Below are 72,089 nucleotides of genomic sequence, written 5' to 3'. Positions count from 1 at the left end.
GTTCAGGCGGAGGAGTCTGCTTTACCTTGATCAGCTTATTTTTGTAAGTCCTCTTGTACAATATAATACATATATCCATCTCACTTTATATGGCACAAGCCCACAATGTCAACTACTTATAATTACCTAGGATATTAGCAAGTTTCCTTTAAATGGGTATCATCTCTTGCACGACCCAACCAATCTTATCTATTACTTATAAAAAATACTAGGACATCAGTAACTTATTTCTTTAAAGGAAAACCCTAATCTAGGTAGCAGTCTTGTATCCAGATCATCTGGATCCCTTGTGATGAATTAATGTTCACAGCCCACCTTCTCTCCTACTTATAAATACCTAGGATATTCTCAACTGAAGATATTGTCAGTGGCTTTGTTATGCTTCTCGAAGCTGCAGAAGATACAGCTAGAGCTGTTCACGAACCGAGCCGAGCCGAGTTTTGACCGAACCGAGCCGAGCTTTAATTTTTTTTCTGCCGAGCCGAGCCGAGCCGAGCTTTTTAATCGAACAAAAATTGTGTTCAAGCTCGGCTCGTTAACTAACGAGCCGAACACGAGCTTGTTCGCGAACAAATACGAGCCGAGCCGAGTCGAGTCGAGTCGAGCCGAGCTAGAAAAAAAATAAGGACAAACCGCTAGTTGACTCTTAAAATAGCTAACCTAATAATTTCAATTTTTTTGAAACTTTGTTTATATCACTAAAATGTATATATGTTAACATCCATACAGTTGTATCGGTAAAAAATAATTTTTAAAATATTGAAACACTAAATTAGGATTAAACACTAGTTAGCGGTACTAGTCAAACTTCTACTTGCCTGTTAAAAACCAAATAAAATTATTATTTCCTAAAATTTTGTTTACATCACTAAAATATATATATATATATATATTATGTTGAATTCTGAGTCCAATAACATATATAAATTATAAAAAAACCCCGAAAATATTACATTTTTTCGAGCTTTAACGAGCCGAACTCGAGCCGAACGAGCTCGAGCCGAGCTCGAGCCGAGCTCGAGCCGAACATACTAAAAGCTCGGCTCGAGCTCGTTTACTTAACGAACAATTTTTTGTGTTCGAGCTCGAGCTCGTTAACTTAACGAGCCGAGCCGAACGAGCTCTTAACGAGCCGAGCTCGAGCTTGTTCGCGAACAGCTCGGTTCGTTAAACAGCCCTAGATACAGCACTGGATGTTGTAGATGCCTCAACTGAACTGTCCCTCTTTCTGGCCAGGGCTGTCAAGGATGAGGTTTTGGCCCCAATGAATTTAGAAGAAATAGGCTGGAGGCTACCACCAAATTGCAGTGGGAGCGAGACACTAGATATGGCTAAATCACTTGTAGCTGCTCGCCATTCTGGTGAGAGAATCTTGAGGTGTTGGGGAGGTGGGACAGGTTGGATTATAGAGGATGCCAAAGATAAGATTGGAAAGCTACTCGAAGAGTACGAAATTGGTGGTGTTTTGAGTGAAGCTTGTCGATGTATCCGTGAGCTTGATATGCCTTTCTTCAGTCATGAGGTTGTAAAGAGGGCTTTGGTTATGGCCATAGAGAACAATAATGACAAAATGCTGGATCTGTTGGATGAGTGTTACTGCGAGGCGTTGATAACAACTAATCAGCTTACCAAAGGTTTTACCCGGGTTTCTGACACAATTGCGGATTTGGCTCTTGACATTCCTGGCGCAGAGGAGAGGTTTAATAACTATGTTGGGTACGCTCAGAAGAAAGGATGGCTCCTTCCCTCATATGGTTCGTCAGACACAGACAGTCCCCTACTCTCCGCTGCTGCTTGTTGATGATGACGTGATCTCTTTCCCTTCTAGTATGACTTGCTTGCTTGTTATACTCTCAGTGCTACTTTGTTTCTGTGCATCAAGTGGTTATAGAATAGATAGAAAGAAGTACCTGTTCTTGTGAATTTATCTTTCTCCTGTGGATCTTTTTTCTGTTGTTTTCTGGTACTTGGATCGAAATTCTCAAAATGTATAAGCGTCGGATATCTTGTTTTTTTAGAGCGTCGGTGTTGGTTTACTGATGCTTTTAAAGTAGGAGAACTTTGATGTTGCTATATTTTCTTTTGGTTTCTGCCTATTTGCTCTATGGTAGAGCTTTTTACAATTGTGAGCTTTGCTTCCAGCCTTCCATGGTAATCCCATAGGCCCATCCGTAATCCCCGTCATAGTGGTCTGGTCTGCGTACATACTATGCATAACTTGGTAGAATGTGATAAATTTTGCATTGCGTTTTGACTTGTGCATGCTTTTTTACTCCAAAGGTTTTTTCGAACCATGGGAGTGAATTGTTATGGAATGTGGTTCAAATGGAAGAATCATCCCTTTATTCTTGTTTACATTGTCCTCAGCGTTATCTGCAGCATGGATTCCTGTTATAGATCAATATCAAGACAGCATTTGGATTAATATGGAATTATCTTCCATATTAAGCTGCAGAAAGTTCTTTCTAAAGTCGAGATCCAGCTCGTGCAGTAGAGGTAACAGGTACCTCGTCGAGATGACACAATTCAACAATTCAAATGTTCTGCAAAGTTTATACTCTGTCATTCTCACTGATATGGCTTATTTCTCATTACCATTTGCTCAAAAGTGTCACTGGTAAGGATTTTTGTCTTTTGCAGCATTGGAAGAATCCATCGAGTTTTTCACATTGAACCTACGTACATTATTACTAATATAAACTGTTCAAATAATCAAATATTCCGCGAAAGTATATATGTCATTCTCCTAGCACGGATGGTGTAAAATGATAATGTTATATCTGATTGAGCTAAAAACTGCGGTTAAAAAAAACTGTTTTTAGATTTACCAAACAGTTTTTCACCTGCTTTTCGACAAAATACTAGATTTATCAAACAATTTTTCACATATTTTTCGACAAAAAACTGCCGCAACAACAATACCTAACAGGACCTTACTAGGTAATTTATACTTCCTATATTTTTGACAACCAAACAAGTATATCAATTGCTAATAATCTCCTTATTCATTTTTAACCACTACTAATAAACATTTGCTCCCGAAGACATCATAGATTAGAATCACCATCTTCTGAGGAAGTTCAAATCTAGCCATTTCATCCTTCACAAGCACAAGCACAAAAATCATAAACATTGATTTTGTAAGCCGTAGTAAAATGGATTATATTGACTACGATTCCACAACCAAAAGCAGGATTTCAAATAACTAGCAGGATTTAACATGGTAGTAGGATTCCGAAATTATAAACACGAACCTGTATCCATAACAAAAAAAAAATAATTACACCATAATTCTTACTTGCATTACAGTGACAGACTTGGTAAAAATAAGTAAGTGATGCATTCCAGTGCAGTTCTAGCATTACAAGTTATACATCATACCATGAGTTCTGTGTATTTGAATTCTGCATCATTCACAAAATTATTTTGACCCTGTTTGGAAGTTAGAGGTTTTGGGCAACATTAGAAGTTTGAGGTGTTTTAGAGATTTGACCACTAGAATCGGCTAATATTAGTGTTCGGTAGTTAGCGGATTAAAATAAAGGTTTGAATCCAAAAAACTAACTTTGAAAAAGTTACTTTGTGGAACGTTTCGGGTTAGAGGTTTTGGTTTGTGTCAGAAAAAACTAATCAATCAGCTATTTACCAAACAATTTTATGAGAAACTGCTAATTCAATCCGCTAGTCAAAACATATACTTCAATCAGCTAACCAAAACATCTAAATTCAATCCGTTAACAGCTAACCGCTAACAACTAACAATAAATTTGTACGTCATAAGAACAACACTTAGCTAAAGATAAAGATACCTGCTTCACTAACGTTCCGACTCCGAAGCACCCGAATGCTCAGCAATCTCTCGAAACCGAAAACATACCAACTTCATCATACATTCAATATAATGTTTAAATCAAGTAAATTCAATATAATGTTCAAATCATACCAGGTTCTTCATGCTCTCCCTCAGAGGCGGATCTTAGAAGGGGCAAGAGGGGGCAACTGACCCCCCATAAATTTTTTTTATTTAATATTATACATATTTTTAGGTTGTAAAATTGAAATTGACCCCCCTTAAATATTTTGTGACCCTTCTTAATATTTTTTTTAAAAAATTGACACCCTCTAACTTCATAGTCAGATCCGCCACTGCTCTCCCTGACTGAGACGAGCTCCTCAATGAACTTACGGTGCTCTTCTTTTCTTTCGAGATGTAGTTGATCCATTGCCTCGGAGAACTTCTTCATTGATTCTTTTCGGACCTTCAAGTCCTCTTGCAGTTCCCGTGATTCATTTCTCATTTCATTCTGAAATGATACTAACTCTGATTGGAGTGATTGCTGTTTTCAAAGCACTTTGTTAGTTGCAGGAGTGCAGGAGTATGAACTAAAGAACATATAAAATTTATAAGTTGAAGAAGATGAAGAATGACGAGAAGTACCTGGGAAGAAGAAAAAGAAAATTCTTCAAGTTCATAAACCCTTATTTCTGTTGGGATTAATCTTAAACTTATTTTTAGTATTTGAATAAATTGCATTTATATGCATATAGCTGTTTGATTTGGTGTATCACTCTGCAGCAGATTTTATGGGATCGTGTAGTTGATATGTGTGTTAACTTAGGAAAGACAGCAGCAGTCTGTTCCTAGTTTGTTGCTATTTCCTTAGTTGTTTTTCCTTCTTATATGTATTAGTTTGCATGAAATAAAAGTGTGTCTTTGACGTGCTAAAACAAGCTCTTATTCTCCAGTTTACATTAGACAGTTTATACATATATAGTTTAAATTGTTTACAAGAATTGGCATCAGAGCGACAGGCTTTCTGTGTGGGCCTTGAGGTGCATGTCAAAAACGACAACAATGGAGACAAGCAAAGGAAAGGGTGGATCGATGGGGTTGAGTTATCCTGTACTGACCAAAAGCAATTACACCGCTTGGGCGCTAAAGATGAGAGTGATTATGCAAGCCCACGGAGTCTGGGAAGCAATTGAACCAACGGACCCAAAATCCACAATTGAGGATCGCACTGATAAGATTGCTTTGGCCATGATCTATCAGGGCATCCCTGAAGAGATGTTGCTTGCGCTCGCAGAGAAGAAAAAGGCAAAGGATGCCTGGGAGGCAATCAAAACATTGTGTCAAGGTGCTGACAGGGTGAAGGCAGCAAAGGCTCAAACACTTAAATTAGAGTTTGAAACTTTGAACATGAAAGATGATGAAAATCTCGATGATTTTTGTATGAAACTCAATGGATTGGTGACAAACATTAGAGCTCTTGGAGAAGATATAAAAGAAACCTATGTGGTAAAGAAACTTTTGCGTGCTGTGCCTTCGAGATTCTTGCAGATTGCTTCAACCCTGGAGCAATTTGGGAACATTGAAAAAATGACAGTGGAGGAGATTGTAGGATCTCTTAAGGCACATGAAGAAAGAATGAAGGGTCAAACCGAGAATACAGGTGGCGGACAATTGTTACTCACAGAGGAGGAGTGGTCGAAGAGAGAGACTGAAAAGGGAAAACTTCTTCTGACTAGGGAGGAATGGCTGAGGAAAACCAATAGAGGAGGGGTCGAAGCAGGGACAAATCAGAGAGGACGAGGAGTACGGGACAAAAGCAAAATAAAATGCTATAATTGTGGCATCTACGGTCACTATGCAGTTGAGTGTCGTAAGCCACGACGTGCAAGAGAAACGCAACAGGAGGCTCACATGGTGCAAGCTGATGACGATGAACCGGCTCTCTTACTGGCAAAATTTGTTAAGGAAGATGATGAAATGGTGCTACTGAATGAAGAGGGGGTCAAACCTAAACTCATTGCAAATGATGAAGGAAAAAAGCTGGGATCAAATGTGTGGTACCTGGACAACGGTGCCAGTAACCATATGACGGGCGAAAAAGCGAAATTCAAAGTGTTGAATGAAGGGATAACTGGTCGAGTAAAGTTTGGGGATGGCTCCACGGTAAACATAGAAGGAAAGGGCTCTATAATCTTTAAGTGCAAGAATGGTGAAGAGCGCACACTTCGTGAAGTTTACTACATACCCACTCTTCATAGCAACATAATCAGCCTGGGCCAATTGTCAGAGGAAGGAAACAAGATTGTGATGAATGGGACTCACTTGTGGGTATATGAAAAACAAGGAGGCTTGCTGATGAAAGTTAAACGATCGTCTAACAGGTTGTACAAATTGATTATTGAGAATGTTGAACCTACTTGTCTATTGGCAAAATCAGAGGAAATATCACGATTGTGGCACACGCGCTTGGGACATGTAAACTACAGGTCCATGATGTTAATGAGTAAGGATAAAATGGTGTATGGTATGCCTGATATTGTTCAGCAAAGTGGAATTTGCTCAGGCTGTTTGACGTCGAAACAAACTAGAAAGGCATTTCCATCTAAAGCAACTTACAGTACCAGCAAGGTGTTGCAGTTAGTTCACGGTGATCTGTGTGGACCTATCTCACCAGCAACTGCAGGCGGTAACAAATTCTTTTTCTTGCTAGTTGATGATTTTAGCCGAACTATGTGGGTTTACTTAATTAAAAGTAAGAATGATGCACTTGGAATTTTCAAGAAGTTTCGAGCCCAAGTGGAAGATGGAGCAGAGAAAAAAGTGAAGGTGTTCAGGTCAGATAGGGGAGGAGAATTCACCTCGAAAGAGTTTGTATCTTACTGCGAGGAGGCTGGAATAGAAAGGAATTATACGGCTCCCTACACTCCACAACAGAATGGCGTAGTGGAGCGTAGGAACAGAACAGTAGTAGAAATGGCACGCAGTTATTTGAAGGAGATGAAGTTACCATCTGAACTATGGGGGGAGGCGGTACGTCATTCGGTTTACATACTTAACCGATTGCCTACTCGAGCTTTATCAAGTCAAACACCTTATGAGGCTTGGACTGGTCTTAAACCCAATATTGGTCACATTAGAGTTTTTGGATGTGTAGCGTATATGAAAGTTCCGAGTGTGCACACAAAGAAGTTGGATGATCGGAGCATGAAGGTTGTAAACCTTGGTAAAGAGCCTGGCACAAAAGCATATCGATTACTTGATCCAGTGAGTAATCGTGTGTATGTGAGCAGAGACGTGGTTTTTGATGAGACAAAGTGCTGGCTGTGGGATAAACAAGAGGAAAGTGAAAAAGAACACAACAACTACTTTATTATTCCAGATGTGTATGAAAAGGAGTTTGGACGGATGAATGAAGATGCTGAAGACGTGGGGGAAGAAAATGAGATGACTCCACCAAATTCACCGTTAGATCCAGAAAAATATGATGATAGTACTGAGCCAAAACGTTATAGAAGATTGAGTGACATATATAGCAACTCTGAGCAGGTCGAGGTAGAAGATGAGCTACTTCTTATGGGCGTAGATGAACCTGAAAATTATATCCAAGCAGTGAAAGAACGTGAATGGAGAATAGCAATGCAGAACGAGATTGATTCAATTGAAGGAAACGGAACTTGGTTTTTAACAGAATTGCCTAAGGGACATAAAGTCATTGATTTGAAGTGGATATACAAGCTGAAAAAGGATGCAGATGGAAAGATTGTGAAGCACAAAGCACGCCTCGTTGCGAAAGGATATACACAGGAGCGGGGTGTGGATTTCGACGAAATCTTTGCTCCTGTGACGCGGCTAGAAACTATTCGACTTTTGCTTGCATTGTCTGCTAAGAACAGGTGGGAAGTTCACCACCTAGACGTTAAAACAGCTTTTCTCAATGGGGAAATTAGCGAGGAGGTCTACGTGGTTCAACCTGAAGGTTACGTAAAAAAGGGCCATGAACAGCTGGTGTATAAGCTCGTGAAAGCTTTGTATGGTCTCCGTCAAGCCCCGAGGGCTTGGTACGCAAAGTTAAGCAGCTGTTTGGAGAATCTGGGTTTCAAACGTTGCCCATATGAGCACGGTGTGTATACGAAGCGAGAAAATGGTGAAACACTGATTATTGGAATATATGTTGATGACTTGTTGGTAACAGGAACAAATGTTAAGGTTATTGAAGAATTTAAGAAGCAAATGAGCGGCATATTTGAAATGACTGATATGGGGAAGCTGACATACTATCTAGGAATTGAGGTGGAACAAGGAGATGGGTATATTGAATTAAAACAGACGGGTTATGCGAAAAAAATCCTTGAAAAAGCTGGAATGGCTGAATGCAATCCAACCAAGTTCCCCATGGATCCCAAGGAACATCTAACCAAGAATGAAGAAGGCAAGACAGTGGACACGACACAATATAGGAGTATGGTTGAGGGTCTTCGTTATCTAGTGCACACGAGGCCGGACATAGCATATGCAGTTGGGATAGTAAGTCGGTATATGGAACGTCCAACTGTACTTCATCAGAATGCTGTAAAAAGAATTCTGCGTTACATACGAGGGACCCTGGAGTTTGGGATAGTGTACTCAAGCAAGGGAGGCAACAATATTCTGACAGGATACTCGGACAGTGATTTAGCAGGCCACATCGATGACCGAAAGAGTACTGGGGGAATGGTTTTCTATCTAAATGAAAGTCTTATAACATGGGTATCTCAGAAGCAGAAATGCGTAGCTTTGTCCTCGTGCGAAGCTGAATTTATGGCTGCAACTGCAGCAGCCTGTCAAAGCATATGGTTACGTAATGTTTTGAGTCAGGTAATGGATGAATGCATGGGTCCAGTAATATTGTATATCGACAATAAATCAGCGATAGATCTTGCCAAGAACCCGGTGTTTCATGGGCGGAGTAAACACATTGATATTCGTTATCATTTTATTAGAGAATGTGTTGAGCGTGGAGAAATTGTTATTAAGCATATTTCCAGTGAGAATCAGCGTGCTGATATAATGACTAAAGCTCTGTCCGTGATCAAGTTTGAGAAAATGAGGAACCTACTGGGTGTCAAGGAGCTGGTTAAAAGAGTTTAAGATTAAGGGGGAGACTGTTGGGATTAATCTTAAACTTATTTTTAGTATTTGAATAAATTGCATTTATATGCATATAGCTGTTTGATTTGGTGTATCACTCTGCAGCAGATTTTATGGGATCGTGTAGTTGATATGTGTGTTAACTTAGGAAAGACAGCAGCAGTCTGTTCCTAGTTTGTTGCTATTTCCTTAGTTGTTTTTCCTTCTTATATGTATTAGTTTGCATGAAATAAAAGTGTGTCTTTGACGTGCTAAAACAAGCTCTTATTCTCCAGTTTACATTAGACAGTTTATACATATATAGTTTAAATTGTTTACAAGAATTTCACCCACCAGAAGCGTAAATGCCATAGTTCTTCGAACAACTCACAGAGCTATGTAGGTTTGAAATAATTGACTAAGTAGCTTTGAATTTATTTTCTTTCCATTTAACCAGTGACTTCTTTAACAAGACTTCATATAAAATTTTCTCAAAATAAAAAAAAAGACTACATATATTATTTTATTAAAATATATAAAAACTTCATATATTAGCTACTTCATATATGCAAAGTAGCTATGCATACAAAATATACATTCATAATTATATTTTAAAAATTTTCTTGCTTTGTGTAAAAATTAAACGTTAAAATTTTATTAAAAAAATATTAAATTTATCAAACTAAATTATATGAAAAACCTTGTGTGTCGAAACTCGTCCACTAGTATAAATTATTGAGAGGGACATAGGGAGAATAATCACTACAAGAAAACAGGTCAAAACCGACCGCACAAAACCGACCGACACAAATAAAACCGACCGACGGTCGCGTGGTCGGTTTTAACCCGTCGAAATCACAAAACGACGTCGACCTGGGTGACGTGGCAACAAATAAAACCGACCGTCGTCAACGGTCGGTTATATGTATGACATGGCACTGCTATAACCGACCGTTCCCTGTGGTCGGTTTTGTGTTCCGCGGAAAAATAATTAAAAATCAATTTAAATAAAAATATCTGTGCGTCAGCCCCTTAAAACGACGTCGTTTTCTTTGTTTGGTACTAAAACCGACCGATTGGTCGGTCGGTTTTATCCTGCAGCTTTTATATCACTTTTTAGCTAGTAGTGAGCTCCCATTCACTTGAAATAAAAATCAAAGGAGAAGAAAGGAGCTAAAGTGGGGAAGAATTATTGCTTGCAAACATTTCAAGTAAGTGATTTTCATTTTCTTTGCATTAAATGTGTGTGTGGTTGTGTGTTAAATGTGTTTGTTATATTAAATGTGTGTGTGTGTGTGTATTGAATGCTTGTATTGAATGTATGAAATTCATGTGAAATTATTTGTTAAATGTATGTGTTATTACATTTGTGTATTGAATGTATGTGTGTATTGAATGTATGTGTGTATTGAATGTATGTGTTATTAAATGTATGTGTGGGTTAAATGTATGTGTATGTTAAATGTGTGTTAAATGTGTGTGTAGATGACAAACTTGGATCGAAGTTGGATTAGTAATCAAGTGCAAAGTGATAAAATTTCGTTAACTCCGGAATATAGGAATGGTGTAGAAACTTTTTTAAAATTTGCAAGTGAAAATGGAATGGGAGAAGATGGTACAATGAAGTGTCCTTGTAAACGTTGTAGGAATTTGAATTGGTTAAGTATCGATGATGTTAGATTCCATTTACTTGCTAAGGGGATGCTTGAGGGTTATACCGTTTGGACATCACATGGTGAAGAAAGAGGAAGAAAACATAGTCGAACATCGTATAATCGTTATTGTGTTCGGGAACCTACGAGGGTAGAACAACCGGTAGATTTGAATGCGATGCTACATGATTTTGCCGGTGAAAATTCCGAATTTTATAACAACGTGGATACGGGAACTAGGAATGTAGAAGAAGTTCCAAATGATAGTGCAAGAAAATTGTATGAGGTGATTGTTGAAAATGGAGCACCTATTTATCCCGGTAATTGTTCGCAAAAATCTACACGCAAGCGCACGTGATCACAAGTAATATATTAAGTTCGATCCCACAGAGACTGGTGAATTAAGAATACGCACCTATGCAACAATGTATGATCAATTATCACTGCTAAGACAATTAACAAGGATTGGTTTCTTTTTATACTAATAATTAAATTTACTAATCAAATTCAGAATAGGAAAACACATGGGATTCTAACTTCATTATCGAATTCATCTAGAATTGAAATTACTGATTAACATGCGACTGTTGATCCTAATCAGACAACACGAAAGTAATACATGCCAACTCTCGTTGCACACATATCATACCAATCAAAATCCACAATTAAGATAGAAATCTCATGGACACCAACAAAGCTCAGACCCTATATCTCTATAGCGGTAGTGTAAGCAGAGCGGTTTAATAACAAGTCGTCTATCGTGATTACACAGGGTGATAAAAATAGTTCAAGTCTACCACAAATTATGTTTCATTCACATAATCCTATGTTTACATGGCATAGTTCTAAATTCGATCATCCACTCTCGCTTCAGAAAGAATTAACAAACAACTTAGAAGTTAGCTACGCTCCTAAGAAGAATAAGCACGGCTCATGCAAAGAAATCAACATATGTCACACAATCAAGTAATTAATATTCGTTACTAGATTACATCGATAAATCCATTAGAATCCCATGAAGGCGGTTAGTTCATAACCGAACTAATCGACATCATGGGTTCTAGTGAAAACATTATAAATAAAAGACAAGAATTAAATGGAATAAAAATGCTTGAATTAATAATAAAGATCACACGTTACAGATTGAAGTTCACGATCTCGCTCGAAACTGTCACTTCCTCGCGAAGAACGATCTAATACAACTGATAATGTGCTTGAATGATTAAACTGAAACTACGATATTATTCTCTACTAAACTTCTTACTACGACTATGAGGCTAGGGTTTTTTTACACACGAGAAATAAAAATTACATTGACTAAGTCAACCGGGCCTCGACCGCTGCGAAAATCCATCAGAAAAGCTGTAAAAATCGGCCCGGGGAATTTCTGCGGAGCGCGGCCGCGCTAAGGAAAGCGCAGGCGCGCTAGTCACCAGATGTAGCGCGGGCGCGCTTGGCACTAGCGCGGGCGCGCTAGTGTCTGTGATGACAGCCTCGTTTCTTCGTTTCTCGCTCGTTCTCGCGTGCATGTCCTTCCTCGCTTCTAGTACCACTTCCGTAGGTGATCACGGTTGCATTTAGCATATGCAACAAGCCCTTTAAACCCCTAGATAGCTCTAGTGGACGAGTGTGCTCTCGTGAGGGTTTGTAGAAGATATACCCACAAAATCCCAAGTCGCGGTGAATCCATAATTCTCTATTCTTGCAAATAATGCACCAAAACCAACCTAAAATGATAGAAATTCACTTCATCACCTCAACTCGTGACCTGCACAGAAAAACAATAAAAACACATCAAAAGACACTAAACACTTAAGTACAACCAACCAATTTAAGTGGAAATGAAGGCCTATAAGTGTGTATAAATACCACTTATCACACCCCCAAACTTAAACTGATGCTTGTCCTCAAGCGTCACGACACTATACAATAATACAATGCAATGCATGAATGCAACTACGTGATGAATGAGTGAACTATGAAGTAATTGCCTTGCAAATTTTTAATACCTCAGATTGTGCTAATGTTCTCAACTTTCATCTCTCTTGCTACCAAGTCAATTACTCTTCTATTTACAAGTGTGGAGTGCCCGTGTGTGCAAGCATGCTCTTTTATTGAGACAAGACAAAAACTACTACTCCCACAGAATCCCCATCAAGAATTGTAAAAGTTATAAACTAACACCCCGTCACTCAAGTCCAACTAAAAGCCAAGGTCCCAAAGAATGTCCACACCCTTCTATTTTATCCACTATATATATATATAAATTTTTTTTTTTTCTTTTTATTGGTGATTAGTTGCTTGGTCTAAGGTTAGGGCGCTTCGCAGTGTAAATGCGTTACGAACACCATAAGACTTCACTCACCAATTATTCACTCTATTTTAGTGGTTTATTTAACCGTGCAATGGTTGAGATCCCTAAAGATTTATGCACTAGTACCCATGTAGCGAGCGTTGGGTCAACAATCCCAAACCACGAAGGGCTTTAGGTTGTTAGGCACAAAGTCCCCTCAGACTTAATTACTCGAGTACTAATGAGCTCAACCTAGTTAATTCTACCCCTTATTTTTTTTTTTAGTGAATTTATTTACTACTATTTTTTTTTTTTTTTCTTTTTCTATATTTTTCTTTTTAAGAAAGGTATATCTACTCCTCAGTTCCCCCAAACTTAAGATTTACAGACCTAAGCTGAAGGATGTTCAATTCAATCCTAGAATTCATGGAATTTCGTCTAAATCCTATCTCAAGAACATATGTGAATTACAATTTCCAACACAAGTAATTTCCAAGTACTAACCTAGCATTGCAATTGAAACTACTAATCGAAAACTACGCACATAACTCATCATAGGCAATTAGCTTGGCTTAACTTCATAATTCATGCAAATGCTCGTGATACTACAATTATCACTAAACATGTAATAATAAAGAAAATATGAGAAAAATAGAAAGCAAACGTGAGAATAAATCAAAGCAAAATAATAACGTGAACTATATGAACTAACTAACACATGCAATAATAAAAAAAAAAAAAAAAATATGCTCTTCCTTAGATTACCACCCCCAAACATAAAATTTTCAATGTCCCCATTGAAAGTGATAAAAAGGCTAGAGCACCCACATACCTACTCGGAGTCCGAGTCCTCCCCCTCCTCTGCTGGAGGTGAATCTGGTGGAGGATACTGCATCCCTGCTCCGAATACTGGCCACTGAACTGTGACCCCCTGTGCCTGAAAAGCACTACCTAGAGCCTGTGTCATATCAAAAGCAAACCTCTGGTGGATGTCATGCATGGCGTCCATCCGTCTCGCTAATCGGCGAAAGTGGACATCTCCCATCGGTTCGGAGCTCCTCTCCGTCTGAGAAGTACCAGCTCCAGAAGCTCTAGGCTGCTCCCTCCTAACAAACTCGGGACGTCCCCCTGGCATCTCATCATATAAGTACCCGAGGCCTCGAGGGTGGGGAACTCCTCCATCCCACTCTGTCATCCGACTGATAGCCGAATGATCAATAGGTGTCGCTGGCAACTGTAATTGCTCGTTGGATGGCCAACGAACACCGCTCGATCGACAAAGCTTCGTCACAATTGTGCCATATGGAATGGCACCAGTGGTTCCTCCCTGTAAGAACCTCAGAATCCCCTGATGGATAACATGTGCTAGATCGATATACTTGCCCGAGACAATCCCAAAGAGCAGAATAGCTCTTTCCACTGTCACCTCATGCCCATGAGAAGATGGCATGATGTTAGCACATATGAAGGCGTTCCACGCCTTCGCATACCGGTTCAACCCGGCTGCTGGAAAAGAGACATGTGCCGGCAAAGGAGGTTGTGTCATCTTCCAAGCTGTATCCGGCACACACAAATCATACACCAATCGATCAAGATCAACTGGATCATCATCAAACCGGCGTTTAGCACGCCCAATCCTCTCAACCACCCAATCTTCTTCATTACGGCGCCTGGCACGCCCCCCAATAACTCTACGGATCGCATCCGCACTATAATCTACCCGGATTCCCCGTACCACCGTGAATCCATCTCGGTTCTCCTTGGCATTAGCATAAAACTCTCGAACAATAGCCAAAGGAACCGCCTCCGGAGCCTCGCAAAAAGACTCCCAACCCCGCTCTTGAATCATGTTCAAGAGCTCGCCATCCTCCGCCGTGGGTAAGAATCCCCTCTCCTTAACTAACGACTTATTCATAAGCCGTTGAAACTCGGTTCGCGCACCATCCGAGGTGAACTCAACCTCACCCATCGAGGAAGAATCGCTAGATGCGGGGGCTTGGGTGCTCGTTCCTTGTGATCTTCTTGCTCTTTTGGGTGCCATTGGTAGAGATTAGAGTTGCAAGAGGTTTATGTGTATTGGAATTGAAAGATTGGATGAAGGTTGTGTGTATGGATGTGTATATATAATTTAGGGTTTAGAGAATTATAATGGGATTTGGGTATGTGTTTTGTGTTTATATAAGGATTGGAGAGTTGAGCTAGGGTTTTATGGGATGTATTTCGGGCTAGGCATGCAAAATTAGGATTGTGGGCTTTTAAAAACGAAAAAAAAACTATTTTAGGGGGAAAAATCCGCTGGTCCGGCAGTCAGTAGCGCGGCCGCGCTAAGTATAGCGCGGGCGCGCTGTGCAACTTAGCGCGGTCGCGCCTGACACTAGCGCGGGCGCGCTAGTGTCTGACACCGGAGGCTGAAATTTTTCGATTTTTGTGTTTTTGGGGTTTACAATGGTACAATGTGGTTCCAATGCGTGGGTTGCCTCCCACGAAGCGCTTGTTTAACGTCGTTAGCTCGACGTGAAGTCCAGAATTACTCTGATTCTGATTGAAGAATCGTGGTTTGTACCTCACGATTCACGTTTCCGCCAAAGTAAGGCTTCAACCTTTGACCATTAACCTTAAATGATTCATCCGGTGATTTTGCATAGATTTCTACTGCACCGTGGGAGTATACCGTCTTGACTGTAAATGGTCCTGACCAGCGTGACTTGAGTTTCCCTGGAAACAACTTCAACCGAGAGTTATACAATAACACCAATTGACCAACCACAAACGATTTTTGTATCAGTCGCTGATCATGCAATCTTTTCACCTTTTCTTTGTAGAGTTTGTTATTTTCATAAGCACGGAGGCGAAACTCCTCTAACTCATTGAGTTGCATCATACGTTTCTCTCCAGCTAATTGTAAGTCGAAGTTCAACTTCTTTAGGGCCCAATAAGCTTTATGTTCCAACTCAACTGGTAAGTGACAAGCCTTGCCAAACACTAACTGAAATGGAGAAGTACCCAACGGTGTTTTATAAGCTGTTCGATAAGCCCAAGCAGCCTCATCTAATCGTAAGGACCAGTCTTTCCTAGAAGGGTTAACCACCTTCTCCAATATGCGTTTGATCTCTCTGTTAGACACTTCAGCTTGACCATTCGTTTGAGGATGATAAGCAGTAGCAACCCGGTGATTGATATTATACCTAGTCATCAAGGTTGTGAACTTCCGATTGCAGAAATGAGAGCCTTCATCACTGATAATGACTCTAGGGACCCCGAAACGGGTAAAGATTTGTTTTTGAAGAAATTGCAAGACCACCTTAGCATCATTTGTAGGTAAAGCTTTTACCTCCACCCATTTAGACACATAATCCACTGCTAATAAAATATACTGGTTGTTGCAAGATGAAACGAACGGTCCCATGAAGTCAATACCCCAAACGTCAAATATTTCGACTTCCAAGAGCATTTTAAGAGGCATTTCATTCCTCCTAGATATATTACCTGTACGTTGACATCGATCGCATCCCAACACATACTGATGAGCATCTTTAAACATAGTTGGCCAGTAAAATCCTGCTTGAAGTACCCTCTTTGCTGTCTTTTCTCCGCTGTAATGTCCTCCATAACCAGTGGAATGGCACTCGCGCAAAACTCCCTCAACTTCATTATTAGGGATGCACCTTCTGAGAATTTGATCAACTCCTTGTTTAAACAAAAAGGGTTCATCCCAAATATACCATTTCACATCGTGAAGAAATTTCTTGCGTTGAGCATAAGAGAATTCTGGAGGAATGATCTTACTCACCAGATAATTTACAATGTCAGCAAACCATGGCTCTTCTGCATCAACTCCAAACAACTGTTCGTCAGGAAAGAATTCATTGATTAGAGTGTTGTCTGTAGTTTGTTTGCTGTGATCTTCTAGTCGGGACAAATGATCTGCTACCTGATTTTCTGTGCCCTTACGATCTTTAATTTCCACATCAAATTCTTGGAGTAATAAAACCCAGCGAATTAGTCTTGGTTTAGAATCTTTCTTTGATATGAGATACCGAATAGCTGCATGATCAGTATATACCACTACCTTTGTTCCAAGAAGATAAGACCTGAACTTCTCAAAGCTAAAGACAATAGCTAGAAGTTCTTTCTCAGTAGTAGTGTAGTTCAATTGAGCATCATTCAAAGTTTTGCTGGCATAATAGATAACATGAAACACATTATTTGCTCGCTGGCCCAGTACAGCCCCTACAGCATAATCACTGGCATCACACATTAATTCGAATGGTTTACTCCAATCAGGTGCAGTGATGATAGGCGCTGATGTCAACTTTTTTTTAAGATTTCAAATGCTTCCAAGCACTTCTCATCAAATTTGAATGGAATGTCTTTCTCTAACAGATTACAAAGGGGTTTAGAAATTTTTGAGAAATCCTTGATGAATCTCCGATAGAAACCTGCATGACCAAGAAAGCTTCGGATGCCTTTGACTGAAAGTGGTGGAGGAAGATTTTTAATTGTTTCCACCTTCGCTTTATCAACTTCTAGTCCCTTGGCAGATACCTTATGCCCCAATATGATTCCTTCTTGCACCATGAAATGACATTTTTCCCAATTGAGAATCAGATTAGTTTCCACACATCGCTTAAGAACCATTCTCAGATTCGTGAGGCATTCGTCATAAGATGTTCCAAACACAGAAAAGTCGTCCATGAATACCTCCACATTGATGCCGATCATCTCCGAAAATATTGCCATCATGCACCTTTGAAAAGTGGCTGGTGCACCACATAAGCCAAAAGGTACTCTTCTGAATGCAAATGTACCATAAGGGCATGTAAAGGTTGTCTTTTCTTGATCCTCCGGAGAGATAGCAATCTGATTATAGCCAGAATACCCATCCAATAGGCAATAGAATTCATGACCAGCCAACCTGTCAAGCATCTGATCAATAAAAGGCAGAGGGAAGTGATCCTTTCTTGTAGCTTTATTCAGCTTTCGGTAGTCCATGCAAATCCTCCAACCAGTGACAGTTCTAGTTGAGATAAGTTCCCCTTTTTCGTTGGCTACTACTGTCATTCCCCCTTTTTTAGGCACACACTGCACTGGACTCACCCATGAGCTATCTGAAATTGGATAAATGATACCTGCATCAAGCCATTTAAGAATCTCTTTCTTTACAACCTCCTTCATGATAGGATTTAGCCTTCTTTGTTGTTCCACTGAAGGTTTGCTTCCTTCTTCAATGAGAATTTTGTGTTGACAAAAGGAGGGACTGATGCCCTTGATATCAGCTATGGTCCAACCAATCGCTGTTTTGAATTCCCTTAGCACCCTCAAAAGTTTTTCCTCTTCCTCACCTGACAAGTTAGATGCAATAATAACAGGAAGAGTAGAACCTTTGCCAAGAAAAGCATACCTTAAGTGATCCGGTAGTGGTTTAAGTTCAAGTTTAGGTGCTTCGATTACTGATGGCTGTAGTGGTTTGTGATCTTCCTTTTGTTCTTCCAAGCCAAGAGATTCGACAGGTGGTTCAAAATTCCTTCTCCAAGGTGATGAGTTAAGATGATGGATCTCTTCCAATTCTTCTTCACTGTCCCATTCCTCATCATTGGTAAGGATTACTTCCAATGCATCATTCTGTAGAACCCGCTGGCTATTAGCTTCTGTCGTAGTGTCTAGCACATCCACACTGAAACAAGATTCCTCATCAGTTGGTAATTTCATTGCATTGAATACGTTGAACGTGACAGTTTGATCTTGTATTCTCATTGTGAGTTCCCCTTTTTGGACATCGATTAATGTTTGGCCAGTGGCTAAAAATGGTCTACCCAAGATGATAGGAATCCTTTTGTCTTCTTCAAAATCAAGAATCACGAAGTCGGCTGGAAATATTAATTGATCAACTTTGACTAGCACATCTTCAATTATACCCCTCGGATATGTGATCGAACGATCAGCCAACTGTAAAGACATATTTGTTGGCTTGAGCTCTGGTAGGCCAAGTTGTGTGAAGATAGATAGAGGCATCAGATTGATGCTAGCTCCCAAGTCACACAAACACTTATCAAAAGAGAACTTCCCAATAGTGCAAGGAATAGTAAAACTTCCCGGATCTTTAAGCTTAGGTGGTAATTTCTGTTGAAGTACAGCACTGCATTCCTCCGTTAAAGCCACGGTCTCTAACTCTTCAAGCTTTAGCTTTTTTGAAAGAATACCCTTCATGAACTTGGCATAACTAGGCATTTGCTCGAGTGCTTCAGCAAACGGAATGTTGATGTGAAGCTTTTTGAATACTTCTAGGAATTTACCAAATTGCTTATCCAGCTGCTGTTTTTTTAACCTCCTAGGAAATGGAGGTGGTGGATATACTGGTTTTGACATCGGAGCAGCTGCAGGAATAGCCTTATCCTTTTCAACAGTTGAGTTGGTGCCAATTGTATTTGAAGGAACTTCTGCTGGAATTTCTTGCGGTTCATCACCCTGATCTTGTACCAATGTTGAGGTAGGCCCTGTTGTAGTTCTTCCAGATCTCAGCGTAATGGATTGGACTTGCTCTTTAGGGTCCCTCTTACCTGGTACTTCTGTATCACTAGGGAGATTCCCCTGTGGTCTGCTTAGTAAAGCATTAGCTAACTGACCAACTTGTGTCTCCAAGGCTTTTAAAGTTACTGCCTGACTCTTGTACATGAGCCTTAGCTCTTCCATGTCAGACCTTTCGTTAGCTGATTGCCCATGATTCTGAAATCCCGGAGGGTGATATGGCTGTTTAGGCGCATACTGTTGTGAATTTCCAGCTTGATTATACTGTTTAGGTCCCTGTTGAAATCCTTGTTGAGGCTGATTATAACCCTGATTATTACTCCAGCTGAAATTCGGATGATTTCGGTTGCTAGGATGATAAGTAGCTGGAGCAGGCTGTTGACTTCTCTGAAAGTTGCTCACAAATTGCGCTGATTCACTAGAAATGGCACACTGATCAGTAGCATGAGCACCAGCACATAATTCGCAAATAGAGATTGGCTGTTGAATTCCTTGGTGAGCCAGAGAATCAACTTTCATCGTGAGAGCCTTCAGTTGAGCTGCTATAGCTGTAGACGTGTCAAGATCAAGAATTCCGGCTACCTTCCCTTGAGTAAGTCTTTGAGTGGGGTTCTGATATTCATTAGCAGCCATCATTTCAATGAGATCATAAGCTTCTTCATAACTCTTTGCCCATAGTGCACCTCCAGAAGCAGCATCAAGCATGGGTCTGGATTGAGGTCCAAGACCATTATAGAAACTGTTTATTTGCATCCAATCCGGCATGCCATGATGGGGACACTTCCTTAGCATCTCCTTATATCGCTCCCAGGCTTCACAGAATGTTTCTCCTGATTGTTGAGAGAATTGAGATAGAGCATTTCGTAATGCAGCCGTCTTTGCCATGGGGAAGAATTTAGTGAGAAATTTCTGAGCTAGATCTTCCCATGTAGTAATCGAACCAGATGGTAAAGAATGTAACCATCCCTTAGCCTTATCTCTCAGTGAAAATGGGAAAAGTCTTAGCTTTACAGCTTCATCAGAGACGTCATTAAATTTGAAGGTGTCACAGATCTCTATAAAATTCCGTATGTGCATATTGGGGTCTTCAGTAGGAGAACCCCCATACTGTACCGAGTTCTGGACCATTTGAATGGTTCCTGGTTTGATTTCAAAGGCTTTGGCTGCGATTGCAGGCCTGACAATGCTTGATTGGATATCATCGATCTTTGGCATAGAGAAATCCTTCAATGCCTTGCTGTCTGGTTGTGCTTCAGGTTCCGGCATTGTTTCAGAATCAGAAGAAGAAGATGACGTTGAATCAATTGCTTTTCTTTTACGGGTTTGAGAACGTGTTTGCATAAACGCGACCCAAGTACCTGAAATAAATAAAAGAAGAAAAGTGAGAAGAGAATAGAATCCTAGTCAGTGAATTTTAACGCACACTGAAGACAAGTACATAAACTAATTAATTAACACCGAGTCCCCGGCAGCGGCGCCAAAAACTTGTTCGCAAAAATCTACACGCAAGCGCACGTGATCACAAGTAATATATTAAGTTCGATCCCACAGAGACTGGTGAATTAAGAATACGCACCTATGCAACAATGTATGATCAATTATCACTGCTAAGACAATTAACAAGGATTGGTTTCTTTTTATACTAATAATTAAATTTACTAATCAAATTCAGAATAGGAAAACACATGGGATTCTAACTTCATTATCGAATTCATCTAGAATTGAAATTACTGATTAACATGCGACTGTTGATCCTAATCAGACAACACGAAAGTAATACATGCCAACTCTCGTTGCACACATATCATACCAATCAAAATCCACAATTAAGATAGAAATCTCATGGACACCAACAAAGCTCAGACCCTATATCTCTATAGCGGTAGTGTAAGCAGAGCGGTTTAATAACAAGTCGTCTATCGTGATTACACAGGGTGATAAAAATAGTTCAAGTCTACCACAAATTATGTTTCATTCACATAATCCTATGTTTACATGGCATAGTTCTAAATTCGATCATCCACTCTCGCTTCAGAAAGAATTAACAAACAACTTAGAAGTTAGCTACGCTCCTAAGAAGAATAAGCACGGCTCATGCAAAGAAATCAACATATGTCACACAATCAAGTAATTAATATTCGTTACTAGATTACATCGATAAATCCATTAGAATCCCATGAAGGCGGTTAGTTCATAACCGAACTAATCGACATCATGGGTTCTAGTGAAAACATTATAAATAAAAGACAAGAATTAAATGGAATAAAAATGCTTGAATTAATAATAAAGATCACACGTTACAGATTGAAGTTCACGATCTCGCTCGAAACTGTCACTTCCTCGCGAAGAACGATCTAATACAACTGATAATGTGCTTGAATGATTAAACTGAAACTACGATATTATTCTCTACTAAACTTCTTACTACGACTATGAGGCTAGGGTTTTTTTACACACGAGAAATAAAAATTACATTGACTAAGTCAACCGGGCCTCGACCGCTGCGAAAATCCATCAGAAAAGCTGTAAAAATCGGCCCGGGGAATTTCTGCGGAGCGCGGCCGCGCTAAGGAAAGCGCAGGCGCGCTAGTCACCAGATGTAGCGCGGGCGCGCTTGGCACTAGCGCGGGCGCGCTAGTGTCTGTGATGACAGCCTCGTTTCTTCGTTTCTCGCTCGTTCTCGCGTGCATGTCCTTCCTCGCTTCTAGTACCACTTCCGTAGGTGATCACGGTTGCATTTAGCATATGCAACAAGCCCTTTAAACCCCTAGATAGCTCTAGTGGACGAGTGTGCTCTCGTGAGGGTTTGTAGAAGATATACCCACAAAATCCCAAGTCGCGGTGAATCCATAATTCTCTATTCTTGCAAATAATGCACCAAAACCAACCTAAAATGATAGAAATTCACTTCATCACCTCAACTCGTGACCTGCACAGAAAAACAATAAAAACACATCAAAAGACACTAAACACTTAAGTACAACCAACCAATTTAAGTGGAAATGAAGGCCTATAAGTGTGTATAAATACCACTTATCAGTAATACGAAGTATACAAGATTAAGCTTTACCACAAAATTGTTAGAATTCAAGAATATCTCACATTGTAGTAATAAGGCTTTTGATAGTTTGCTTACACTTTTTGCGGATGTATTACCAAAAAAACACACGTTGCCCCAAACTTATTATGAAATGAAGAAGATAATGAAGGGTTTGAGGGTTGAATATCAAAAGATTGATTTATGTGAGAATGATTGTATGTTATTTTATGGAGATGACAAGGATAAAGTTGTGTGTGATATATGTGGTCAAGATCGTTATCGGGATGTTTTGAGGAAAGATGGTAAAAAAATACCAAAAAAAATATTGAGACATTTTCCTTTGATTCCTCGACTACAACGCTTGTATATGTCAAAACATACATCCGACCATATGAGATGGTACAAGAATCGAGATGTCAAAGATGGAGAAATTAGTCATCCCGCGGACGGAGAAGAGTGGAAAAATTTTGATCGTCGATATCCATCATTTGCTCAAGAAATTCGTAATATAAGGCTTGGCCTTGCAACCGACGGTTTCAACCCATTTGGCCCTACCGGGAAAAAAACATATAGTGTGTGGCCCATAGTAGTAGTTGTCTACAATCTTCCGCCATCAATGTGTATGAAAAAACCCTATATGTTTATGACCGATATAGTGCCGGGTCCGAATAGCATTGGCAAAGATATTAACGTTTGTCTAAGGCCTCTCATTGATGAATTGAAGATATTGTGGAATACAGGAATTGAAACATATGATCAATCTTTGAAACAAAATTTTACAATGAGAGCGGCTCTTATGTGGACAATTAGTGATTATCCCGCTATGAGTATGATAAGTGGATGGTCGGGTAAAGGAAAATTAGGATGTCAAGTGTGTCTTGGAAGTGTGCAAGGGTTTCAATTAAAACATTGTGGTAAATGTAGTTTCTATGGCACGAACCGAATATTCCTTGAACCGAATGATCCACTACGTCGGAAAAGTAATTTGTTTGATAATGCGGAAAGAAGAGTGTTTCGTGGTCGTTTGTCCGGGGAGGGTGTAAAGGAGTTGCTTGACGGTTTAGTTTTTCCACCACCCGGAAAGACTAATACAAAGGCGAGGAGTATCGGATATGGGGAAGAGCATCATTGGACTCATGTTCCAATTTTTTATGAACTCCCTTATTGGTCTTCACATAGTTTACGATATTCAATTGATATCATGCATACGGAAAAAAATGTTTTTGAGAACCTATTTTTTACTATTGTGAATGCGAAGAAGTCAAAGGATCACAAAAAAGCAAGAGCGGATTGCAAGCACTTTGGTGTGTTACCTCATTTGTGGATCGATGAAAATGGCAAGTCACCCAAAGCACCTTTTTCCATTACAAGAAAACAACGTAAACTTTTGTGTGAATGGATTAGTTCACTGAAACTTCCAGACGGTTATTCCTCAAATATATCTCGTTGTTGTAATGTTGAGGAGTGTACATTTTATGGATTCAAATCGCATGATTGTCATATATTTCTTCAAAAATTATTGCCTCTTGCAATTCGTGAGCTTTTACCGGCGCCTATTGCGGCTGCCATCACGGCAATTGCAAATTTTTTTCAAGATTTGTGCTCATCCACGGTTACAAAAACCGATTTGGAAATAATGGAAAAATCAGTTGTGAAGGCATTGTGTTTATTGGAAACAATTTTTCCTCAAAGTTGGTTTGATTCGATGGAACACTTGGTTGTGCATTTGGCGGAAGAAATTAGACCGTGGCAGAAGGTTGACTGCGGTCGGTTTTGTGTCAAAGTCAACTCAGATAAAAAGCACATAACCGACCACTTTGGTCGGTCGGTTTTAGTAGTCGCTTCTGACGTGGTCTGACACCTGTTGCCACGTGGTGACAGGTGGCATCAAGTGGGGCCAATTTTCTGGGAACAAAAAGGCACATAACCGACCACTTACGTGGTCGGTTTTAAGGGTTAAACCCGACCAATTCACGTAACCGACCAGGGTTTAACCGACCAGCCATATCGGTCGGTTTTAGACCTATAACCGACCGATATTCATCATAACCGACCGATTCTTTCGGTCGGTTATGTCCTGTTTTCCCGTAGTGAATGTTGTATTAGAAATTTAAGAATATATTTTTTGAGCAAAAAATTAATAAGAATATCGGTTGGATAGTCGAAAAAATTATATTTTTTATCTTACTTTTTATAGTATAATTTATAATCATAATTGAATACTACAAGATTCCGATAGATTTTTATAAAAATACTCCTCGCGCTACTAGAGAACGCATCGAGGGTTTGAAAGAGATCGAATTTTATAAATGAAAAAAATCTTTTCAAATGCAAATTGAATACACCCACTAAAGACTTAATTTTTAGGTGACTTTGTAACTTATTACACAATCAAATATTTTTAAATTTAAAATCAGGAACATTTTAAAACCTGATTCAAATTTTAGACAAAAAAATTGCGGAAGAGAATAAACCTAGACTTAAAAGCCAGAAAAACAGGGGGTTGATCCCATTATCACGTTCAAAAAAAAAATTCTGATAACCATTCATTAACGCTACATCATGTAATGCTTTGGATATTCATAAAAAACGCTAAGGGTTAAAAGAACATAGTGTTATTTTATGTAGCTTTTATTAGCAAAGAACGGTAATGTTTTGCTGGGGTTAGCTACATGATGTAATGTTTTTCTTTTTAAATGAAAACGCTAGATTACGCTAGATTAACTAGTGTTAATAATTGTTATTTGGGATATTTTTTTCATAATTCTGTTATTCTGGACATTATTTATATATTTTGTGAGATCTTGGATCATTTTCTAGAAACATGTGTGAAGGTGAAAAAACCCTATAAATTTAACATAAATCCTTTTAAACAAAACATCAACCTTTTTCCTTTCAGATACTAAGGGGGTGTTTGGGGAGGGCTTAAAAGCCCAGTTTCTGGATTATAAGTTATAAGCACTTATTCGTACCATTTGTGTAATAAGTCAAGAAGCACTTATAAAAAGTTAGGAATGCTAGCTTTTGTTTCAGGACTTCTGCTTATTTGCCAAACACTTTAACCACTTATAAGTCTTAATTTACTTCTAACTTCTGCTCCACTTATTTATTTTAAGCAAAAAACACTTATTTTAAGCTTACCCAAACGCCCACTAAATATAAAAAGCTCTCAGAAAATATAAACTTTTTTTTTGAAAAAAACAGCAATTATACTATTTTTAATTATATAATCAGCTTTCTGTTAAACACAGTACAGTCTCCACTGTAAACAAAGATACAGCAGCAATAGTTCAAGACTTTAAGCCCTCGTTTTGTGTGAAGAGATGAAGAGATTTTTCAAACCAGTTGAGAAAGAAGGGTCTTCTAAAAAACCCACAATTCATTCTGTCAATAATGCTGCAGAAACAACTCAAAAAGCCACTGATAATAACATTAATAATAATGATGAGGGTTTGACCAAGAACAAGAAAGAGCCCACCAAGTTCTTGACATGGAATGCCAATAGCTTCCTTCTCCGGGTCAAGAATAACTGGCCCGAATTCACCAAGTTGCTCCAAGAATCCGACCCGGATGTCATTGCTATTCAGGTCTCTTCTCTACTCTTCTCTAATCTTCTTTACTTTGAAAGTGCCTCACTATAGGGTTTGGTTCTTGGGTGTTTTGTAATTTTGTATATATGTGTGCATTGTGAATTTGTGAAGCTGATTATTATATAAATTCAAGTTGATTTTTTTTATTTAAAATTTGTTGTTTTTTTGATGTGTTTCTTGGATTGTATATACCATTTTTAGTGCTTGTCTTCTAGAAAGAAGCCAATTTTTGTATTTTGTTTGTTTGTTGAGAATAGTTACTTGGTCTGGATAAAAATTGCCCCTTTATAGGATTGAGTATAGTTTTTGCTGGTTTGAGATGGTGTGTTACTGTTAATGTGGAACTAGTATGATTTCTTTGATAATGGTTATTGGGATTTTTGCTTTTGCATTGGTGTGAAGTTCATCAAGGGTGTTTGATAGTTTAGTCGTGTTCTTTCCATCTTGAACTGAATGTAATTCGACTGTGGTGAGATGTATGTAGGTACGAGATAGATGTTTTAAACTCATAATTTGTTAATTGCGCTACAATCATTGTTATGTTTCATTTAATTAATCCGTTAAATCTTCTGAGCGTAATCAGAATGTTTAATTCTAGGGTTAAAGTGAATATAGATTCGTGTAGAGTTCTGGATATTGGTGAAATTGAATCTATATAATTATTTGAACTGGCCTTTAGACTATGCAGAGTTTTCACATTAACTTATGCATGTGATCTTGATCCAAGTCGAAAGAAGTCGGTCTTGTTCCAAGTCAAAAGAAGTCATTATTTAAAAATTATACCGTAATTTTGATTAGTTGAGTCATATGTATCCATCTGTAAATGTTTTACCATTTTTGTTATCAAATCGAGCTCCGTCTCGTCATTCATGTTAGTTTACTTCAGGTGTTTAGCATACACTGGCATGGTGTGACTGCTGTGTTTTTTCAGTATACCTTGTTTCTGTTTACCCATGCCTTACAAAATATTATGAAAACAATCATGTCATGGCTATGTATTGTCTACATGATACCGTGTTGAAGAATAAATGGAAAAATTTTGTTGCCAAACTTTAGATATGACTACTAAGAATCTGTTAGCAAGTTGAATTATTGGCTGAAGATAAATGATGCCGTGGAATGTGTTGGTGAACTGGCTTACCTTTTAGAAATCCCATGCTCAACTGCCGGGATCAATTTGATTTTTATTTTTTTTGGTTGCTAAGTTACCAATTTGATATTTTACTAATACTATCACCAGAACTCTATTTTATTGTTTCTAATTCTATGTCATATTATTTTTTTTTTCTGGAAATTAGTTTTTGAAGTTTTATCAACATTAAAATCTTATTTTGAATTAAAAAAATTGTGACAAATGGCTGGTGTAGGAAGTAAGGCTGCCAGCAGCTGGTGCAAAGGGAAATCCTAAAAACCCAAGAGAACTAAAAGATGACACAAGCTCTTCACGTGAGGAAAAACAGGTGACTATTTTACTTCTTAGTAGTTAGTAGTAAACCTTATAACTTTTAAATCTTACAATGCCTCACTCTCAACTCTCAAGAAATATAGAATTTCAATTATTTGATTGGTTTCCTTGAACGGTTCTATGTTTGCAAACTATGCAGATTGTAATGCGTGCCATCTCAAATTCACCATTAAAAGACTATAACTTTTGGTGGTCTCTTTCAGATACAAAGTATGCTGGAACTGCATTATTTGTGAAAAAGTGTTTCAATCCAAAGGTCTCCTTCTCTCTTAATCAAACAGGTAAAGTATTACAGTAAATTTACGTATTAATGTAGCACATAATACAAATTTCCACGCGTTGTGGTCTGCTGAACTTCTTCCATTTGATTTCTATTGTATACATGGCTGGAGAAGTAGGGTTCCTCTATTATATGACCTCCAATAATAAGGGATATAGAGACTGCAATATGCAGTTCTATAAATTTTTAGTTTCATCTCTAGCTGAGTTTACTAAGGATTAGAAGAACATTACAGTGGTGGGCTAATGAGGGGTATAGTATAGGATCCTGCAGTGTGTTCATGTCTGTTTGTTTTTAATAAGGAAATCCACTCGTCTATAATTACAAAATGCAAAAGGGAATGATACTTTACTTCTCATAAATGCACGTCTTCTTTTGCTTGCATCTACATTCAATTGATTCCCCTAAATAATTTTATGTCCTAGATCTGGCTTCTAGGTAACGACATTAGGGATATTTGCTACTTTAAAAATGTTCTTTGGGAGCAAAAAGGAACTAAGGGCTTTCATTATGTGGGTTGGATTGTGGAAGAGATTAATAACTTGTGGATTATAAGCAAACTGATTTTATCTAAATTAATTTTATAATCTGCAAGTTCCTATCATTTTTTGTTATATAGCCTACTAAATTGTCTTCCTTTGACCTTTGTGTATCTGCAATCTGATTTGGCTGCACTTTTATACAATGGCTCATGGGCATCATAGAGCTATCTAAAATGTAAACTGCTACCAAATTGTTAGGAAATGGTTTTTTTTTTTTGAAATTCAGCGACTAATTATGTTCTTCTCTAAAGTAGTTACCATAAATTGCACTCAAGCATAAAACCTTAGAGCATTCTACACTTTCTTTTAATATTCCAACCATTTCCATTGAAAACTGGGAGAACTTGAATTTATAAATGTATTTTTATAGGTTCAAAGCACGAACCTGATGGCCGGGTTATTCTAGCTGAATTTGAATCCTTTCGTTTGCTAAATACGTATGTGCCAAACAATGGTTGGAAAGATGAGGAAACCTCATTTCAGAGGAGAAGGAAATGGGATCAGCGAATGCTAGACTTTGTTTTGCAAAATTTGGATAAACCCCTTATCTGGTGTGGGGACCTTAATGTAAGGTATGTTTTCTTTTTTAGCTCGTGTTATTCTGGTGGGGGACCTTAATTGTATTTTTGTTTCTGAATGTTTACCAAGAACTCTATTGATGCAGTTGGTGGGTACTGGGCAGATTATGCTGCAGAGTTTCTTTGCAAATCACACAATGCATATAAGTGCAAGAATTACTGACTGATGAAATAAGATTTTTAGTTTTACAGACTTGGTAAGTTAAACAAGACCCAAAAAACCAATCCAACTTTAAAAGACTAAGAAAGCCAACTCACAGTACTACAGTAGGACAAAGCAGCTGTAGGCATATATATAAATCTCTAGACCACTTGTCACCTATTTGATCTACTTATTCTGATGAACTCACGAACCCCTATTCAGTTAGAGAAACTAGATTCATGTAGATGTCAAATCATGTAGCCCGTAAACAATGTCTGCACTATGACCAAAATTGGCTTGCATACTTGGAGCACCACTATACTAGCAGCTGTTTCTTGTTTTGTGGTTGTCTTTTACCTATCTTTCGGTGCCCATTTCCACTTCCTTCTATTGTAACTTGTGACAAAGAGCCTGTTTGTCCCGACATAAAGCTGGGGCTTAAAACTGTTTTCAACTTTAAGCTGAAAAATGTCTGTTTGTGTAATAAGTCAGAAGCCGACTTAAAACTAGAAATAAGCCAGAAACTGACTTAAAGCCAGAAGTTAGTTTGATGTACTCACAAGACATAAATTACCTATAAATCACTTTTATTTTTATTATTATACTAACTCATAAGTCATTAATAAGTCAAAATTATCCGAACAGATATTTTAGGCTCCCAGCTTATCACATAAGTCACATTAAGTTATAAGTCATAAGCTCAGCCAAACATGCTCAAAAACTTTTAGTTCATTACATCAAGAAATTATCATGGGGGAGCTCAGGTTGATAGCTAGTTATTGATCCACATCATTATATATTATTGTTTCTAAGAGTTATATACATTATAGTCAAGCGGCCATGCAGCACTGAATTTTCTTGCAGATAGTTTTGGTTTTAAATTGAATTTTCTCATTAAATTTCTCTTCAGTTACAAAACTTGCTATAATAATTTTTCATGTTTCATTTTATTGCAGTATTCTTGAATATTGTTATTGTATAAGTAAATACTCATCCTTTATTAACCTGTTTTACTTCTGGCATTTGTAGCCATGAAGAGACTGATGTGAGTCATCCAGAATTTTTTAGCTCGGCCAAGCTCAATGGTTATACTCCACCAAATAAAGAGGTGCTTGTTCATTATATGCTTTCTGTGCAGTTTATTCACTTTTACATATTGTCTTTTGTTGATATTATCTATAAAAGGTTTATTGCCAGAGACTGGTTCTTTAATCTTCTTGAACTACATATGTTGCTCTCATGAAAACCTGGGTTTGGTGGCCCTCCGTTCCTTATGAAATTAGTAGGAAGCTTATGCCATTTATATGCCATGGTTCATCTTATCAAGAATGATTCTAGTATAAATTTTATTACAAATTTTACTATGATGTTGGTTGAATAAGGACGTTCTTAAACCAAAATTTCAAGGTGACCTGTGTATTCATGAATAGATATGGAACGAGTTTTCATATTATGCTAGTTGTAAAAATACGTAATTAAATTACAGGACTCGTGTTTCTTGTGAATAGTATTGTTATTGTATTTCTCTATTAAGAGTATTTTCATCTCCCAAAACTCCAATATGCTCATCTATATCAAACAAGGTAAGAGCATACTGTGATTTTACAATTAAATGATGGAGTGATACTGGTTAAACAATTATGATCAATACTTTAATATCTCAGCTCTCCAGAGAGTATATGCCATTTACACTTTTAAATTTCCAACTTCTAAGTTACAGGATGTTCCTCTCTGATTGTGCAGGACTGTGGACAACCTGGATTTACATTGTCTGAGAGGAAGCGTTTTGGTGCGATATTAAAGCAGTATGTAACCCCTTTTTTATTGTAGAGTAACCTGTTGCTGTTTTATAAACAGCGCACTGTTTTATACCTTGCCCTAAATAGTGACAGCACGGTGTGCTGAGAATTACCTTTTAGCACAATTCCGACATTTATATTATTGCTAACTGAAGAAGAAATATGAACCCAAAGTTTTAATATTGCAGAGTAAGTTTTCATCTGTTTGAGTATGAAAGATAGGCATCTAAGATGTCTACTAGTGTCAATTATATAATGCAATAGTAAATTCATTTCTTCTAATGATGGCAACTTCTTTAGCTTTTGGCTGCTTATCTCTTAAATCCTTTACTGTTCCATCAGTGACCAAACTAACTAAATCTTTAGGAACATGCTGTTTGTGATTAAAAAAGATTGTTAACAGTTAAACTATTAATTTCCCACCACTCTCCGTCTCATCCCACTATTCAATGTTATCATGTTGGTAACATGATTGCTTTGTAATCTTTTTCAGGTCTAATTACCATAAAAGAATATATTCAAATATCCCTTGCCATCTTAAAGTAGGTTATCTTTAATCATTATGCATATAAAGTTTGAATTTTTCATTTCGTCAATTCTGCTTCAGGGGAAAACTTCTAGATGCCTACAGAGTCCTACACGAGGACAAAGATATGGAGCGTGGCTTCTCTTGGTCAGGAAATCCTGTGGGGAAGTAAGTTTTTCTCGATGTCTTAACATTTGTGTATGCTGTAAAAACTTCATGTGGAAATCACATCTTTGATTAGAGTAAAAATCTTTGAGGGGAGAATGCTGGGCCGCCTCAGGGATTCCAAGTATACCTTGGTTGGCTAGTCATAACTTTTTGAGGAAGAAGATAGATTTTATTTGCAAATCACATCTTTGATAGATTTTATGTAAATAATGAACTGCTACTTTGCATTTCTTGCAGATATCGTGGAAAAAGGATGAGGATAGACTACTTCATTGTTTCAGAAACGCTCAAGGACAGAATTGTTGCATGCGAGATGCATGGACAGGGGATCGAGTTACAGGGTAATATAACTTTTATAGTTTATGTAGAAAATATACTTTGAATCTTAAAAATAATTACTAAATACATCAAAATTGTCACTGCACCATGTGCCACGGTGGTGAGGAGAGCCATGACAATAATGTGGAGTCGTGATAATTGATTGGATAGTATTTAACAACTGCAGTTTCCCAGAGTTTGCACTGCAGTCTGCAGAGTAACTCTTTTTTTGGAAGGCGGAACCCTAATAACCTTTTTGTTGCTATATACATCCATCTATTCCCGCTGCCTGCCGCCTTCTGTTTAAATATATTTCTCTTATATGTTTTGACTGAATTTTATGCAGGTTTCTGTGGAAGTGATCATTGTCCTGTATCGCTCAAGCTTTCAGAAACGGACACCAATTCAGACCAATGCTAAGCAGTTGACGTACCGGGATCATTGCTACTCTTGTGTTTGTATTGTCAAACTATCAAGGCATCAATTTATGTTGAACTTTCTATGTATTTTCAAACACATTTGTCTGTACATCATTACAATTAGAGACCAAATCAAAATATTTTTGAATATCAGTTTTTTGTTAAATTAGAGATATACATCCAACATTTTTCGGTGCTCAGTTTTTTGTTAATTTGCAGATATTCATCCAACATTTTTCGGTGCTCGTCGCAAGACAAAGCCCGTTTCTTTCTCGATGATACTATCAGCTAAGATTTCTTGATGAATGTTATGTGAAGTTAATTACGTATATATGACAATATTGAGAGTATTGATTATGATTTCTTGGTGAATGTTATGTGAAGTTAATTACGTATATATGACAATATTGAGAGTATTGATTATGAAATAATAGTTATTCGTAAGACTTGAGTGACATGTTTATTCAATATTCTTCAAATTTTGTTATAGGATTAATGTACTTCTCATTTGTCTTGCCGATAACTAATATTTCTTAGTCGACACGTTTCAATATTGTCATACACATATTTTTTTTTATAAAAGCTCTCTACGATTGTTTTTTGTCATACTCTACATTTTTGTCTATTTTGCTTGTCATATACAGTTATACACTACAAATTTTTTCTCTGAAGATAATTTCTGCAACTTTTCTTCATAGATAATAGTATAATACTATTTTCGTTATAATATATGACAATGGTCATTTCATATTCTCATTACATAAGAAACCTGTTATGTTAATTCTTTCCTTCATATACGTAGAAAGATTCCTGTTTCTTGTATGTCAAGAAGTTAACACCAAATCAACTTATGTGAAAGTATTCATTTCATCTATTTATAAATATTGATTATAAATAGACAAATTCTTGTCACATGACAAATTCTGCTTCTCACGTCATCAGTAAATTATCAATAGTACCACACATTTTGAGAATAATGGGTTTAAGGGTGCCCTCCTAGAGTTCACCTAAGATTATTGTATAAATTTAAAAGGGTAAATATATAAATATTAAATCAGTCCTTTGTATTAAAAAAACTCCAAATTTATTATGGCCATTTTATAACATCAGGCAAAACAACCTGATGTCACTGTCAGACTAAGCAATTCGACCATATTTTTCCCTCCACCACTCCCGACAAATTATACATTTCAAACATATATGCAAATTTACATATGTTTGAGGTTATATACTCTACAACTTTGTTCTCTGAACGATAATACCGGCGACATTTCCTCGCACACAATACTAATTATATTAATAATCTATGTCAACATTAAATTTTTCCATATCCTTCAATAACAAATTCAATATTCTTTGATAACACATTATGCTTATCAGTTCTTATCGACAACTAACATTTCTTAATCCATACTCTTCAATATTGTTATACGCATTTTCTTCTCAAGCTCTATGTAAATCATGTTTCCTGTCATATACTTTGTAATGTTATATATTTTTTCAATCATACACTCTACAACATGTCATTGCAGATAATATTGTTTATAATAACAATCTATTATAACATTCATTTTGCTCGTCTATCATAGTAATTAACGTAAAATTGAGATATAATGAAATATTAACACACTACAATCCACATTGTACCCCGCATCTGAGATTGGCAATTTGTATTAAATGTAAATGAGACACTATGCAACTTGTATATGTTAAATCTCATACCATGTAATCCATTTTATATGTAAAATTTCACGTTCTACAATCTACATATGATAAATATGATATCACCTGGTAATCCACATTATATATAAAAATTGACAATCTGAAACCAACATAATAAATTTGATACTCTGTAATCCACTTATACATAACATCATACATTAAATGTAAAAAAATATGAAATCCTGCAACCAACATCTTAAATTTGATAGTTAGTAGACTGTAATCCACATTAATTATATATAAAATCACGCTATGCAACCTCCATATGTTAAATTTTCTATGATCCACATTATATATAAAATATGACACTCACCAATCTCATTATAGCACTGAAAATCCGACATTTCAATTCTTTCATCCATACCAACTATGTTTGTCCACTTTTGCAACTATAATAAAATTATTATCATGATATTTTTTCAAAAAGGTCCGTAAAACTTATAAATACATGTAAAAAATATTGTAAGTATATATCATTGATCACATAAAGATCCAAAACCAACAGACCAAAAGAAACATATAAACCAAAAACTCATTATGAGCACGAATAACATATTTCAATTTTTTTTATAAAAAAATTAAACTACAAAACTCTTTCACTCATCCAAGTTGATAATCACAAAAAGAATGCAACGTATACAGTCGTAAGCAATCACAAAGAAAATGCAACATACAGTCGACAATTGAGATAAGACTAAGAACCAAATTCAATAAGATGAGATCCAGTTCAAGAACAAAAGATACAAAATCATGTATATAATGTTCAAATTTATAATAAAATTGTAAGTAGGCGGTGGCATACAGTCGACAGTTGAGATAAGACTAAGAACCAAATTCAATAAGATGAGATCCAATTCAAGAACAAAAGATACAAATTCATGTATAAAACATTCAAATTTTTATAAAAAAATTAAACTACAAAACTCTTTCACTCATCTAAGTTGATAATCACAAAAAGAATGCAACGTATACAGTCGTAAGCAATCACAAAGAAAATCCAGCATACAGTCAACAGTTGAGATAAGACTAAGAACCAAATTCAATAAGATGAGATCCATTTCAAGAACAAAAGATACAAAATCATGTATATAATATTTAAATTTATAATAAAATTATAAGTAGGCGGTGGCATACAGTCGACAGTTAAGATAAGACTAAGAACCAAATTTAATAAGATGAGATCCAATTCAAGAACAAAAGATACAAATTCATGTATAAAATGTTCAAATTTTGATAATAAAATCATAAGTAGGCGGTGGCTGAACAATACGTAGGATATATAATCATCTAATTCTTTTCGTCCTTATCCTTAAAATTTACAAAATAACCGTTTCTAGTTGTGAACTTACAATTAAACCACCGAAACACATTTATTTGCACATTCTCCATTTTATTTACCCAGAGGAGAATAAGAAAAGGAAGAAAAGAAATTAAAAACAGGGGTGCCCCAAACATTACTGATACTAGAACACAAGAAGAATACAATATATACCAGCTCACCTTCTCTCTTTCTTTTCACTCTGTCTTTCTCATCTCTCTGCCTTTAAAGCTCCTGTATCAGGCCCTTCTCAAAGCTTCACAGGTCTTGTACGTATTAATTTATTGATATATACATTTCTTCTTGTGTGTTTAATTGTTGTAAGCTTTTATTGTAAATTCAATGGCAAGAATTAGAGGCAGAGCAGGGTACAAACCACGCCCTTATAAGAAAACAGAGGTTTTGCAATGGCTTAAATCCCTTCCTTTAGCACCCGAATTTCATCCGACCCTCGAAGAATTTCAGGATCCTATTGGTTATATTCAAAAAATTGAGAAAGAGGCTTCTGTGTATGGTATTTGTAAAATCATACCCCCTGTCTTGTTGCCCTTGATGAAAACCACATTTGATCAACTTAATAAGTCTTTGTTGGCTTGTTCTGCCTCTCTGGAAGGCGAATTAAAGCCAACATTCACCACTCGGGTGCAGGAAGTTGGTTCTTGCCAGAGAAAACACTACCCTGTGATTAAATCTGTGAGGGAGAGTGGTAAGACTTACACTGTTGCTGAATTCGAAGCAAAGGCTAAGTCTTTCGAAAAAAGCTTTTTCAAGGGAAGTTCGATAAAAAAGGGGGCTTTAAGTTCTCTTGAAATCGAAAGCCTTTATTGGAATGCTAATGCTGAGAAGCCCTTTGAGGTTGAGTATGCAAATGACATGCACATATCAGCTTTCGTGGAGTTGGAGAAGCGGAGGGGTGGAGATGGATTGAATGAATATTTAAATGTGGGAGATTCTAATTGGAATTTGAGGGGAACTGCAAGGTTAGAAGGATGTCCCCTGAGGTTCATAAAGGATGACATACCCGGGGTTACATCCCCAATGGTCTATATGGGCATGCTCTTCACCTGGTTCGCGTGGCATGTAGAGGATCATGATCTACATAGCCTGAATTACATGCACATGGGGGATAAGAAGACATGGTATGGGGTGCCTCAGGATTCTGCAGCTGCTTTTGAGGAGGTCATCAGAAATCATGGCTATAGAGCTGAGATGAATCCTATCTGTGAGTTTGGTTATTATTGAAATTATGCTAAATTGTCTCAATTTATGTTTATCATAATTTGCTCCTAACATGTGCTGTATGCAATTGATATGATTTTATGGGGTGCCAAAATTTCCATAGCCATGGTTAACAAACCACTTCTCCAATTTGTATATATAATTCAAGGTTTAGCTTAAGATTAAAACTTTATGCATTGTATGTGGGGAAGCACTTATAAAGTCTTTAAGGCCATAGTTTTTTGTTGAACCTCCAAGTATGTCTTTTCAGCTTTATATTAGTTCGAACTGTTATATATTAGTCTTTTCCATTTTGTAAGGGTTCTGCATATTTTTGCTCAGTACTTACTACTCTTAGCGTGTACAACTGCAGCGACTTTTGCTAGCCTTGCTAAAAAGACCACGGTCATCTCCCCGGAAGTGTTTCTTAATGCTGGCATTCGATGTTGCAGGTAACTGTTTTATCTTTTTCTACTGAATATTTTACAACAAAGGGCCTGATCCTTTCTTCTTTCCACTTATAACATGGAGACTTGATTACTAGGACTTTCTCTTAGAGCATCAAATGTATTTATGTGACTGTATAATTTCTGGCGATTTATTCATATATTTGTTTCCCGCCTTTATTGCTTTGTAAAACCAGGCTGGTCCAGAATCCGGGAGAATTTATTGTCACTTTTCCAAGGGCTTACCATTCCGGATTCAGTCATGGTCAGACATCTTTTTACCTTGGATTTTGTTTGTAATATTATTATATCAATACTATATCTATCTTGACATTAATTAATGCACATAGGATTCAACTGCGCGGAAGCTTCAAATATTGCAACTCCTGAATGGTTACGGTTTGCAAGAGAAGCTGAAATCCGACGAGCTGCAATAAACTATCCTCCACTTTTTTCCCATATCCAATTGCTCTATGATCATGCCCTGTCATTCTCTTCAAGGTTTTCCCAGTTCATAGATTACTTCGAGTGTATTGAGTATGGCTTTTTAAGCTAGCTTATTTGCAAAAATCAATATTCAGAGTTGGGCAAAAATATTATTCAATAAAGATTCTGTCATTATAATTGTTGCATACTTGCATTCTAAACACAGCATTCTTTCTCATATGTTAGTATCTTTAAGAAGTTAGCATAAACCTTTATAAGATAGATGGTAATATTTTGGTTCCATGAGCATGATTTAGTTGAACAGTCATATACGTAGTCAGTATTATAATTGCTTCATGATAAAGATTTTCTATATGATCTTACATTCTCAGGGTACCAGTGAGCATGGAAACAAGGAATTCGGGATTAGAAGAGAAGCATAAAGGTGAAGGGGAACGCCTCGTGAAGGAGCTCTTTGTGCAAGATGTGAAGCATAATACCAACCTGCTTCATAGTCTTCGGAAAAGATCTCCACCTATTCTTTTGCCCTGTGATTTTTTCAAGGGAAATTTTCCTGATTTGCATAATGGTAAGAATATTCCCTTGTTTAGCAAACACATTAATTTTTATTGTGAACCCTGACTTCTCAGAACCTGAACATTAACACTCAAAAATACGGACCTGATCAATGTGAGTGGTTGCCTGATGCAGGTCATTTTTCATGTTTAGCATGTGGGGTTTTATGTTTTGCTTGTTCAGCAATCATAAAACCTAGTGAAGTGGATCTGCTGGATTCTGGTTTAGGTAAGAATACTACATACCAGTTTACAGCTTCCCCCTTTCTCAACAAAGACATGTTAACACTCCCTTTATTTTCTGCATACCATAGATAGTTGTTTCTCGTGCAGTATATCTAAGGGTAAGCTTTCAGAGAAGTAGGTAAAATGCATATGGTATTCTGTAAGAAATTCATGACCTGTTGTGGTTTATTATGTCAGTTAAAATGAAAATATGTAGATATCACGAAGGTATTTTAATATGGAAATATATATTAAATGCAGGGCGGATGGAAGCTTCCTGTAGTAGTAGGCTTCCAAAGGATATATCATCGCTGGCTCTTATAGCTCTGACCTATGAGGATTCCTCCAACTCTGAAACTGAACTGGAAGAAGTTTCCCCAGTATCCAGCCTTGATGATTCCTCTCGATGGCATGTCTTCTGCCTTCAGCATGCTTTAGAAGTTAAACAGAAACTGGATGCGCTTGGGGGCATGCACATGTTACTCCTTTGTCATCCAGGTAAGTTATTAGTTTTGATAATTAGTACTTAATAATGTGATTTAAAGTAAACACTTGTGAATCTGTTGTCTGATATCCTTGTCAATATGATTATGAATCTTTATAGTTTGTACAATGAAGCAAAAGCGGACCAGACACCTTCAAAAATTTCCAAAAATGAAACTAATTGCCATTTCTTACGTTAAAAAATGCAAGAACCCAAGCCAAACCCTAAGACCGCAATTTTTATATATAACCCTGTCATCTGCTGTAAACCTGTATTCAATTACAGTAGAGAGATATCCTGTGCTCACAACTTTGACCTCATTTCTTTGTAACGTTTCCTTTTGTTTTTTTGGCAACTTCATTAGCATACAGAGAGTAAAATGCATTATATCTGTCGATGAAATGCATACTGCCTTTACAATTTGGTGCATATGGCAACAAAATTTTTAAAATTAATCTACTAGATAGTACTCGTGCCTTCTCTGCTACCAGTCCTTTTATAATATTTAGCTTTGCATATTTTGCAGATTATCCCAAGTTTTTAGCTGAAACAAAATTAATGGCTGATGAACTTGGGGAGGATCACATTTGGAGTGACATTTCCTTCAGGGAAGCCGGGGAAAAAGATAAGGAGAGAATCAAGTCGGCTTTAGATGGTGAAGGGTCCTTTCCTGGGAACGATGACTGGGCTGCCAAGCTGGGGGCTAATCTTTCTCGCAGTGCCAACCAAAGTCAGCATACTTCATCTGACGTAACGCCTAGCAAATCTTCAAGAAGTCACACAATTTGCTTATCCTCTGAGAGAACCAAAGGCGCATTGAAGATGAAGAGACTTGTTGACATTGAGCCTTCCTCAAGGGGCAAGTCTCCTGTAGCTGAAGAATCTGGGAAGGCCCCTAAAGATCAAAGTATTATTGTATACAAGAGGAGGAATAAGCTCAAGGTAAATCCAGTCCAGGAGGAGACTCCTCCACCTAAACAGGACCAGGACCATGGCACTGGAAAGTCGGAAGGTGGACCGAGGACTAGACTCAGGTCAAGAACAAGGAAACACCCTCCAAAGAAGGCTACTCGGTGAAAAGAGGACCTCGTTTCTAGTTTAACATGTCCTTGGAATTTCCTTCACATTACCGTTGATTCAGGCCGCTTCATTAAGCCTTTTCAGTTGCAGAATAACATTTTCAGCCACAAAGGAATGTACATAATGTTGTCTTACATTTTATATGAACCAAACTACATGATAAAAATTTGTATAGTTATGGACTATAGTTCTCATATCTTCTGTCTATTAATATTTGTTATCTTGTTTATATGCCATGGATTTTGATAGATGGTTAAGCATAGTTAGTACACAATCACTGTACGTTGTGCAAGGAGCTGCAGGAGGTTCAGATATGCGGAGGTAATCAGGGAAGGATTCACAGTGGGGCAAGAGGTACCTGCCATGTATGATATATATCATCCAGAAAATGTTAGTTATTGTTGGCCATCAAAGATGACCTAAAATTGACACCGAGATCACGTTTTTTCCTCAAAATAATTATCAGTTTACTTGCTTTTGTGCCTCAATGTTTTCCAATATTATGTTTAAACTGATATAAAATCTCACTGCCGGTTATTAAATTTAAATTTCCCCCAATACTTACCGCTTTCTAGATTTGTCTTCCAGAGGTTGGTAGTAAATGTTACATTACTTGGATGCCGCAACCACTTCTTCAGAAAATAATAAATAAATAAGTGGCAGACTGATGCAAATATTTTTCTTATTTTATAATGTATACGTATATCTTGTAAAAGTAGAAAAATTAGGAACAAAATTGTTTTTTCACTTCTCAAATCTCAATACACGAAAAGTCCGTAATATCAATTCTTTCCTCCATATCAAGAGTATTATTTTCATTTTTTGCAACTAAAATTTAAATAAATTCTACAACATCATTTCATAAAAATTATAGAGCACAAAGAAATATTAAAGATATTCAATGCACATCACATGTATCATACACATCCAAAAATAGCAAACAAGAAGAAACGCATGAGCATGAATAACATATTTTTAATTTGAAAAGAAAATTGAACATGAAAACTTTTTCACTCCTCTAAGGTGATAATTACAAAAAAAAGTAGCACACAATCGTAAGCAATTGAGATAAGACTAATGACCAAATTTAATAAGATCAGCTCAAATCCTGCAGAACAAAAGACAGAATTTCATGCATATATTGTTCAATATTTGATAACAAAATCACAAGTAGATGAGTCTACAATAAATAGAATAAAAATGACATTTATTTCATTGTCCTTATCTTAAAGCCCCCATTCTTTCTTTGCCTATTTGTAAACTTGTGGTAAGCCACCGGGACGTATTTATTGATTCCCCCATTTTTATTATATTATCAATAAATAATAAAAATTAGGTTATGTGATTCGAAATTTAGTATGAGGAGTTATAGTCGTTATATCTCTCAATACAAATAGTTCATAACCGTGAGTATCTATAGAAATAAAATTGTATATTTTGATATCTAAAATGTTGACAATGGTTTAAGAATCAAATCATGTCAACAGTCTAATAAAATTATAATTTTATGTTATTTTTACTTACATAAAAACGTCATATATTTTATATTATTTTTTAAAATTAATTAAAATTTATATTTTTAATATATTATTAAATAAAATAAAATAAAATTATACTCCATATTAAATTATTCAAATATGTAAAATATCAAATAAAACTTGTGCATTGACAAGTTATAAGTTTGGTTTCATTATTTCACATGGGAAATAGGCCCAATCATGGTAAACCCTTGGGTAAGGTCGAAGCCAACCAACAAGTTAGAGCCAGGCCAACCTAGGGATTCTCCCGAAAATGGGCTGAGTTGGACTCTGATCAAGCGAGCCTGACCGAAGCCAGCATGGGGACATTTTAGATGCCCATGACAAATTCAAGTACCGGGAATAGTGGACTGAAACACGACTCATATAGACGAAAACCTATTCTTTGAACACATGAAAACCACGTCTTCGTGGAGCAGAACAGGACATTGGACTTCAACATTCACACCCCATATTTTGCGAAACAACTTTTCTCACCTCCGATTCCCTTCGGCCACGACCGAAGGAGAAGAGAATGACTGGAATAAAAGAGCTGGCAGAGGTTTGTCTTCATTCACTTCTATACACATACACATAACACTTGGAGTTACCATCTCACACACTTTTGAACCTAGTAACTATTCTCACATCGCAAGTGAATCGGGGTACATCCTCAAGGAGAAAACTGGTTCCAGCACATTTATATGTAATTTTTAATAATATTTAATCCACATTATATATATAACACAACTCCATATCATGTAATCTCATTTAGTGAAAGTATGTCATCTCAAATCTTTTCTCCATATATGTCAAAGGATTCCTCCTACTTGTAAAAAAAATAATATTATATCAAATTATGCAAAAATTTCATCTATTTACAAATATTTATTCAATATCCTTGGTTTTTTTTTTGACGAATTATGCTTTTCACATCACCAAAAATTATATATGTTATTTAATACTCTTCTATACCGATATGCACATTTTTCTCAAAGACTCTCTACAAATCATATCTTTAGTCACATTCGTAGATTTGCATTATGTTGTATCTGACACTTTGCAACTGTATCATATATGAAATATGACGCACTACAACTTCATTGCAACCTATTATGTATATGTAAAATCTACGTAAAATCTGATGTCAACAAATATGAAAGCTACAATCTTATTACGCGGGAAATCTGTCATATTAATTCTTTCATACAGCTATGTCTCGAAGGATTCCTTTTATTTGTATATAACAAAATTTACACCCTAAAGATTCTTCGTTGACAAATTCTATATTTGAAATCTTACAAACACTAATCTTTCTTGATCTGTATTCTTCAATATTGCCACACATATTCTTTTCTCAAATACTATTTGCAAATCATAGTTTCCTGTCATATATTATGCAGTTTTGAAGAAAATTTCAGATCATATGCTCTGCAACTTTTCAGCGGAGATGATGTCATATATATTATCAATTTTTAATAATGTTCATTTCACTCGTTTATCATTCTAATTAACGTGGAGTCAAGATATTTAGAAATCTTAATGAACTACAACTGACTATCTGTAGAATCTGAAACTCTCATTCTGTATTAAATATATAAAATCATAAACTACAACTTACATGTTAACTATGATACTTTATAATTCTTATATATTATATATATAATCTGACACTCTAAAAGTTACATACTATGGAATTATATATAAAATACGATACTCCACGGTCTCATTATACCGAAAATTCAGAACCTCAATTCTTTCCTCCATGTCAATAGTATTTCATTTACTTTCACGATATTCTTCCAATAAAATTTTTAAATTTTCAAAAATACATACGAAAGAAAGTAAATATACATTTCATTCATCACATAAAGATCCAAAATCAACAAACTAAAAGGACATATGATCATGAGTAACATATTTCAGTTTTAAAAAAATGAACTTGAAAATTCTTTCACTCCTCTAAAGTGATACTTTCAAAAAAAAAAATGATAGCACACAATCGCAAGCAATTGAGATAAGAGTGCGAACCAAATTCAACAAGATGAGATCCAATTCAAGAATAAAAGACGATAATACATACATATATTCAAAATTAATGATAAAATCACAAGTAGGTGGCTGAACACCAAACACAGAAAAAAATACCTTCATTCACATCATACTTAAATCCGAAATTCATTAAATAACCGTTTTTATTTGTAAAGTTTTGGCTAATACACATTCACACATCCCTAGTCTCTCTCTTTTCTGCGGGTAAAATCGAAAAAAAAAAATTGAATCGAAAAAGAGGAGCACCCTGTCTATATATTACCGGTACTAGTCCCCAAAAAAAACACAATATATCAGCACTGCTTCTCTCTTTCTTTTCACTCTGTCTCTCTCGTATTTCTTCTTCAAAGCCCCTGTATCAGGCCCTTCTGAAAGCTACACATATCTTGTATGTATTAATTTCTTGATATATACATTTCTTTGTGTCTGTTTAATTGTTGTATCTTCTTGTTGTAAATTCAATGGCAAGAATTAGAGGCAGAGCAGGGTACAAACCACGCCCCTGTAACAAAACAGAGGTTTTGCAGTGGCTTAAAACCCTCCCTTTAGCCCCTGAATTTCGTCCGACCCTCGAAGAATTTGAGGACCCAATTGCTTATATTCATAAAATTGAGAAAGAAGCTTGTGTGTATGGTATATGTAAAATTATACCCCCTGTCTCATTGCCCTTGATGAAAAGTACTTTTTTTCAACTTAATAAGTCTTTGGTGGCTTGTTCTGCCTCCCGGGAAGGCGAATTAAGGCCTACGTTCACTACCCGGGTGCAGCAAGTTGGTTCTTGCCCAGGAAAAGGGTACCCTGTGATTAAGTCTGTGAGGGAGAGTGGGAGGAGTTACACTGTTGAGGAATTTAAAGCAAAGGCCAAGTCTTTGGAGAGGAATTATTTTAAGAAAAGTTCGATAGATAAAGGGGCTTTAAGTCCTTTGGAAATTGAGACACTTTATTGGAATGCTAATGCTGAGAAACCCTTTGAGGTTGAGTATGCGAATGACATGCACATATCGGCTTTTGTGGAGTTGGAAAAGCGGAGGGGAGGAGATGGATTGAGTGATGATTTGAATGTGGGAGATACGGATTGGAATTTGAGGGGTGCGGCCAGGTCTAGAAGGTGTTTGCTGAAGTTTGTGAAGGATGATATCCCTGGGGTTACATCCCCAATGGTGTATATAGGAATGTTATTTAGCTGGTTTGCGTGGCACGTGGAGGATCATGACCTGCACAGCCTCAATTATATGCACGCCGGTGATAGGAAGACCTGGTATGGAGTGCCTCAGCATGCAGCAGCCGCTTTTGAGGATGTGATCCGTAATCACGGATATAACGGAGAGATGGATCCTATCTGTGAGTTTGGTGATTATTGAAATTATGCTCCATTTGTCTCATTTTATGTTTGTCATAGTATGCTTTTAACATGTGCTGTTTGCAATTGATATGATTTTGCGGGGTGCCGAAATTGCCATTGCCATGCTTAACAAACCATTTTTCTTATTTGTATGTCTAATTTAACGTTTAGTTCTGTGGGGTTGAAGCTTTATGCATTTTATGCGGGGAAGCACTTGTAAAATTCTGCATATTGTTCAGAATATATACCATAGTATAGAAAGTGCTGAATTGTTCTGCATATTTTTGTTCATTACTTACTAGTTTTAGTGTGAACAACTGCAGTGAGTTATGCTACTCTTGGTCAAAAGACTACCGTCCTGTCTCCGGAAGTTATTGTAAATGCAGGCATACCATGTTGCAGGTAAGTGTTTCATATCTATGGTTGACACTTATCTTCCATTAGTTTTACGTAAATGCTAGTTTGCAATTATCTTTTTCTGCTGAATGTTTATAACAAAAGGCCTGATTGTTTCTTCCTCCCACTCTTCACATGTAGACTTGATCATTAAAACCTTTTCACAGAGCATCAATTGTATTTATGTAAATATAGAATTTTCTGGCAATTTTACATATTTCGTCCCCCTCCTTTATTCCCTTGTGAAACCAGGCTGGTACAAAATCCAGGAGAATTCGTAGTCACTTTTCCAAGGGCTTACCACTCAGGATTCAGTCATGGTTAGACATCTGTTTACATTGGATTTTGTCTGTATTATTATTATATCGATACTATATTTATCTTGACATTTATTGTGCAAACAGGATTCAACTGTGCGGAAGCTTCAAATATTGCAACTCCTGAATGGTTGCGGTTTGCAAGAGAAGCTGAAATGCGCAGGGCTGCTATAAACTCTTCTCCATTAATTTCCCACATCCAATTGCTTTATGATCTTGCGCTGTCATTCTCTTCAAGGTTGTCCATGCTACATGACTTACTTTGAGTTTATGATTGCATCTTGCATGATTATCTGAACAGTCATATATGTAGAAAGTATCGTGATGAAGTCATTTATGTAGTCATAATTACATTCTGATGAAATCTGATTTCACATTTTCAGAGGACCAGCGAGCATGGAAACAAGAAGTTCTGGATTAGAAGAGAAGAAGAAAGGTGAAGGGGAAAGGCTGGTGAAGGAGCTCTTTCTGCAAGATGTGAAGCATGATATCAGCCTGCTTCACAGTCTTGGGAAAGGATCTGCAGCTATCCTTTTTCCCCGTGATTTTATCGTTGGAAATTTTCCTGAATTGCGTGATGGTAATAATATTCCTTTATATAACAAACACATTAATTATTCGTGCACCACGACTTCTCAGAACCTGAACATAAATGGATTTGTTCAATGTGAGTGGTTTCAATATATATGCAGGACTTTTCCCATGTTTAGCTTGTGGGGTTTTATGTTTTGCTTGTGCTGCAATCATAAAACCTGGTAAAGTAGATGTTCACAATCTCATGCTAGCTGATTTTGGCAATATTGGAGGTAGTGGTGTTGCTTCTGACATTGCTGCTAGTAATTGGTGGTTTCGTTCTGCCGGATCTGCCAAGAATGCTGTGCTGGATTCTGGTTTAGGTAATGAATACTACATACTAGTTTAGAGCTTTTCTCTGTATAAATTTCTAGTCAAACCCGTTGTAAACATTTCTGTAGCTTTATAGTGTGTCTAAACTTGTAAATGCTTACAAAAACAGATCGGCTCCCTTTCTCAAACACAGACATGCTAAGACTCCCATACTATATTTTGTGTGTGCCATAGTAGTTGTTTCTCGTGCAGTGTATTTAAGAGTTAAGCTTTCAGAAAAGTAGGTAAAATACATATCACGAAGGTAATCTGATATGGCAGTATAAAGACACCCACATTTTGTAGTGTGATGGCGTGCTTTACTTCACTTTAGCAATCAATTTAATCTTACTTGATTAAATGCAGGGCTGATGGGAGCTTCCTGTAGTAGTAGACCACCCAAGGATATATCCTCACTTGCTCTTATAGCTATGAATTATGAGGATGCTTCCGACTCTGAAACTGAAGCGAGAGAGTTTTCCCCAGTATCCGACCTTGCTCAGGAGTCCTTTCCATCACATGTCTTCTGTCTTCAGCATGCTTTTGAAGTTAAACAGAAACTGGATGCGCTTGGGGGCATGCACATGTTACTCCTTTGTCATCCAGGTACATAATTAGTGGTAATAGTTAGTACTAAATTATGTGATTTTAAGTAATTGCTTGTAAATCTGTTGTCAGGTCTGATGAGATATTCTTGTGAGTATGATTATGGATCTTTAAAGTTTCTACAATGAAGCAAATTCAACAGGCAAAGTGCCATCCTTTTGGCCCCATGATGCATTTTTAACTTATGAAAAGGCAACTAATTTATTTATTTATTTTACGTGAAAAATTCCTGAAATGGAACTAATTGCTATTTCTCACATTTAAAAATGCGAGAACTCAAGCCACGCCAGACCTCAGTTATTGTATATAACCCTGTAATTACAGTAGAGAGATATCCTGTGCTCACAACTTTGCCCTCCTTTTTCCTCTGTAACGTCTTCGTTTAGGTTTTTTGGCAAATTAATTAGCATATAAAGAGTAAAATACTACAATGCATTATATTTATTGATGAATTGCATATTGTCTTTGCAATTTGGTGCACACTGGAACAAAATTGTCAAAATTAAGCTACTTGTCCTTTTATAACATTTAGAAATGACAATTGTGCAGATTATCCCAAGTTTCTGGCTGAAGCAAAACTAGTGGCTGATGAACTGGGAGCAGAACAAATTTCGAGCGATATTTCCTTCAGGACTGCCACTGAAGAAGACAAGGAAAGAATCAAATCAGCTGTAGATAGTGAAGGGTCCAATCTTTCTTTCAGTGCCAACCCAAGTCCAAAATTAAAGAGAAAGGGTATGGATGATCTTGAGCCAGCCCAAAGAAGCAAGTTTCCAAGAGTTGAAGAGTCAACCAAGGCGACAGACCAGGAACAGGTTAGAGTATCCGAAAATTTACCTAAGCCACCAGAACCTGATGTAGTGCCTGGCAATTTATCAAGAACTGATTTGGCCTCTGGGAGTAGAAAAGACAAATGTATTATACAATACAAGAGGACTTACAAAAATAAGTCCAAGGTAAAGCCAATCCAGGAGGAGACTCCCCATGACCAGGGCACTGATAATTTGGAAGGTGGGCCGAGCACTAGACTCAGGCCAAGAAAGTTAAATCAGCCTCCAAAGGACCCGAAACATGTTACACACAAAGTTGTAGCAAAAGATGAACTGAAGACATCCAGTAACAGAGGAAAATCGGCTTTTGGAATTCAAGCATCAGCTGGTAGCAGCTCCAAAAAAGCAGAGGCAAAGTATTCATGTGAAGTATGCATGATGAACTTTGGCTCCAAAAAAGAGCTGGGGCTCCATGAAAAAAATATCTGCTCGGTCAAGGGGTGCGGAAAGAAGTTTGCGTCGCACAAATATCTGATCCACCATCAGAAGGTGCATCGTGAGGACCGCCCCCTACAATGCACTTGGGAAGGCTGCACCAAGACGTTTAAATGGGCTTGGGCTCGGACGGAACATATCAGAGTTCATACAGGTGACCGTCCATATACCTGTGCTGAGACTGGCTGTGGCAAAACATTTCGCTTTGTGTCAGATTTCAGTCGCCACAGGAGGAAGACCGGACACTCAGGGTAGCTCGAAGATTGAGCATCGAAAGGCATGAAGAAACAGAGAAATGAAGCAAGTTAACATTATCTAAGAACCTCGTTGCTCATGTGCAGAGGTAGGTGTAGTTTCTAGTTTAACATGTCCTTGGAATGTCTTTCATAATACAGTTGATTTAGCCTTCTTAATTTCAGAAACAGACTAATCAGCCACATTGGAATGTGCACAATGTTGTCTTAGATTAGATGGTCGAAATTTATTTATAATTCTGGAGTTTAGATCTCATATCTTGATATATCATAAATATATGTATTTTACTTTATTTTGTTATCATGTCTATATACCATGGACTGTTTCTGTACAGGTTAAGAAAGTTTTAAGACATTCATTCTGACATTCCGCAAGGAACTGCAGGAGGATCAGATATACGCACTACATACACCCGTGTTTTTTAGCTATGCATTTCCCTGTTATGTGATCAATTTATTATCAGTGTCATGGACCATAGTCACATATTTATGTGTAGGATTTGTTTTATGAGTAAAAGCATGGTGCTGAAATCGATAATCGGAACTAATCGGTTGATCTGCCAATTCATGATTTATTGGAAATTATCAGAGATTTTTTTTTTGACAAATTGAGGTTTTTTAGTCAAATCGAGTGTAATCGATAAATCGATAAAATATTTCTTCAAGATTAATCAGGGATCTTCAAATACAATAAATACCTACATAATTAGAAGCAAAAGACAGGCATTTTGTTGCAGCAGAGCAGAAGTGTGTGAGCTTTTTTAACTAAAATTGTGTGGTGTTTTTTTGATGAGAAATATTTGGTGGGTGTGGAGGGTTATTAAAAAAAACCAAGAGCTTCAAATGAGTTTAATCACCCTGTAAAAAATGAAATTAAGCCAGAAGCCTAGAGCTAGGGTTGCAGAGTCTTGATTTTGGTTATCAAACCCTAGATAATGAATTAATTGGTGATCAAGAAGCTAGATGGGTTTAAGTGGTGAAGATGAGGGTTAGGAGTTGGTGCTTGCTATCGAAACAGAGAGGGGTTCTGATAATGGTGGGAACTTTGGGGAAGGAATTGGTGGTGAGAATAATCAAGGTGGTTTGGGGGGGGGTTTAGAGATGGTGATGAGTTTGGGAGTAAGTTGTGTGAGAATGAGAATCAAGTCGGTGATCGTGATTGGAAAGGTTTTATTAATGATGAGGCGAAATTCGAAGAGAGAAAAAGCGAAAATTTAGGCGGTGTGGAAGGAAATGAAGGTCATTATAAGGAAATGAAGGGAGGGGGTGAGGGTAAGGACGGGAGTAAGTGGAGTGAGATTGAGAATGAAGGCGGTGATCGTGAATTGGAGGGTATTAAAAATGAGGCGGAAATCAAAGAGAGAAACTCTGAAAAGCGTAGTGTGGTGGAAGGAAATGTAGGAGACACTAAGGAGATGAATGAAGGGGAGGATAAGGAGGGGAGTAAGTGGAGTGAGATTGAGAATGAAGATGGTGATCTTGATTTGGAGGGTATCAAAGATGAGGCGGAAATTGAAGAGAGAAACCTTAAAAAGATGGAAAAGAAGGTGCTTTTAAGGAAATAAAGGATGGGGATAAAGATGAGGGGAGTATTAGGAGTGAGATTGGGAATGAAGGCGGTGATTGTGATTTGAAGGGTATTGAAGATGAAATGGCAATCGAAGAGAGAGACCCTGACAATCGTAGTGTTGTGGAAGGAAATGAGATTGGGAGTAATTGGATTGAGATTGGGAATAAAGGTGGCGATTCTGATTTGAAGGGAAAAGAGGTCATTGAGGAATATGAAGATGGTTGGGGTGTTGGGATGATATCATTGAGGACTATGAAGATGGTTGGGGTGAGAATTGGGATGATGGTGCTGTAAGAGCTAAAGCTAATCAGGAGCGACAGTGTTTTGATAACTATGAAAATGAGAGGGATATAAATGATAAAGGACCTCATTGGTATAGGAATCCTGAAAAAGATTCAGGGAGCTCAAATGATGAAAACTTTGGAAGGCGCCATTATCCTTTGAGGCCTGATGTGGAAGCTTGTTCGTTAGAACTGGGACTTGCAGGTTTGGATCGAATTGCAAATTTAATCATCCACTTGAGAGGAAAAACCAGGTATTATACAACTTTTGATTACTTCTACTAAACTAAGGGTTTGTGTCAATAACTCTTAAAAGATATTGGATATAAATATATAAATTTGTGGTTTTGAGTGAAATTATTATGTATTGCTTCACTATAGCAACTTTTTTACTTTGGTTGGAGATTGTACAGAGAGTTTATTGCTTTGGTAGTCTGTCTATGTTAAACGTGTTTTGTTAACCTAAATATGAACTGCGAACTTTATGCAGGCTGTTAGGGATACATTTAAGCAAAAGGAGGAATTTTATGATAATACGAACTTTAGTATGTATTACATAAGGTTCTGGTTGCTTAGGCAAATTTTGAGATACTTTAAGTAGTTCATGGTCTGTGGCCTCAGCTGATTCTTTAACTCTAGGAGACTTGCCTCTTTTGGTTGGCTCCGGATAATCCATACCCTTCCTCTTTAATGTTGGACTTAGGTTGGCACTCTAAGTTGTTCATGGCCTCAGCTGATTAAAAAGAACCTTAGGCGATGAATAATCTTTCCAATAAAGACTTTCGATTTCCAAAGGACATAAAACCCCCTTATCTATTGAACTTTTCTTGAAATAATTTCTCTCGAAAGACTTGGCCTTTGCTTCAAATTCCTCAACAGTGTAACTCTTCCCACTCTCCCTCACAGACTTGATCACAGGATGGCCTTTTCCTTGGCAAGAACCAACTTGCTGCACCCGGGTAGTGAATTCGCCTTTCGGGGAGGCAGAACAGGCCATTAAAGAAGTGTTAAGTTGCAGAAATGAGGCTTTCATCAAGGGCAATGAAACAGGGGTAGTGATTTTACGTATCTTCTTTTCGTAAATTCAATGGCAAGAATTAGAGGCAGAACAGGGTACAAACCACAAAGTCACAATAAAACAGAGGTTTTGCAGTGGCTTAAAACACTCAGTTTAGCCCCTGAGTTTCATCCAACTCTTGAGGAGTTTAAGGATCCAATCGCTTATATTTATCAAATCGAAAAAGAGGCTTCTGTGCATGGTATATGTAAAATCATACCCCCTGTCTCATCGCCCTCGATGAAAACCTCATTTTTGCAACTTAACAATTCTTTAATGGCCTGTTCTGCCTCCCCGAAAGGAGAATTCACTACCCGGGTGCAGCAAGCTGGTTTTTGCCAAGGAAAAGGCCATCCTGTGATCAAGTCTGTGACGGAGAGTGGGAAGAGTTACACTGTTTCGGAATTTGAAGCAAAGGCCAAGTCTTTCGAGAGAAATTATTTCGAGAAAAGTTCAATAGATAAGGGGGCTTTAAGTCCTTTGGAAATCGAAAGTCTTTATTGGAAAGATTATTCATATATGGCCTAAGGTTCTCTTTAATCAGCTAAGGCCATGAACAACTTAAAGTGCCAACCTAAGTCCAACATTAAAGAGGAAGCCTATGGATTATCGAAGAGAAAAAACTTGAAAAGTGTGGTGCGGTGGAAGGAAATGAAGGAGATTTTAAGGAAATGAAGGAAGACAGTAATGTTAAGAAGGGGAGTAAGTGGAGTGAGATTGAGAATGAAGGAGGTGATCGTAATTTGGAGGCGGAAATTGAAGAGAGAAACCTTGAAAACCGTTGTGTTGTGGGAGGAAATGAATGTGCTTTTAAGAAAATGAAGGAAGGGGTAATCATAAGGAGGGGAGCAATTGGAGTGAGATTGAGATTGAAGGCGGTGATTTTGACTAGGATGGTATTAAAGATGAGACGAAAATCGAAGAGAGAAACACCGAAAACTGTAGTTTGGTGGAAGAAAGTGAAGGTGATTTTAAGGAAATGAAGGATGGTGGTAAGTGTGGTGATAGTGAGGATGTCGAAGAAAGTTATAGTCTTGAAGTAAAGAATAAGATGGCTGACAAGGGAAAAGAAGTGATTGAGGACTATGAAGCTGGTTGGGGTGAGAATTGGGATGATGTTGCTGTACGAGCTAAAGCTAATTAGGAGCAACTGTATTTTGATAACTATGAAAATATGAGGCATGTAAATGAGCAGTATGGGGAGGTGCCTCTATGGTATTGGAATGAAGAAGGGGATGCAGTGGGGAGAAATGGAAAGGCGCAGTATAATAAAGAACCTCACTGTTCCGGTAATGCTGAAAAGGACTCCGTGGGGTTTAATGATGGAAATTTTGGAAGTCGCCATTATCCTTTGAGGCCTTACACGGAAGATTATTCGTTTTATATGAGGACTGGGACTTGCATGTTTGGTTCGATATGCAAATTTAATCATCCACTTCAAAGAAAGCCCCGGGTATAATACAACTTGTGATTACTTCTACTAAACTAAGGGTTTATGTCAATTGCTCTTATGAAAATATGTGGTAGAGAGTTTAAAAATGTTTTGTTAACCTAATAATGAACTTTGAACTTTTTGCAGGCTTCCAGGGATGCATTTAAGCAAAAGGAAGAAATTTATGATGAGCCTAGACAGACAGAATGCAAGGTTACAATTAAATATATATATATATCTTTTTTTCTGGGTCTACTTATGAATTTTTATTGAAAAATTTATAGTTCTACTTCTCAGCTTGATTCCATCTGGCAATACTGAACTATAATGCAACTACGCAAGTATATAACAGCCTCGCTTGATATTCCTCTTTTTTCCTTTGCAGTATTACTTGTCAGCGGGTGGTTGCAAATACAGAAAAGCTTGTTGGTATAGTCATGGCAAAGGAAAATCTGCAGTGACCCCAAATTCAGAGTTGAACTTTATTGGTTTTCCGATTAGAGTTGTAAAACTTCTCTCCTTTTTTCACAGAATCCAAATTTTCGTATGTATACAGTCCATATTCAACCAAGAGGGATATTGTTACTATCTGATCAAAAAGTGGACGCAGATATAGATCAGCCATATAGGATCAGTTATAAGGTTCTGAAGGTGTTTTTTACTTATTCAAATTAATTTTGCTCGTTATTGCAACTACTACAGATATTATTAATTATTAGTAGTTCATCCTTGTGTCAAATAAAATGTAGGTGTAGGCATATATGCTTTACCCTTGTCACTTAAGTGGAGATTTTCTAATAAGCTTTTTCATCATCCGAATCCTACAGCAGCAGGAGGACTTGACACTACTCCCAGGTAGAGGTAGGTCATCAACAAAAGCAATAAAAGGAGACTGCTTTTTTCAAGCCAGTTATCGATCCGCCATCCCCGTTCATGCCAATTATCTATCTGCCAACCCCATTCAGGCGAATTATTTATCCACCAACCCCATCTGCTCCTGAAAATGCAGAATGGAATGGATATCAGGTATTCCTTAACTTATGTGACAATCTCTGGAAAATAAGATTGCAATTACTTAAGAGTTAAGATGGTTGTTTTAATTGATTTTGTTGGTCTAAAATGTTATGAGTCCATGTTGGTACTATAAGTGGTGCTTTTATCTGTGTTAACAAACTACAATGGTTCTCCTTTACTAAATTTATATTTCTCTTTGAACACATAAGGGGATTCTGCCTATTCCCCCAGCACTTTCGATGACCATTCCAGCAACTGGATCCAGCTTCTATGCACATCCGGGGGCCAGGTGAACGTAGATGAATATCCTGGACAGCCTGATTGCAGTTCCTACTTGAGAACAGGGAATTACAAGTTCAGATCTTCCTGCAGGTTCCACCACCCCAGAAATTGGAGACGGTTGTCACTCTTAATGACCAAGGACTACCTTTGCGACCTGTGAGTCTTTCTCTCAATTATTTAGCTAGATCAAGAATATTAACTTATTATAGCTTTTAAAACAGTCTTACGGGCTTGCATTACTAAGCAGTAACCATTTTGCTCCATATACAGATTTTATTTCTATGGTACAACTAAATTAACTAGACCTTTTATTTTTTTGTCTTGTAAATGATTTAGCTGCAGCCGTTATGACTTGTAAGGGACTTGTAAGTTTGGGTCGACCTGTAAGTACGATCATATAGTTGGTGGCACTGCACCTTCTCAGATTGGGCTGATCAACGCCGTACGTACCTTAGAGTTTACCTTTGCAGATGAACATGGGGAGGGGGAACGGAGCTGCTGGGGTCTGCTTGAGTATCAACTGTAGTTTTAGAAGCTTATATCGTAGTGATTACAACTTGCTAACTTTTTGTATTTTACCATAGGTTGAGCTTCTCACAAGAAAACTTTGTTGTGATGTTTCCGTCGTATGAAGACTATGGTTGCAGGATAATCGAATGGTTTATCACAATTCATAACAGTATAAGGTGACAGCCATGTATATATCTTGCTCAGAGTGCTTGAGAATTTGTTGTGGAAAAATTTATTTTCATTAAAATTACAAATAAACACAAGTAAATACTAAACTTTATTCTATTATTAGATGAGCAGCAAGTAAAAAATAAAATATTTACATACAATATTTTTATAAATTATTTTATCCAGGTTTATGAATTTATAAATATATGTTATTTACGTTGTAAAATAAAAAATATTATTAAACATCAATTTATTTAAATTTCTCACTTTTTATGATAAAATTAGAAAAACATCTTTTTATTTAATGTTAATAGTATCAACTTTGACGGAAAATGCAAATTGAAGCGAATATAAAGTTAGAAAGGTCAACTGCTAAGAAAATAAGTATGAGTATTTAAGCGTTTTGGATGAAAAGTAGCAGAGTGTAAAGTTAGTAAGTTCTTGATAATTTATTTTTTTTGAAGATAGTAAGCTGTTGATAATATTGTTTATGTTATATTAAGTCAAAAAAAATACTGTTTATGTTAATAATATACGATAACATTCATTATGCATGTTTATCACAATAGTTAAAGTGACATCGAGGTATCCACTAGACTCTCCAATATTATACACAAAACGAAATAAAAATTTAGTGTTGGGTTTTTATGTTGAATACACGACAAGAAAAATACACTACATGAAAGTAATTTAGTGCCGTTTAAAAATCTAACCTTAGTAGATGCATAACATGACACAAAATACATAAATAAATTTATATTAAATAATATTCATTTTATCAATATATTCCATATTAATAATCGACGATAACGTTCATTATGTCTATTAATTCCCTGATGTTTAATGTGAAGTTGAGATATTTAAACATACTAACACCATGACGTCAAATCTGACACTTTGTAATCCTTATTATTTGCAAAATCCGACACCCTGCAGCCAATTTGGGTAAAAGAGATATGATGTTCGCATTATATAGAAAATACGACAACAACAATCTTATTGTATAGAAACTTGTCATATCAATTCTTTCCTACATATATGTCGTAAGAATCCTTTCAGTTTCACGTAACAGAATTAACAGTCTTGTTTGATCAATTTATAATTACTTATCTGATATTCTTCAATTACATATTCTTTTTCTGAAGTCTTACCCGACAACTAATCTTACTTGATCCATACTCTTCAATATCTGTGATTTTATTTTATGTCATATATTTGGAGTTTTATATATCTTTGCTTTTATATACTCGTAATGTTTCATGCAGATAATATCATTTATATCATAAATATATGATAATGTACATTAGACTTGTCCATCATAGTAATTAAGGTGAGGCAGAGGTATTCAGAACACCAAAAACTCAATCATATGTAGAATCTTGCAATCTATAGTCTGTCTTATATTATAAAATCATAAACTACGGTCTGCATATGTATGTTAAATCTGATATCCTGTAATTCATATTATATGTAAAATCTAACTCTACAAACCTAAATATTTTATAATATGATACCACGTAAGTATATGTCCATATATAATGAGACACTCTGTCTCATTACACCAGAAATACGACATCTCGACACAAATTCTGAGAGACGAAACTTAAAATTTTTCTTTCATATCAACAACAGTTTATTTAGTTTTACTATATTATTTTAATAAAAACTTGAAAACTTCAAAGACACACAAAAGAAATTCAGTGCACACTCCATTGATCACAAGAAAGATCCGGAACCGCAAAGAAATCCCCCCATTGATCAGAAGAAAGATCTGGAACCGCAAAGAAATCCCCCCATTGATCACAAGAAAGATCCGGAATAAAAAAAAACAAATTAAAAAAACAGGGGCACCCTGACTATATATTGCTGATACTAATACTTTAAACAAAACACAATATGTACCCAGGCCCCGGCAGTCTCTCTTTCCTTTCACTCCGTCTCTTTCGTATCTCTTCCTTAAAGCCCCCTCTATCTGGCCCATCCGGAAGCTCCACAAATCTTGTATGTGTTAATTTCTTATGAGGGTTTTCGATTGTTCAAAACCCTTCCTTTAACACCAGAGTTTCGTCCAACCCTCGAAGAGTTTCAAGATCCAATTGGTTTGCCGATTAGAGTGGTAAAACTTCTCTCCTTTTTTTACAGAATTCAAATTTTTTATGTGTATCTGATGAAAAATTGGATGCAGATTTAGATGTAGCCTATATGATCACTTATAAGGTTATGAAGGTGTTTTTTACTTATTTATATTGATTTTGCTCGTTGATAAAGACACTTATAAGGACATGAGTGATGATTTGTTTTTATTAGACAAAGGATTTCAAATTACAGGGCTTGTTGATATTAATCCATTTATCCTGATGAAGAATATATGTTCTAATAAGCGTTTTGATTGCGTGACAGGGAAGAAAGAAGAATGTTCTTGCGACATGAGAACTGGTTGATCATATGGCGAGGGTAGATTGGTTGATCATATGGTGGTTCACTCCTGGTATACATGATTTTCTTTCTCCTTGGCGTATTCAGTTTTATGATATATTGTAACAAGTCACACTTTCTTTTGGCTGTGTTTATATTCTCTCTTGATATGTGAATGTTAAATGAGCTGTAACTGTAAGATAGTTGAAATTATTGCCTGCAGGTTGAATCATAAGATATGTTTGTGTGTTTTGGTTACGGGGAATTTTTTGAAGTTATAAATGTCTCCTTTTCCGCAGTCAAAATTTCTAGAAGTGGATTTTATGAAGCAAAATAAGTTTGTCACATTCTTGTTTTCAGTTCTGCGTGACAAACTTGGTGGGTTAAAATCATTGTTTATTTTTCCCTTTGTTGTTTTTTATGTCTTGTACAATCACATGTCTGTCCTCAAATATTACTCCCTCCGTCCCCCCGAGTAGTATACATTGGGGGACGGGGACGCGGCACGGACTTTAATGCTCCCATAAAGTGTATTTGTGTAATTTATTTTTAAAATTTTCTTTTTCTGAATTAAAGTTCGGATGTTATATTTTTATTCAGAAAAAGAAAATCTCAAATATAAGTTACAGAACTATATTTTATAAGAGCATTGAAATGCGTGTCGAACAGTTGAAAAGAAACGTATACAATTAAATGGGACAGAGGGAGTATCTCTTATGCTGTGTTTTTCACAATATTTAGTTTCTCGTCACCGGACGCTTAGAATGTATATGACAAAGCTCCCAAGGTTGATAAGGATGCTTTTGTAGCTCTTAGTACTTCATCATACCATAGTTTTGCTTTGCTAAATTTGTATTTCTCTTTGAACTCTTTAGGCTCCTGCATATCAAATGATCCTTAATGATAAGCAATTTGGAAGGTACATCATTGTTGATGAACTTTACGGCTGAAGTGTGAGTAGACACTCTGGCCCTAAATCATTTACGCATGGGGAGACCATTGAGTGGATCTTCTGCCACACTAAGTCATCAATCATGTGGCCACTGGTACAAGAACTGTTCCCGCTCAATCGATATCTAAGCTCATATGATGTTATTACATCATTACAGTCATCAACATCAATTTTTTCATCTTTTAAGTTCATCAACAATTCACCAAGAATGTTTAATAATGTGGGAGGAGTCGGGGTGAGTCTTCCTTTAAATTCATCCACAATGATGGCTCCCACAATGGTGGCTCCCACCATTTTGGATGAACTTAAAGGAAGACTCACCCCGACTCTTCCCACATAATTAAACATTCTTGGTGAATAATTAGTGAGAACCACATTTGTAGATGAACTTGAAGGAGAAAAAATTGATGTTGATGACAGTGATGATGTAATAACATCATATGAGCAAGATATTGATTGAGCGGGAACCGTTCCTGTACCCGTGGCCGCAATGATTGATGGCTCAGTGTGGCGGAAGAGCCAGTCAATGGTCTCTTTATGCGTAAATGATTTAGGGTCAGAGTGTATGCTCACACTTCTGCCGTTATGGAACTTGTAAGTTTGGGTCGTCCTGCAAGTACGATCATTCAGCTGGTGGCACTGCCTTCTTAGATGGGGCTGATCACGGAAGATTTACATGAAGGCTGAATGAGTCCCTTCCTTCTGATACATCCATTTGAACAGAACTATGCGCACCTTTATCACCTCGTGGGAGCAGAACTGAATGTGATTAATCTTCATGTTCCAAGATTACATTGTCAGAGGAAGCATCACTTGTCTGATCCTGATTAATTGGTGATAAGACTTCGCCAAAGTCACCGTCAATACTGCCCTTGTATTTTATTCCTCAATACTTGGTGATTACAAATACTTAGAAAACTTTTTGTACTCGAGACTTTTGAAGGATGTTGTGATGTTTTCCACGTATCAAGACTATGGTTGCTGAATAATCGGATGGTTTATGATAATAGTCTGAAGTGGCATATATGTGTATATCTTGTTCAGGGCGCGAATGTGTTCCGGTGAAAAGTATGATTTTCGGCAACATATTCAGAAGATTAATGTGCCTGTAGATGGCCCAAACAGTCTACGGCTGTCAAAAGGTTTCCAGATTCATGTTTCCAAAGGCATGATAAGAAAATTACTTAACCAACTTACAAGCAAATCTTGGTCAATCTAAAAGCATCAGAACATCATGCTTCTTTTGATTAGTCCAGATTGGCCGGAATTCTTTCTTTATTGGATCAACCTATTAACTTGTATTACTCATAAGCGATTTTTTTAGATTTGCTTGGCGGATAGAACTCACTATAATTCTTGATTTAATTCATGATAGATATATTTCTAAAAACTCAACAAAAACAATTAACTGAGGAAATAAATAATTAATAGCGTAACCAAATGCATGCATAATATTATAACCAAAACTGATAATAATTCTTTCTGAAAGATATATTTCTAAAATATCAACAATCACAATAATTTTTTCTGATTTAATTCATAAAAGATATATTTCTAAAAACTCAATAAAAACAATTCAACAATCAACTATGAAGTAAAACTCAATCTTAACTTTTAGATAACAAATAATTAATAGCATAAGCAAATGCATAATACTCCCTCCGTCTCAATTTATAAGTCCATTTTGGAATAAACACACATATTAAGAAAAAAGTTGGTTTGATGGAATCTTATCTCATGTATCATTAGTGCATTGATAAGTGAGAATATTGTTGAGTTTCAAAAAAATCACAATAAATATAGGGATTTAGTGCATTGAGAAATGAGAATAATGTTGAGTTTCAAAAAAATCACAATTAATATGTAGATAAATTTGTATTGAAAAAAGAGAGGGACAAGTATTTTGGGACAAATTTTTTTTCCAAACTGGACCTATAAATTGAGACGGAGGGAGTACGAACCAGAACTCACTATAGTTTTTTCTGATTTAATTCATGAAAGATATATTTCTAAGAGTCAGCAAAATATAATTAGCTATGATGTAAAACTCAATCTTACGTTCGAAAAATACAATATATCACAAGAAAGTAAAAAAAAAATTATACAGGACACTCTCTTTGTATATTAATAATTGTAAAATAAAAATCACAAATTTCGTATTAATTAAACCACCCAAGAACAATTATCATTCTCTCTGTAGTCCACTGAGAAAGGTACACTTTTATGACGGTCTGATTGCCACTCGATAAAATTTACCCTTCAACTTCAAAGGTACACTTTTATCACACAACACACCAGAAGCAGCCCTCCAACGAAGCCATCCCGTCAAAATACGATGAGTCACATCCGCTGAAATATCACCATTACTTTGAATGATAGAACCCAAGTATTTAAATGTATTTGTTTGTGGTACACGAGCTTGCCCGATACATACAACTACATCCTCCTCATGAACCTCCTCACTGAAATTGGCACATAAGTACTCAGTTTTAGAACGGCTCAGACGCAACCCATAACCCTCCAGCGATGTACGCCACCGTTCTAGGTTTATATTAACATCGTTTCGAGACTCAGCGATTAATACAATATCATCGGCAAAAAGCATACACCAAGGTATAGGAGCCTGAATATCACGAGTAATCACATCCAAAACCATTATAAAAAGCAAAGGACTTAATACCGACCCTTGATGAAGCCCTACATCAACTGGAAAATACTGAGTATCCCCAACAGGTGTCCGAACACATGTTCCCGCCGCTGAATACATATCCTGTATGGTTCGAATATACACCGTTGGAACCCCGCGCGCTGCTAAACATCTCCAAAGAACAGCCCGTGGTACACTGTCATAAGCCTTTTCAAGATCTATAAATACCATATGAAGATCCTTACGATGCTCTCGATATTTCTCCATAAGACAACGAATGAGATAAATTATCATTCTCTCTATATGGTTCTGAGTGTTGGCCATTGAGAAAGGCTCAGGAACGTCGCCTAGAGACAGCAGAATTGCGTATGTTGCGTTGGATTTGTGGTAAGACTATGACAGATCATATACCGAATGTTACTTTTAGACGCCTTTTAGGGGTTGAGTCTATCTCTAAGAAAATAAGGGAGGGGCGTTTACGTTGGTATGGACATGTTCGGCGTAAATGTAAAACAGCCCCGGTTCGAAGGGTTGAACGCATATCGGTTCGGGGAAAGAGAAAGAGAGGTCGGCCCCGTCGGACGTGGTCTGATCAATTGAGTTTGGACTTGGGAGCCCTAAATCTAACGGGAGATATGACATTAGATAAGAATGATTGGCGAAGGCGTATTAGAGTAGTTGAGACTCGGTTTAGTGGCTTACAGGGGTTTTGAGTGTTCTGGTGTTATGCTTTTAGGACAAGGCGCAGGTGCAACGGCTCAGATCATTCATGCACAGATGCATTGCCGATGGAGGTGAGTCCCATGTGTTAGCAATCATGGGCCAAGGTACAATCTACTTATATTTCACACAAAACTTCGTCTTGCACTAAGCCGGGGGTCTCACGGAAACAGCCTCCTTACTCTAAATGAGTAGGGGCATGGTCTGCGTACAGTTTACCCTCCCCAGACCCTGCTCTAAGCGGGATATACTGGGTTTGTTTGGTTTGGTTTGGTTTGGTTTCTGTAGTCCACTGAGAAAACTTGAAGGAAAAAAAGAAAAAAAGAATTACCAAACAGGGACACCATCTCTGTGTACCTGGAAAGGACACAATATATCAGCAAAATCTATTTCTTTGAAGCCCCTGTGTGTGGCCATTTTGGAAGCTTCACAGATCTTGTATGTATTGATTTCTTGATATATACATTTCTTTGTGTGTTCTCAATTGTTGTATCTTCTTAGTTGTAAATTCAATGCCAAGAATTAGAGGCAGAGCAGGGTACAAACCTCACAGTCACAATAAAACAGAAGTTTTGCGATGGTTTAAAACCCTCCCTTTAGCCCCTGAGTTTCATCCAACTCTTGAGGAGTTTAATGACCCAATCGCTTATATTCATCGAATTTAGAAAGAAGCTTGTGTTTATGGTATATGTAAAATCATACCCCCTGTCTTGTTGCCCTTAATGAAAAACACATTTCTTCAACTTGACAATTCTTTAATGGCCTCTTCTGCCTTCCCGGAAGGCGAATTGAGGCCTACATTTACTACCCGGGTGCAGGAAGTTGGTTCTTGCCCAGGAAAAGGCCATCCTGTGAATTGTGATTAAGTCTTTCGAGAGAAATTATTTCGAGAAAAGTTCAATAGATAAGGGGCTTTAAGTCCTTTGAAAACCGAAAGTCTTTATTGGAATGCGAATGCAGATACCCTTTGAGATTGAGTATGGGAATGCAGATACCCTTTGAGATTGAGTATGAGATTGAGACGGATTTACTGATAATTTAAATGTGGGAGATACTGATTGGAACTTGAGGGGAACAGCGAGGGCAGAAGGGTGCCCGCTGAGGTTTATTGAGGATGACATACCGGGGATTACATCCCCAATGGTCTATATGGACATTATGCTACATTGTCTCATTCTATGTTTATCATAATTTGCTCTTAAACATGTGCTATATGCAATTGATATGATTTTGTGGGGTGCCGAAATTGCCATAAACTTGCTTAACAAACCGATTCTCTAATTTGTATGTCTAATTTAAGGTTAACTTCAAGATTAAAGCTTTGTGCATTTTATGTGGGGAGCACTTAATAAATTCTTCCAGTTCATAGCATCTTCTTATACAGATATAGAATACCATATTGTGATCATTGTATAAACTGTTACTTAATTCAGAAGGGTTTTGCATATATTTGTTCATTACTTACTAGTTATGCTACTCTTGCTAAGAAGACAACGGTCACGTCTCCTGAAGTAATTCTTAATGCTGGCATTCCATGTTACAGGTAACTCTTTTCTGTTCTATGCTCCATGTTTTTAATACTCTTTAATCTTCAACCTGTATGGAATTGTAGCTGGATGAGACTTATCTTTCATCAGTTTTACTGAAAAGCTAATTTGCAATCATATTTTTCTGCTGAATGTTTACAACCAGAGGCCTGATTCTTTCATCTTCTCATTAGTACATTTTCACAGAACATCAATTCTAAAAATGTAACTGTATAATTTCTGGCAATGTATTTATGTGACTTTAATCCTTTGTCAAACCAGGTTGGTCCAAAATCCGGGAGAATTTGTCGTCACCTTTCCAAGGGCTTACCACTCAGGATTCAGTCATGGTCAGGCATCTTTTTGCCTTGGATTTTGTTTGTAATATTACTATATCTATACTTTATCTATCTTGACATTGATTAATGCACACAGGATTCAACTGTTCGGAAGCTTCAAATATCGCAACTCCTGAATAGTTGCAGTTCGCAGGAGAAGCTGAAATTCGTCGGGCTGCAGAAAACTACTCTCCATCGGTTTCCCACATTCAATTGCTCTATAATCTTGCACTATCATTCTCTTCAGGGCGGTTCACTCTACATGAATTACCTCGAGTTCTTAATTGCATGATTTAGTTGAACAGTCTTATATGTCGAAAGTATCATAATGAAAAGTCATATGTGTGGTCATAATTGTATCATGATTAAGGTTTATGTAATTTTACATTCTCAGGTACCAGTGAGCATTGGACAAAGAAGTGAAGGGGATTGCCTGGTAAAGAGGCTTTTTCTGCAAAATGTGACGCATAATACCAACCTGCTACATACTCTTGGGAAAGGATCTCCCGCTATACTTTTTCCCCGTGATTTTATTAGGAGAAATTTTCCTGAATTGCATAATTGTAATAATATTCCCTATTTAGCAAAAACATTAATTCTTCGTGCACTGCGACTTCTCAGAACCAGAACATTTACACTCAAGAAAATGGACCTGATCAATGTGAGCGGTTGGCTTCTGCAGGACTTTTTTAATGCTTAGTTTGTGGGGTTTTATGTTTTGCTTGTGCTGCAATCATAAAACCTACTGAAGTGGGAAAGCATAATCTCTTGCCAGCTGATTGTGGCAATATCAGAGGTAGTGGTGTTGTTTCTGATGTTGCTGCTAGTGATTGGTGGTCTCGTTCCCCAGGATATGCTAACAATGTTGTGCTGGATTCCGGCTTAGGTAATGAATGCTACACAGTAGTTTATAGATTTTAACTTTAGCAATCAATCTAATCTGTCTTAATTGAATGCAGGGCGGATTGAAGAATCCTGTAGTAGACCTCCAAAGGATACATCTTTACTTGCTCTTATAGCTTTGACCTATGAGGATGCTTCCGACCTTGAAAGTGAACTGAGAGAAGTTTCCCCTGCACCTGGCCTACTTGATGAGGACTCACTTAAATCACATGTCTTCTGTCTTCAGCATGCTGCTGAATTTAAACAGAAACTGGATGCTCTTGGGGGCATGCCCACGTTACTCGTTTGTCATCCAGGTACATTATTAGTTGTAATTGTTAGTACTTAATTGTTTGATTTAAAGTAATTACTTGTGAAATGCATACTCCTTTACAATTTGGTGCATACTGCAACCAAGTTATTAAAATTAACCTACTTAATAGCATAGGTATTGAGGCACAAACACTTGTGCGGTCATGCCTTCTCTGCTAGCAGTCCTTTTATAACATTTATCTATGCATATTTTGCAGATTATCCCAAGTTTCTGGCTGAAACAAAATAATGTCTGATGAACTGGGACAAGCCAGCTCATCGATCCGCCCCTCACTTCTGTAAAATCACTGACAACCGTAAATAAAAAGCCTATCACAATCCAAATCAACGGATACAATCATCTTTCAGCACAAACATGCCTCCACGTCATCGATCCGCACCAAATCCATCCATCATCGCCCATTCAATCCCTGAAATCCACGGCCACGATTCTCTCAACTCCCGCCCACCAATCCCCCTCCTTTATTATAAATTCAATCCCCGTAAATAAAAAGCCTATCACAATCCAAATCAACGGATACAATCATCTTTCAGCACAAACATCCCTCCACGTCATCGATCCGCACCAAATCCATCCATCATCGTCCATTCAATCCCTGAAATCCACGGCCAGGATTCTCTCAACTCCCGCCCAACAATCCCCCTCCGTTATTTAAAATACAATCCCCATAAATAAAAAGCCTATCGCAATCCAAATCAACGGATACAATCATCTTTCAGCACAAACATCCCTCCACGTCATCGATCCGCACCAAATCCATCCATCATCGTCCATTCAATCCTTGAAATCCACGGCCAGGATTCTCTCAACTCCCGCCCAACAATCCCCCTCCTTTATTATAAATACAATCCCCAATTCACACATTCTCATCACATCTACAAACAAACAAACAAATCAATACACACATTTCTTCTTCATCTCCACATTCTCAATTCCAATGGCAAAACATTTCGCTTTGTATCAGATTTCAGTCGCCACAAGTGGAAGACCAGACACCTTCAAAAATTTCCAAAAATGAAACTAATTGCCATTTCTTACGTTAAAAATGCAAGAACCCAAGCCAAACCCTAAGACCGCAATTTTTATATATAACCCTGTCATCTGCTGTCAACCTGTATTCAATTACAGTAGAGAAGTAGAGAGATATCCTGTGCTCACAACTTTGCCCTCATTTCTTTGTAACGTTTCCTTTTGTTTTTTTTGGCAACTTCATTAGCATACAGAGAGTAAAATGCATTATATCTGTCGATGAAATGCATACTGTCTTTACAATTTGGTGCATATGGCAACAAAATTTTTAAAATTAATCTACTAGATAGTACTCGTGCCTTCTCTGCTACCAGTCCTTTTATAATATTTAGCGATGCATATTTGGCAGATTATCCCAAGTTTTTGGCTGAAACAAAATTAATGGCTGATGAACTTGGGGAGGATCACATTTGGAGTGACATTTCCTTCAGGGAAGCCAGGGAAGAAGATAAGGAGAGAATCAAGTCGGCTTTAGATGGTGAAGGGTCCTTTCCTGGGAACGATGACTGGGCTGCCAAGCTGGGGGCTAATCTTTCTCGCAGTGCCAACCAAAGTCGACATACTTCAGCTGACGTAACGCCTAGCAAATCTTCAAGAAGTCACACAATTTGCTTATCTTCTGAGAAAACCAAAGGCACATTAAAGATGAAGAGACTTGCTGACGTTGAGCCTTCCTCAAGGGGCAAGTCTCCTGTAGCTGAAGAATCTGGAAAGGCCCCTAAAGATCAACGTATTATTGTATACAAGAGGAGGAATAAGCTCAAGGTAAATCCAGTCCAGGAGGAGACTCCTCCATCTAAACAGGACCAGGACCATGGCACTGGAAAGTCGGAAGGTGGACCGAGGACTAGACTTAGGTCAAGAACAAGGAAGCACCCTCCAAAGAAGGCTACTCGGTGAAAAGAGGACCTCGTTTCTAGTTTAACATGTCCTTGGAATTTCCTTCACATTACCGTTGATTCAGGCCGCTTCATTAAGTCTTTTCAGTTTCAGAATAGAATTTTCAGCCACAAAGGAATGTACATAATGTTGTCTTACATTTTATATGAACCAAACTACATGATAAAAATTTGTATAGTTATGGACTATAGTTCTCATATCTTCTGTCTATTAATTTTTGTTATCTTGTCTATATGCCATGGATTTTGATAGATGGTTAAGCATGGTTTAAGTACACAATCACTATACATTCTGCAAGGAACTGCAGGAGGTTCAGATATGCGGAGGTAATTAGGGAAGGATTCACATTGGGGCAAGGGGTACCTGCCATGTATGATATATATATCATCCAGAAAATGTTAGGCCTCATTTGTTAACACCTGAATGACACCAATCTGGATCAGACCTCTGATTCAGATCATTTGTTAAACTAACCCCTAGCTGGACGAAAGAAAAAATTTACTGGACGAAAGGAAAAAATGTCTGGACGAATGAGGCCTAAAAAAGGAGCCGGATGGTCCAGGGCATGACTACGCAGAGTACTGATGCTTTTTAATTGTTTCTCCTCCGATAGTTTTATATTACCTATTATTTATTTTTATTTTTTATTATTTGTATACTCGACTAACATAGAGAGGTATGTATTAAAAATTTATATATAAACTTAAAATGATTTATTGAAAGAAAAACTAAAAATTTAACATTTTAATAATTTTTAATATGTTAGTATTATTTGCAGTGTAATATACTATTAAACAATTCATACCGGCTAACCAAAATCCAAAAAATTTTTAAGAATTAATCAGAGATATTTTTTAAAATGTGGATTTTTGAAATACCGATTATACATAATAAGTTGTTCAAAATATATATTATATTAAATAGAAAAACACATGATTTAACATATCATTTTTTTCATCGAGTTAAATAAACCAATTGTTTTAAAAATATTATTATGCAACTATATAATTCATTTCTGTTTAAATTTACAAAAATATTATTGTAACAGACAATGTAAACAATATAGTATATTTGCTTAACAACAATTAAAATATATATAATATTATCATTCAGAAAATATTTATCAAATGATATGAACCGTTCATGTCCAGAAATTATCAATCATTCAGAAGTTTAACCATCCAAAAATTGTGATTCAGATTTAACAAATGATCTAAAATGTTAGTTATTGTCCGCCATCAAAGATGATCTAAAATTGACATCGAGATCACGTTTTTTCCTCAAAATAATTATCATTTTACTTGCTTTTGTGTCTCAATGTTTTCCAATATAATGTTTAAACTGATATAATTAAAATCTCACGGCCGGTTATTAAGTTTAAATTTCCCCCATACTTCCCAATTTTATAGATTTGTCTTCCAAAGTTTGGTAGTAAATGTTGCATTACTTGGATGCCGCAACCACTTCTTTAGAAAATAATAAATAAATAAGTGCTAGACTGATGCATATATTTTTCTTATTTTATAATGTATATGTATATTTTGTAAAAGTAGAAAACTTAAGAACAAAACATTTTTTTCACTTCTCAAATCTCATTACACGAAAAAGCCGTAATATCAATTCTTTCCTCCATATCAAGAGTATTATTTTCACCTTTTGCAACTAAAATTTAAATAACTTCTACAACATCATTTCAGAAAAATTATAGAGCACAAAGAAATATTAAAGATATTCAATGCACATCACATGTATCATACACATATCCAAAATAGCAAACAAGAGAAAACAAGAGAAAACACATGAGCATGAACAACATATTTTTAATTTAAAAAGAAAATTGAACATGAAAACTCTTTCACTCCTCTAAGGTGATAATTACAAAGAAAAGTAGCACACAATCGTAAGCAATTGAGATAAGACTAATGACCAAATTTAATAAAATCAGCTCAAATCCTGCAGAACAAAAGACAGAATTTCATGCATATATTTTTTAATATTTGATGACAAAATCACAAGTAGATGGCTCTACAATAAATAGAATAAAAATGACATTTATTTCATTGTCCTTATCTTATAACCCCCATTCTTTCTTTACCTATTTGTAAACTTGTGGTAAGCGTATTTATTGATTCCCCCATTTTTATTATATTGTTAAATAATAAATAATAAAAATTAGGTTATGTGATTCGAAGTTTAGTATGAGGAATTATAGTCGTTATATCTCTCAATACAAATAGTTCATAACCGTGAGTATCTATAGAAATAAAATTGTATATTTTGATACCTAAAATGTTGACAATGGTTTAAGAATCAAATCATGTCAACAGTCTAATAAAATTAAAATTTTATGTTATTTTTACTTACATAAAAAGATAATATATTTTATATTATTTTTTAAAATTAATATTTTATAATTTATTATTAAATAAAATAAAATTATACTCCATATTAAATTATTCAAATATGTAAAATATCAAATAAAACTTGTGCATTGACAAGTTATAAGTTTGGTTTCATTGTTTCACATGGCAAATAGGTCCAATCATGGTAAACCCTTGGGTAAGGTCGAATCCAGCCGACAAGTTAGAGCGAGGCCGACCTAGGGATTCTCCCGAAGATGGGCCGAGTTGGACTCTGATCAAGCGAGCCTGACCGAAGCCAGCCTGGGGACATGTTAGATGCCCGTGACAAATTCAAGTACCAGGAATAGTGGACTAAAACACAGCTCATATAGACGAAAACCTATTCTTTGAACACATGAAGACCACGTCTTCGTGGAGCAGAACAGGAAATTGGACTTCAACATTCACACCCCAGATTTTGCGAAACAACTTTTCCCACCTCCGATTCCCTTCAGCCACGACCGAAGGAGAAGAGAATGACTTGAATAAAAGAGCGAAACAACTTTTCCCACCTCCGATTCCCTTCAGCCACGACCGAAGGAGAAGAGAATGACCGGAATAAAAGAGCTAGCAGAGGTTTGTCTTCATATACTTCTATACACACATAGCAGTTGGAGTTATTATCTCACACACTTTTGAACCTAGTTACTATTCTCACATCGCAACTGAATCGGGGTACATCCTCAAGGAGAAAACTGGTTCCAGCACATGAATATGTAATTTTTAATAGTATATAATCCACATTATGTATATAACACAACTCCATATCATGTAATCTCATTTACTGTAAGTATGTCATCTCAAATCTTTTCTCCATATACGTCAAAGGATTCCTCCTACTTGTAAAAAAAATAATATCAAATCAAATTATGCAAAAGTTTCATCTATTTATAAATATTTATTCAATATCCTTGGTTTTTTTTTTGACGAATTATGCTTTTCACATCACCAAAATTATATATGTTATTTTATACTCTTCTATACCAACATGCACATTTTTCTCAAAGACTCTCTGCAAATCATATCTTTAGTCACATTCGTAAATTTGCATTACGTTGTATCTGACACTTTGCAACCGTATCACATACGAAATCTGACGCACTACAACCTGATTGCAACCTAATATGTATATGTGAAATCTATGTAAAATCTGATGTCAACAATAAGAAAGCTGCAATCTTACTACGCGGGAAATTTGTCATATTAATTCTTTCATGCATCTATGTCTCGAAGGATTCCTTTTATTTGTATATAACAAAATTAACACCCTAAAGTATATTATGTATTTATTTCATCTATTTACAATTATTCATCCAATATTCTTCGATGACAAATTCTATTTTTGAAATCTTACAAACACTAATCTTTCTTAATCCGTACTCTTCAATATTGCCACACACATATTCTTTTCTCAAATACTATTTGCAAATCATAGTTTTCTGTCATATATTATGCAGTTTCGAAGAAAATTTCAGGTCATATGCTCTGCAACTTTCAGTGGTGATGATATCATATATATTATCAATCTTTAATAATGTTCATTTTACTCGTTTATCATTCTAATTAACTTGGAGTCAAGATATTTAGAAATATTAATGAACTACAACTGACTATAGATAGAATTTAAACCTCTCATTCTGTATTAAATATATAAAATCATAAACTACAACTTACATGTTAACTATGATACTTTATAATTCTTATGTATTATATATATATATAGTCTGACACTCTAAAAACTACATACTATGGAATTATATATAAATACGATACTCTACGGTCTCATTATACCGAAAATTCAGAACCTCAATTTTTTCCTCCATGTCAATAATATTTCATTTATTTTCACGATATTTTCCAATTAAATTTTTAAATTTTCACAAATACATACGAAAGAAAGTAAATATACATTTCATTCATCACATAAAGATCCAAAATCAACAAACTAAAAGGACATATGATCATGAGTAACATATTTCAGTTTTCAAAAAATGAACTTGGAAGCTCTTTCACTCCTCTAAAGTGATAAAAAAAATGATAGCACACAATCTTAAGCAATTGAGATAAGAGTGCAAGCCAAATTCAACAAGATGAGATCCAATTCAAGAATAAAAGATGATAATACACACATATGATATTCAAAATTAATGATAAAATCACAAATAGGTGGCTGAACACCGAACACAGTAAAAAATATTTTCATTCTCATCATACTTAAATCCGAAATTCATTAAATAACCGCTTTTATTTGTAAAGTTTTGGCTAAAACACATTCACACATCCTAGTCTCTCTCTTTTCTGCGGGTAAAATCGAAAAGAAAAAATTGAATCGAAAATGAGGAGCACCCTGTCTATATATTACCGGTACTAGTCCCCAAAAAAAACACAATATACCAGCACTGCTACTCTCTTTCTTTTCACTCTGTCTCTCTCGTATTTCTTCTTCACAGCCCCTGCATCAGGCCCTTCTGAAAGCTACACATATCTTGTATGTATTAATTTCTTGATATATACATTTCTTGGTGTCTGTTTAATTGTTGTATACTTTTTTTGTAAATTCAATGGCAAGAATTAGAGGCAGAGCAGGGTATAAACCACGCCCTTGTAACAAACAGAGGTTTTGCAATGGCTTAAAACCCTCCCTTTAGCCCCTGAATTTCGTCCGACCCTCGAAGAATTGAGGACCCAATTGCTTATATTCATAAAATTGAGAAAGAAGCTTGTGTGTATGGTATATGTAAAATTATACCCCCTGTCTCATTGCCCTTTGACGAAAAGTACTTTTTTCAACTTACGGGGGTGTATTCGATTGGGATTTTAATGCATTGTTTTTAGTCTATGGATTTTAATGGATTGTATGGGATTTTGATTTTTTGCGGATTCTTGATGAAATGTCGCAGAGTTGATAGGATTTAGGTACAATGCTTCGAATCCCATTGAATTTGGTGGGATTTCAAAAACTTAAAATACACTGAAGAATGCCACAAAATCCATCATTTTATGAAATGAAAAAAAATCCATCAGCATTTGAATACCATCAGATTTTAATGGATTTTAAACAATCCCAATTGAATACCATCGGATTTTAAAGCATAATTTAAAATCCCAATTGAATACCACTAGATTTTGTAGCATAGTTTAAAATCCTAATTGAATACCTCAAGATTTTAATGGATTTCAAACAATCCCAATCGAATACCCTCGGATTTTATGAATACAAAAAAATGCTTTAAAATCCCAATCCAATACACCCCTCTTAATAAGTC

At 36.7% G+C, this 72,089-nt stretch overlaps 4 protein-coding genes and 1 non-coding gene across 5 annotated transcripts; all 5 read left to right on the top strand.

Annotated features, from left to right (window-relative positions):
• The first annotated feature begins 20,132 nt into the window (after positions 1–20,132).
• LOC135148106 (small nucleolar RNA R71) lies at positions 20,133–20,239 on the top strand. Its single transcript, XR_010286001.1, has one exon. It is a non-coding gene; the product is annotated as a small nucleolar RNA R71 (small nucleolar RNA).
• Positions 20,240–22,560: 2,321 nt separating this feature from the next.
• Positions 22,561–24,267, top strand: LOC135147998 (uncharacterized). Its single transcript, XM_064082088.1, has one exon. It carries the CDS (start codon positions 22,561–22,563, stop codon positions 24,265–24,267), a length of 1,707 nt encoding a protein of 568 aa, XP_063938158.1.
• Positions 24,268–25,658: 1,391 nt separating this feature from the next.
• On the top strand, positions 25,659–32,407 carry LOC108194056 (DNA-(apurinic or apyrimidinic site) endonuclease-like). The gene is made up of 9 exons (XM_017360947.2): positions 25,659–25,996; positions 27,367–27,459; positions 27,604–27,745; positions 28,657–28,858; positions 30,036–30,114; positions 30,750–30,811; positions 31,413–31,499; positions 31,737–31,840; positions 32,164–32,407. Exons 1-9 carry the CDS (start codon positions 25,733–25,735, stop codon positions 32,235–32,237), a joined length of 1,107 nt encoding a protein of 368 aa, XP_017216436.1. The 5' UTR covers positions 25,659–25,732; the 3' UTR covers positions 32,238–32,407.
• Positions 32,408–33,712: 1,305 nt separating this feature from the next.
• On the top strand, positions 33,713–39,727 carry LOC108195049 (lysine-specific demethylase REF6). The gene is given in 8 exon segments (XM_064082087.1): positions 33,713–36,498; positions 36,868–36,946; positions 37,138–37,205; positions 37,291–37,441; positions 37,759–38,063; positions 38,066–38,170; positions 38,428–38,664; positions 39,177–39,727. Coding segments are annotated over 8 exon segments (2,376 nt in total). The 5' UTR covers positions 33,713–35,618.
• A 4,033-nt stretch (positions 39,728–43,760) lies between these two features.
• LOC108195050 (lysine-specific demethylase JMJ705) lies at positions 43,761–50,713 on the top strand. The gene is made up of 12 exons (XM_017361985.2): positions 43,761–44,640; positions 44,965–45,043; positions 45,290–45,357; positions 45,442–45,592; positions 45,738–45,934; positions 46,047–46,250; positions 46,606–46,845; positions 47,395–48,361; positions 49,464–49,911; positions 50,001–50,224; positions 50,314–50,420; positions 50,706–50,713. The coding sequence occupies exons 1-12, from the start codon at positions 43,761–43,763 to the stop codon at positions 50,711–50,713; spliced, it is 3,573 nt and encodes a 1,190-aa protein (XP_017217474.2).
• Positions 50,714–72,089: the final 21,376 nt, after the last annotated feature.

This window comes from Daucus carota, chromosome 7, assembly GCF_001625215.2.
Source record: "Daucus carota subsp. sativus chromosome 7, DH1 v3.0, whole genome shotgun sequence".
In the NCBI taxonomy this organism is placed as follows: domain Eukaryota; kingdom Viridiplantae; phylum Streptophyta; class Magnoliopsida; order Apiales; family Apiaceae; genus Daucus; species Daucus carota.
Note: the sequence above shows the minus strand (reverse complement) of the source record. Positions and strands in the feature narration are given on the sequence as shown.

What these genes read in the sequence shown, in the direction of transcription:
- LOC108195050 (XM_017361985.2), top strand. Translation starts at nt 43,761, where the DNA reads ATGGCAAGAATTAGAGGCAGAGCAGGGTACAAACCACGCCCCTGTAAC. An exon ending in AGGAAGACCGGACACTCAGG is followed by an intron (nt 48,362 to 49,463) that starts GTAGCTCGAAGA and finishes GGGGGGGTTTAG; the next exon opens with AGATGGTGATGAGTTTGGGA. An exon ending in TTAAAAAGATGGAAAAGAAG is followed by an intron (nt 49,912 to 50,000) that starts GTGCTTTTAAGG and finishes TGTGATTTGAAG; the next exon opens with GGTATTGAAGATGAAATGGC.
- LOC135147998 (XM_064082088.1), top strand. Translation starts at nt 22,561, where the DNA reads ATGAAGAAGATAATGAAGGGTTTGAGGGTTGAATATCAAAAGATTGAT.
- LOC108194056 (XM_017360947.2), top strand. Translation starts at nt 25,733, where the DNA reads ATGAAGAGATTTTTCAAACCAGTTGAGAAAGAAGGGTCTTCTAAAAAA. An exon ending in ATACTCCACCAAATAAAGAG is followed by an intron (nt 30,115 to 30,749) that starts GTGCTTGTTCAT and finishes CTGATTGTGCAG; the next exon opens with GACTGTGGACAACCTGGATT. An exon ending in TCAGGAAATCCTGTGGGGAA is followed by an intron (nt 31,500 to 31,736) that starts GTAAGTTTTTCT and finishes CATTTCTTGCAG; the next exon opens with ATATCGTGGAAAAAGGATGA.